Below are 72089 nucleotides of genomic sequence, written 5' to 3'. Positions count from 1 at the left end.
GAATAAATTTGCCCATTTCTCATTGTTGCCGAACCTGGGTTCTGCATTTGGTTCATCAGGGCATTATGATGCATTGATTAAGATCTGCTTTGGAATTTAGGAGACGTGTTCAAAGCCCTGAGTTTTTATTTAATAGACATCATGGCCTCTGCCAAATCATGAACCTCTTTGAACCTTTATTTCTTCATCCATAAAATTGGAGGAATAATAGCAAGGTAAGGATTACTGTAAGAATTAAATGCGAGTGCCTCTATAAGGTGGCTTGTATGATGCCTAATTCACACCTTAAGCTAAATAAATATTTGTTTCATTTCTCTCTAGACATCCTAAAGGGCTGGCATTGAGGCATAGGAAGTAGTCTTGAATTCTGCATCCTACATAGATAGTACCGTCTAGTAGCTATCCGTATAAGTAATTACATGGTTGAAATCAGCTGTTCACTTGGCGAGGATTGCTGCTCAGTCAAGCGGCTGTTAGCAGAAATGACTTACCTGCCTTTGCTTCTGCTGAAAAGGACATCTTGACTGTGGTGCCCATGAGTTTCCTGATGAAATAAACCTTCGTGATTATTGTCATTAAACTGCTTCTCTATTTACCGTGGGTGTAAGATGTAGGGAAGCAGATTTGGACTGAGTATAACATAGCAGAGATTTTCTAATTATTACTGTTTTCTGAAAGTACCGTGCACTGAAATAAGTTCTGAGTCCTAGTTGTCTTCAAGAACTCGGGCTTCCACTTACCCAAAATAGAACAGAAAGTTCATCTAAATTACTTTCCGACTATGTCGTTTCTTAGGTGGATAATTTGGGATTTATTAAAATCTACAGGAGGAGAGTCTAACTATCTGTTGGAAAGGTCTTCCTGTCAAGTGAAAATTATTATAAATAGCCAATTGCAGCCAGCAAGTAATATTTTGGGAATGCTTATAAAGAATCTGGGTTGTCGTCTTTGAAATGTGTGAACTTGGTAAGAAAAGGCATTTCTTCAAGTGTTAAGAAGAATTTCTGATGTTTCAATAATTTAGCCATGGCTAAACTTTTTTGACTTTGCTTCTGATTTACTTCACTTCTGGGTTCACCCATAAAGCAGGAATAAGAAGCTTTGGTTCTCTATAAAAGTTCTACAGTGTTTAGTGTAAGGAACCAGGAGAAGATAGTGGGAAGACTGTGCACTTGGGATCAGGAGTTTTGAAATTATGTCTTGGCTCAATCTTTGGCAAGTTAATTTAATGTGGCTCTCTCATTTGTAAATATTACCTACTTGTAAATAATAATTAAGATTGCCCTCAGTCTTGCCCAGTAGGATCACTATGTAATCAAATATGCAAATCTATATGGAAACCCTCTGTAAATTGGCTTGGGCTATACAAACGATGGCTCTGCCATGACTTCAGCTTCATACTCAATAAGTTAGCAACTGAACAAATATTATCTTTCAGTTATGCCCCAGGCAGATGGTTTAGTTTTATCTTTCCTATTTTATTGATTTATATTCTTTTTTTAATGAAAAATTTTTTAAAAGATTGTATCTATTTATTTGGGAGAGAGAGAGAACGCACCAGCGGGGGTGTGAAGGGGCAGAAAGAGAGAAGTAGGCTGCCTGCTGAGTGTGGAGTCTGTCTCATCATGGGGCTCGATCCCAGGACCCTGAGATCACAACTTGAGCTGAAGTCAGAGGCTTAATGGACTAAGCCACTCAGGTATCCCTGGATTGAGTACTTTTAAAAAATTTTTTAATGAATCCACTATTGAATTGTTAGTTACACCTATTTTTTGTTTTTTAGTGGTTGATGAGGAATTTTGAAAGTACCTATTAATGTTATTATGATCTACTTCTAAATAACATTATGCCATTTCTCATTTAGTATAAGAACCTCACAACAGCATATGTTTGTGTTTTCTCTCCCATCCTTTGTGTTATTTTTGTCATACATTTTACTTCTATATATGCTATGAACTCCACATACATTGGCACAGTCAATTTGAATAAGAATAAAAATAAGAAAATAAACACTTTTACATATATTTTTGTTTTACCAGTTTCAGTGCTCTCGATTTCATTTAGTGGATCTACATTTCCACCTTTGCTCAACCTCCATTTTTCTATAGAAACTCCTTTAACTCTTTTTTTTTTTTTTCCCTGAGAGAGAGAGAGAGAGAATGCAAGCAGGGAGTGGAAGGAGGGGCAGAGGGAGAGGCAGAATCTTAAGCAGGTTCCATGTCCAGCACAGAGCCTGATGTGGAGCTCAGTTCCATGACCCTGAGATCATGACCTGAGCCAAAATCAAGAGTCCAAGGCTTAACTGAGCTATATAGGCACACCGTTTTAACTCTTCTTTAATGCAGGTCTTCTAATGGATTCTTCCAGATTTTGGCTTTTCAAAGTGTTTTTATTTTGCCTTTATTTATAAAAAGATATTTTTTTTGTTGGGCGTTGAACTCAGGTTGACATTTTTCCTTTGGAATTTTAAGAATGTTACTCCATTGTCTTCTGTCTTATGTGATATCTGATCAAAAGACCACTGTTATTTTTATCTTTGTATTTTTGTATGTAACATTTCTTTTCCCTCTAGCTGCCTTCAAGATTTTCTCTTTATTTTTGATTTCAGCAATTTGAATATGATGGGCCTAAGGATGTGTGTGTGTGTGTGTGTGTGTGTGTGTATTTATCCTGCCTGTGTTTCTCTGAGCTTCTTAGATCTGGTGTTGTCTTTCATTAGTTATGAAATATTATCTGCTCATAATCTCTTTAAATAACTCTTATGTAGTGTTCTTTCTCTCTTTTCCTTCTAGAATTTAAAATATATGTATATTAGACTATTTGATATTCTACCACAGGTTTTTTATTAATTATTTTAATTAACATATAATGTATTATTTGCCCCAGGGGTACAGGTCTGTGAATCATCAGGCTTACACACTTCAGAGCACTCACCATATCACATACCCTCCCCAGTGTCCATAACCCAACCACCCTCTCCATTCCCCCCTCCTCCCAGCAACCCTGTTTGTTTTATGAGATTAAGAGTCTCTTATGGTTTGTCTCCCTCCCAATCCCATCTTGTTTCATTTTTTTCCTTCCCTACCCCCAATCCCCACTCCTCTGCCTCTCAAATTCCTCATATCAGGGAGATCATATGATAATTATCTTTCTCTGACTTATTTCGCTCAGCATAATACCCTCTAGTTCCTTCCACATTGTTGCAAATGGCATGATTGCATTTCTTTTGATAGCAGCATAGTATTCCATATATATATATATATATATATATATATATATATATATATATATATATATATATATATCACATCTTCTTTATCCATTCATCTGTTGATGGACATCTAGGTTCTTTCCATGGTTTGGCTACTGTGGACATTGCTGCTATAAACATTTGGGTGCATGTGCCCCTTTGGATCACTACATTTGTATCTTTAGAGTAAATACCCAGTGGGCTGATTGCTGGTTATTCTACCACAGTTTTTTAATGCTCTGCTTTGTTTTTTCCTTTATTTTGTGTGTGAGTGTTTGTGTTTTGTTTGTAGAGTGGGGTTGGGGAGAGACAGAAGGAGAGTGAGATGGAAAATTGTAAACGGGCTCTACACTCAGCATGGAGCCCACATGGGGCTTGATCTCACGACCCTGGGATCATGACCTTAACCTAAATCAAGAGTTTGATGTTTAACTGACTGATCCACCCAGGTGCCCCTCCTTTATTGTGTTTTAATTTGGATAATTTCTTTTGACTTATCTTCAAATTTGCTTATTCTTTCCTAAGCTATGTCCAATTTTAAGACTTTTTAATTTTCAAATTTATTTTGAAATTTTTATTTCAGGTATTTCAAATTTCAGATTTATTGAAGGTTACAACAAAGTCTAAACTCAAATCATACTTTTTATTTCTAGATTTTCCACTTGATCCTTTTTTATAGTTTTCATTGTTATGCTGAGATTTTCCATCTTTTCATGCATTTTTCTTATCTTACTAGAGTAACTAACATATTAATCCTTGCTATTTTTAAGACACTAATAGGTCTAGCATCCAGATCACCTACGGGTCTTATTCTGTTGATTGTTTTATCCCTTGGTAGTGGTTTGCTTTGTCTTATTATTTTGTGTGTCTCATATTCAGATTGACTGCCAGACATTATGTGGAGAAGAATAGTGAGTCTGAGATAAATAGTATTTATGTTCTGAAATGAGCCAGGCTTTTCTTATTTCATGGTGCAAGTTTGGAGGCTTGAATTAGTATCATCCATAGATAAGCTGAGCTTTGTTGTTACTGTTGTTAACTTCAGTAAACCATAGACTTCAAATTCAGTGATGGATTGTTTTTACCTTGTGCTTAATATGGGGCTTGGTGTAATTAGGGTTTATAAACTTCAGTTTATGGTTCACTTTCAACTTTTAGTAGGCCCTGCACATCTGCATCACAGATAGGGTCTCTGTTCACACTCTGGCCCTTTTCCCCTTCAGATATAGACCACTGTTACTTGTTATTTGGTGTGAGGCTTGTGGAGGTGGCGGCAGGTAAGGGTCTTCATTCTCTTTGTTCAATTTTAGTCTTAGCCCTGTGTCCTTGGGCCCTAGTGGTGGCCCTTTTTCAATATTCCCGTCCCTTTTCCCATTGCAACCAAACTCTGCCTTGTATCTGTGAGAGCTCTTGTGTGAGACATATTCCACCCCCCCCCCCCCCCCCACTTTCAATGGTAAGAGAACACTGCTTTGTATCAATGTAGGATCCTGGTCTAGAGAGGGTTTCTTATCCCTCCCACAGTCGCAGAGAGCTTTTAGTTCCTTTTCTCTTGAGAAGCAGGGATCTTTGCCAGGGTTCTGAGAGTGAGAGGGTTTCCTGCCTTTCTCCCAGCAGCTTTAGGGTTTGTTTCTCATGGAATAAGAATCAAGTAAATCGGTGAGGCTTTGTTCATAATAAGAACATGGGTATCAATGAAGGGCCCTCACTCAAATGTCCTGTTCTGCCCCGAATATTCCTCAAGAGTACCTGGGAAGAGTTCATGAAAAAGAACTGGTGAGTGGGTACAGATTCTGCTTTATAGTATGGAATTCTATTTCATTAACCCACACTTGACCTTTAAGAATTTTTTAAAATTTTAGCCCCCTCTCCAACTTTATAGCAGCTGTCTCTTCCTTTCTTGCTGTGCCAGAAGGGAAACAGTTTGTGACTTCTATCTCTCCTTGGAGGGGTTTGTTACTCATTGGCATTTCATTCTTTTGGTTGCTTTGTATTCTTAGCTCTCTGATAGGCTCAAGGAAGGTCATAATCATATTGATTATTTGGCTTTTCCTTCTTGTTAGGGTGGGATCAATGTTTTTTACATTCTAAGTGGAAGTGGAACTCCAGGAGAGTACAGGCAATATTTATAGGAAGGCATGCAGAATATATGAAAGTACAAGAGATAATATAGCACCTTGGGGATAGTAATTGCAGCTCTATTAGCACCCTGTTATAGGTTGAATTGTGTCTCTCAAAAATTATGTTGCCATCCTAATCCTTGGTTCTCATGAATGTGATCTTATTTGAAAGGATGATTATGGCAGGTGTAAGTGACAAGATGATGTCACTAAGGTAGGCCTAATCCAATATGACTGATTTTTTTTTTTTTTAGGATTTTATTTATTTATTTGACAGAGATCACAAGTAGGTAGAGAGGCAGACAGAGAGAGAGGGAGAAGAAGGCTCCCTGCTGAGCAGAGAACCAGATGCAGGGCTCGATCCCAGGACACTGAAATCATGACCTGAGCCAAAGGCAGAGGCTCAACCCACTGAGCCACCCAGGCACCCCATGAGTGATGTTCTTATTAAAAAAAGAGAAGAGAAAGAAAGAGACACAGGAGAACACCATGTGACAACAAAGGGGAAGAATGAAGTGGTAGATGTATATCTATAAGCCAAGGAATGCCAAGGATTGCCAGCCAACACCAGGAGCTAGAAGGAGACAAGGAAATATCCTCATAGACCTATCAGGGAGATCATGATCCAGCTAATCCCTTCATTTCAAACTTGCAGTCTCTAGGACTGTGAGACAAATTTTTATTTTTTTAATCCACTCAATTTATGGTTGTTTGTTATGGCAGTTCTAGGAAACTAATACACACCCTTAGGCCTAAAGGAGCAAGGGAGGGAGAAGAAAAGAGCTGTGTAGAGTTGTAAACTCAGGGTTGCACCCACACAGAATAGAGCCCAGAGATAAATACCTTCACCTCTGTCTCTTCTATCCCTTCATCCTGCTGGGGCTCCCTTTGACTACACTCAACTGGAAGCCAGAGGGCAACGGGAGCTAATTTAGGTAGTCTATATAAGTCAGGCTTCTGGGTAGAGAGCAGAGTGGGTAAGTCTGGATGGGAAATATGAGAGGCTAAAAAAGATAGCCAGTCTGCTAGGGTTTAGTACAACAAAAAGTGTAACTTTATACATTTATTTTGGGTAGGTGGCATGGGGTCATTGGAAAGATCACAGAGTTATAGTGGGTGTGTGGTTTTATCTCAGCTCTGCTCTGACTCAGTGGCCTTGAATATTTCACTTAACCTTTCTGATTCTCTATTTTTTCATCTATAGGAGGGGATTAGAACTGATGACCTTTGTGGTCCCTTTCTGGCCTTGTGTTGTGTGTATGGGAATGAATATTCTTATATCAAACAAAAAGAGGTCTAAAACAAATTTTTGAGATTTTTGAACTTGAGGCTTTCATGATTTTGAGCCAGGTCCAGTGACAAAAACTACCAATGCTATTGATGATAATTATACCTTTACCTGACTGGTCTATAAAATCAAAGAAAATGTTTTTAGGGCGCCTGGGTGGCTTAGTTGGTTGTGTGTCCAACTCTTGATTTTGGATCAGGTCCTGATCTCAGGGTCATGAGATTGAGCCCTGTGTTGGGCTCCATGCTTAGCGGGGAGCCTGCTTGAGACTTTCCCTCTTTCCTTCCCCACACTCCACGCATGTACAGGCTCGCTCTCTCTCTCAAGTAAATAATATCTTAAAAAAAAATGTTTTCATGTTTGCATTCTCTTTTTATTTTTTTTTAAAGATTTTATTTATTTGACAAGCAGAGATCACAAGTAGGCAGAGAGGCAGGCAGAGAAAGAGGAGGAAGCAGGCTCCCTGCTGAGCAGAGAGCTCGATGTGCTAAGGGGCTCCATTCCAGGACTCTGGGATCAAGAGCCCGGCTGAAGGCAGAGGCTTTAACCCACTAAGCCACCCAGGCGCCCCTGCATTCTCTTTTTAATGTAGCAAGCAGTTCTGTGAAAAATTTGTTGCCTAGGGGTTAAAATTCTTTGTGTCTCTGTGTTTATAGTCTAAGGAGTTGATCTAAGAGAAAAGTTGGATTTCTTTATCAATCCATTTTCTTTTGTCAAGGAACTCACCACTTTATCACTTATTATTATTATTGTTATTTACAGTCTTTTCAGTTATTCTTTCAGCAGAGAGAGCGAGAGCACTTGACCTTCTGTATTCTCTCATCACTAAGGAGCCAAAGAGTTCTTATTGATTTTCTTTGGGCTTTTGAAGTCAAAGGTGAAATGTGCTTTACACTCTGTTCTTCCACACGGGCCACAGAATTCTTGGTATGGTGATGTCCCTGGGGTCCCTGATATCATTGATCCAGCTGCTAGACTTGGCTTTGAGCAAGCACAAAGGCTAATGATTTAGTATTGTTAGACATCACAGACAAATCAGATGGAATTAATCTTCGGATTTCCCCATGTCTGCAAGGTGAGATATTTTTTCTCCTTGTGTGAGGCCTGACTCAATTCACAGCTCATTCACAAAGACTTCTTATCACACAAATCCATTCTTATCATTTTTTCTTCTGCTCTCAAAATATTCTTAGTTAATGGTTCATCATAGAAGATCTTCTGATTCAACATATTGCTCAGGGAAAGAATCAGGAGAACTTCTAATATGCTTACATGGGGGAAGATTCCACTTGTTTAGGGACCAATAAAATGACCAAATTCATGAAGACCCATACTGGGGAGAATATATGACGATGTTCTTTTTTTTTTTTTTTTTGGATAGGTATAACAGGTCTGTAACACATAGATATAAAGTGGATGACTGAGGAACCAGAAATAACTTTGTAGGAAGCAATAAGGCAGGAGATACTGGCACAGAGCAGGGGCAGAGAGTTAGAGTAAGGATAGAAACAAAGAGGAAGAGGGAAGGCGATACTGTTTAATATAAGTTCACTTTTCTTAACTTAGCCTGCTTCTGGGGAACTTGGTGATGGTCATCGGATGTGGAGTAGTGAATTGTCAACTGTGTGTATGTCAGTGGGAAGGAAGAACCGAGGCGGAGGGAAACTCGAGATTCTAAGAAACCATCTTGTGGCAGTAGAGACTCGAGATTCCAAGAAACCATCTTGTGGCAGTAGAGAGAGAGCCTGTCCATTGGGGAAGGTTTTGTATTTGCCTCCACAAAGAGTATTTGGAATGTTAGGGAAAAGTCTATGGCCATACCACCCCGAATATGCCTGATCTCATCAGAATATCACAAGAAGGGAGGAATTCCCAAGTAACCTGGGGTTCATGCACCAAGGGGTTCTTTGCACAGAACTCTATTTCCATGTATTGGTTTCTTTTGTAATCCTATGTAATTTTAAGAACACTATACCGCCAAAGAGGTAGAAAGAATCCCGGAATCAGGAAAATAAATTAATAAAGAAGTACGTAGTTGACTGATGTCAGTGCAGTTACTATGTCCCACACCAGCAGATGAACCGAGCCCAGACTCGGCAGACTGCACATGATTCAAGGTCATCACATGGGCAGAGAGCTGGTAAAGGTAGAAGTGGCCCAGGCACACTCAATATGTGAGATATGCACAATATAAGTTTTGTGTTACTTGATCTTGGTGGTAAGGTTTCTTGGTAAGGGTAACTGTTCTACTTAGTAAAGCTTCCATTCTCACACCAAAATAAACTCAAGAAGGATCAAATGTTGAAATGGAAAAATAGGGATCCACACAAACGCTAGAATACAGCTTTTACGAATATCAAGGCGAGTGGGTATGGCTGTTCTAAACATGATATGCAACGTAGAAATGCAAGAAAAAGAAAAAGCAGATTTACCTGCATAAAAATAGAGAATTCTACTTGAAAAAAAAAATACTGTAAGCAGAGTCAAAAGACAGTCTGGAAAAGAAAAAGCAGCAACAGTAACAAAAGGAGTCATTTTCCATAATCCCCAGAGAGCTCCTAAAAACAGAGAAGACAAAGAACAAAAATTCAGAGAAAAATGGGCACCCACCATAAAGAGGGAGATCGCATAGGAAGGGTGAAAAGAGACTCATGCTCACTAGAAATGAACTACAACACAAACGGACAGATGTTCATTGTACCCCCACTGGATTGGCAAGATTAAAACGTTTGATCAATCTCCTCAGCTGGTGAAGATCTCCAGTCAAACAGATATCCTAGTACGCTGTGGGAGAACAAATTGGTACAAGAGTTGGAAGACGAATTTGGCAATATCTATAAAAACCTAGGATGCTCACTTCCTTTGACTCACCATTTCTACTTTTATTAATTTATTTCATAGAAAAGTGACAGAAACATGCAAAGTTACATGTACAGGATGTTCCTTGCTGCTTTCTAATAATCACAGCAACAAACACATAGACAGTAAGAAATAGCCTAATGTCCATCAAAAGGTGGCAGTGTGCATTCATTGTAGTATGTTAATACAATGGTTTGCAGCCATTAAAATGAAGTAGAGCTATGCGTATTAATGTTAATGCAATGGTTTGCAGCTATCAAAATGAAGTAGAGATGGATGTGTTAATATGAGAAACTGTCTAACATATATTAAATGAAAAAACAAGTTGCAGAATAGTATGTATAGAATGATCTTATTGTGTGGGGCGCCTGGGTGGCTCAGTGGGTTAAGCCTCTGCCTCCGGCTTGGGTCGTGGTCCCAGGGTTCTGGGATCAAGCCCCGGATCAGGCTTTCTGCTCGGTGGGAAGCCTGCTTCCTCCTCTCTCTCTCTGCCTGCCTCTCTGCCTACTTGTGATCTCTGTCAAATAAATAAATAAAATCTATTAAAAAAAAAAGAATGATCTTATTGTGTTAAAAAAAAACAAAAACCAAACATCTAGAATATTCGCAGCGGTTACCTTGGTGGTATAGACCAGTGAGCGGAGAGGCCTCGCGGCAGGAGGGTGGGAGTCGATTGGAAAAGTGCAGAATCTTCCCACCTACTCCCACTTTATAGCTCTCTCTGCTGTTTGAGTTTTTCAAAATTTAAGTTTATAAAATATTTTGATCAACACTCATGTTCCCTAAGAAGGGATTACTTACCAAGAGAACGAGGAATGCCTGTCTCATAGATTAGATATTCCCCTTTGTGTGATGTTGAGAGGCTGGAGAAGGACCTATTAAGGGAAGGGTGGTGGCTTTGGGTAATAGGTCCCCCTCGCCACTTGCATTTTTGGAGAAGGATAGACTGGTGTTTAAGAGGGCAGTCTCTTGACATCACTGTGGATTTGATAGACTCTCAGGTCTACGTTTATTTGCTTTGTTGCTTGGGAAAAAGTTATTTCGCCTTTCAGGGAGGAAAATAATAAAGCCTGCCTGAATGGGGCATGGAAAGCACAAAGCAAAGCGAGTTGCACTCAATTGGGTTAACTTAGTGGAAAACTGAAGAATTTTTGTATGTTATAATCTTCAAGGTGTTCTTTACTAGCATTATCTGAGTCCCACAACAGTCCAGTGAGGTAGGTAGAGAGGGTCTTCCTCCTTCTTGTTTCACAGGCCAGAACAGAATATGGGAAGGGGGCGTGTGTGAGTTACGGAGGTAAAAAAACACAGCAAATTGCAGAGTCCTGACTCCTATTTTGGACCCTTCCCTGTACATCTCAAGGCCTAGAGAGCATAATTGGGCAGCACTAAATAAAGAGAATGAGAAATTTGTTGTGGTTAGAAGCCAGCACACAGCCTTCCTCCGGTGTGGGTGGGATGGTCTCCCGCAGAGGCCATTACCGATTTCCCCTCTGTGTGGTGCACTGTGGGAAGTCAGACCGATGAACACCTTGAATGGGGAACAGGTAAGTATCTTGCATCCTGTTTCAGTTTCTCATTCTGTAACTTCCCCTGACAGAGGGGCAATTTGATTCAACTGTATCTGTGTTGAGTGAAAACTACCATGTTCCCCACACCCATGTCCACTGGGACTCAGACACATATTTCTTGGGCTTAGCATTATTGACTAGTTTGGATGTAAGGGCAGTGTTCTACACTGGTGTTTATGTCCCCTCTAAAATTCTCCACAGAAACCTAATCCCCAGTTTGATGGGATTAGCAGGCAGGGCTCTCAGAAGGTGGTTTGGTCTCAAGGATTACTGTCCTTATAAAAAAGAACCCAGGGAGTTCCTTTGCCTGTCCACTGTGTAAGTTGTATTGAGAAGGTGGCCATCCGCGAACCAGAAAGCACCGTCTCACCTGATACCGAATCTTCTGGCAACTTGATCCTGCTCTTCCGAACTGTCAGAGCTGTGAAAAATGAATCTGTTTTGTTTTATAAGTCGTTCATCCTATGGTATTTTTTGTGACAGCAGCCTCAATTCAAGCAGTGTAAGAGAACTTCAGAATTAGTTTTTTTTGGAGATAGGACGGTAGCCAAAGGAGACTTTTAGGCAGTGGTGGAATTTGTGTTATCTAGAGGAAAAAGGAGTATGAACTTGGGGATGTATTATGCTTTAATAAGAGTCTTTGAGACAGATCTACCTGAATCTTCCTGAGCGAGGGGGGCGGGGGGAGTGGGGAGAAAGAAAGAGAGAAAGAAAGCAAGCCTCTATTTTCAGAGTGAAGGGAAAGGAGAAAAGACTGAATTAGCTTCTCATTCCATCTAAACATCCTTTAAACAGCTTTGTCAAGCATCTGCAAGTTGACATAATGTTGATCCATTCAATCTGGTTCTAAATTGTTCTGTTAAATGCCAGACAACTTTTGTCACAGAAGCTGTCCCCCCTCCTTCAGAACGATTGTCTATAATTAAGGAGGAAACCAGAAAATAATGATAGGGTTCTCTTTTGCTTTTCTAATGGCTTTCTTATTAAGTATGTCTGAAAAAGCTACTGAGATGTTGATCTCCCACGTAACCAAAAGAAGTTAGACATTATATAATTATTTCTTTTTAAAGACGACAAAGAGAAATGTATGAGAAGTGCTTTCAACGGGCTAAAGACACCATGAAGCACAAAGGAAAAAAAAAATTCCTTTCCGAAAAAAAAAAAAGCAGTGAATAAATTAGTTACCAAAAAATGTCTTTGCTGGCAACCTTGAGGTACCAATGCCTGTCACCCGCGATGTGGTAGTCGGAGGTGTGCTTGTGGCGGGAGGGAGAGGTCAGAAAGGAGAGCACGTGGGGCTGTGGGTAGGATGATAGGATTCGTGCCTTTTAGTGAAGCCTTCACTTAAAGAAAGAGTCCTCGCTTTTATTTTCTCTGTTGGAGGAGACCAAAGTGTTCACAGGCTGAGACTTGGTTCAGATCCCTGGTGATGTCATTGCTATTCGTCACATTTGTTGGGAAGGAGTGCGGTCCACATTCTAAATACCCACATTGTCAACTACCATGTTATTACTATACTGGGTGCCCGAGGGATTGGGATAAATGGGTGAGGGGCAGAGTGGGCTCCTTCCCTGTTCACTGCCACCTTCTTTCCGCCCATCCCTTGTCCCTGACAGAAGAAAGAGAGAGGCTTTGTTAGGACGGTTGCCCATTGAAATGAAAGGCAGCCGATATTAGCAAGAACAAGGTTGGTTTGTCTTGTAGATGTTTTATTCTGAAAAATCTGAGGGGTAGGGAGATGCCTATCTGACCCACAGGTTCCTTTCGGCCAAGGCCACATGTTAGGAATGGCTGGGGTTCATTCCCAGATTCTGCCATAATATCCTCCCTGGTGATGTGGGGTTTTCCTCTTTAAGTCCCTTTTCCTTGGACCCCATTATGGGTCTTTCAGGTTGGTCCTGATGCCAGGCCACAAAAAAGAGCATTGATCCTGGGGAGCTTCTGTGCTAGTCCAGCATAAACTGGAGCTTACAGGGGCCCCACTTTGATCTTGGGGTCCAACTTGTATTTTACTCATAAAGGACTTGCTCCTCCTTGAAGGTGGATTGATGAGAGGGCAGGGCAAGGGAATGGCTTCTAGAAGTGAGTAGTGTATCGCCTGTGATTATCTTGAAACATCTCCTTACCGTCTCAGATCACATTATAGTAGAACGAGCCTGGACTGGAAGACCTAGATTATAGTCCTAGGACTGTAACTGGGTATTACCTCCTTAAATCTCAATTTCTTTGTTCACAAAATGGGATGGGGGAAGGGTAAATTATTTAGAATTTAAGATTCATTGCATTTAAAAGTAGTTCACATGAATCGGCTGTATGAATCACACAATAATGCGATATTAGGATCAGGAGAATATTTAGAGATCATTGGAAATCCCATGATCAAACTTCCTGTGAAGAAAGTTCTCTTCTGTTTAATATCCCTCTAATAGGTGCTCATCCAAGGTCAGTTGGAATGTTTCTGGGACCAGGAGCACATTGTCTCACAAGCAAGGCATTTCTATACATATATATATATTTTTTTCTTTTTTTTGAGAGAGAGAAAGAGTGAGCACATGTGTATGGGGCAGGGGCAGAAAAAGAGGGAGGGGGGAATCTTAAGCAGGCTCCACACCTAGTGTGGAGACCAATGTGGGGGCTGATCTCATGATCCTGAGATTATGATCGGAGCCAAAATCAAGAGCCCAGTGCTTAACCGACTGAGCCACCCAAGTGCTCCTCAAACTTTTTTTTTTAAAGATTTTTTATTTATTTATATGACAGAGATCACAAGTAGCAGAAAGGCAGGCAGAGAGAGAGGAGGAAGCAGGCTCCCCGCTGAGCAGAGAGCCCGATGTGGGGCTCGATCCCAGAACCCTGGGATCATGACCTGAGCCGAAGGCAGAGGCTTAACCCACTGAGCCACCCAGGTGCCCCTCAAACTTTTTTTTTTTAACAACTCCATGACGTGCAAACTGTGCAGCCCTGTTATGGTCACTTATTGGTCGAATTCTTACTGTTTTAGGAGTTCCATTATGAAAGTTAATTTTATGTGTCAACTTGGCTAAGCCCAGATACACAGATATTTGGTACACCAGCCTGGATGTTGCTGGGAAGTTTTGTTTGTTTGTTTTTAGGTGAGATTAACATTTAGATGAGTAGACTGTGAGTAAAGCAGATGCCCCCCCCCCATCTACAACATAGTGTGGGTGGGCCTCATCCAATCAGTTGAAGGCCTAAAGAAAATGTGGGCTGAGGTCACATCTGCCTCCAGACTGTCTTCAGACTCAAGCTACAACATCACATCTCTCTCAGGCTGCGACCCGCTAACCTAACATATTCTGCAGAATTTGGACTTGTCAGCCTCCACAATCACATAAGCCTTAAGAAGGGATAGTATGTGGCCAATGGTTCTCTTGAAATATCTGTCTGTCTCCATATATATGGACACAGATTATATATACATATATATAAACATCTCTCTCCATATATATATCTGTTTCTCCAGAGAATTCTGTCTAATATACCCAATAGGTCAGACCTTCAAATATTTGAAGAAGGCCTTCATGTAGTGCCCCATTACGTTGGGTCCTGAGATGGTTTGAGGGACTTCATTCTGGGCAGGTACGAGCATACGTACCTCTGGGTTCAAGAGGGGTAGAGACAAAATGCCAAGAGATTAAAGAGAAAAGAAAGAACTGGAAGTCCCGAAGATGTGTGAGCACAGAGCTTTGCACCTATTAGATCCTCCTTTAAAATGAGAATTGTTCAGTTACTAAAGGAGCAGTGGCCAGGGAAGACAATCCTCCCCACCAATGTCCTCTAACATTTGTAGAGCTTGTTGGACTATCACAATATTTGCTTTCACGCTTGGGAGATAATTGGCACTTAGCTGTTGCAGCAGCAGCGGCAGCAGGGGAAAAAAAAAAAACCCACGAGGAAGAGGGTAGGTCTGGTTCTCATCTGCTAGATCCGGCACATGCCCACGTGAATGAAAAATAACAAAATAACAGCTACGTGATGGCTCAGCGCCTGGACATCTGTTGTCACCCTGTCTGGTAGCTGCGCTTTCTTCCTTCAGCATGAATGAGGTGACTGAGGGGGGACTGGAAGATATTGGCAGTGCGGGAGCCAAGGCCAGTGCCCCCATCCCCGAGGCAGCCCTGAAGTCCACCTGCACTCTGCTGCCTTGTGCGGGAGCTTTTACCGTGGAGCGCGTGTCCCCAGAGTGGGGACTGGGGCTATTTTTGCTGGTGCTTCCACGGTGGGCTCCCCCTGCCCCTGCCATGCCCCTGGTACCAGCACGTGGAGACCATGGCAGGAAAAGAATCAAATAGCCATTTTGCACAGTCCGCAGCCCACGCACAACTGTTTTGAGTTTTCTTCATTTTTATCCACCTGCAGATATGCTCTACTGTAATTATAATCAGTGGATGAATAGAGTTTTGCATTGTATGTTTTTTTCCCTTAACTTTCTACGGTAAACATGCTCTTACTGCCGGTCTCTTCCTCAGTACTGTTTTATGGCTGTGGTATGGTGGGGTTTCGGGGCTGACATACCCCTGGTTACTGACCATTCCTCGTTGGTACACATTTCCAGCACTTGTTGTAACAGAGAGCTACAATGAATGTCTTTTTGTGTGTAGCTCTTTTTTCCTCTTTTGAAAAACTTCCTTCAGCAGTTCCAGAGAGTGAGTCAAGGGATGGGAATATTCTAATGTCTTGATGTGCAGTTGACCCTGGAACAACACAGATCTGAACTGTGCAGGTCGGTTACGTGATGTCTTCCGAATATATGGGACAATCCTGGAAATGGATTTTCTCTTCTTTATGATTTTCTTATTACCATGTTCTTTGCTCTGACCTACTCTATTGTAAGAATACAGTAACATAATACATATGTAAAATATGACTTAATTTCTCAGTAAGGCTTCTGGTCAACAGTAGGCTGTTAGTATTTATTTATTTATTTATTTGAGAGAGAGAGAGAGAGCATGAGAAGGGGGAGGGTCAGTGGGAGACGCAGACTCCCTGCCGAGCAGGGAGCCTGATGTGGGACTTGATCCCGGGACTCCAGGATCATGGCCTGAGCCAAAGGCAGTTGCTCAACCAACTGAACCACCCAGACACCCTATTAGTAGTTAATTTTGTGAGGGGAGTCAGGAGTATGTGGTTTTTCGACTTTCGACTTTCGCATTCCTAATCCCTATGTTGTTTAGTGCTAATTGTGTCCTTAAAGGATTTGCATTGGTATAAATTACAAAAACAATATGTGAATATGTGATTTCTGCCAGAATATTGCCAGATTGAGTATTAGTTATAGTGAATATAGAGTAAAATTCCAGTGTGGTTTTCTTTTCTTTTTCTTACTAATAAAGGTAACAATTGTCCATATATAACTTACTGATTATATTTCTTCTTTTGTGTATATCTGTGCCTGCTGGGGTCTATTGTGGTGTTGATTTTTACAGATTAATTTAAATAAGCTCTTTACATATCAGTCACAATTGGTAGAAATAGTTCTCTAATGTATTATTTTTAATTTTATCTTCATTATTTCTTTTCGTGTAAAACAATTTTTTTTCTTATTCTGAGTGGGCTTTCAAATCCTTTATTGTCTTATTAAGAATAGTCCTTTAATCAATCCTGTGTTGTCTTGAACTTGGTTTTTTTTTTTTAATCTGTGACTTGAACTTGGCAGAATGTTGCCTAACTTTTGAGAACATTTTGATATTCAAGTTCAGTTCCAGTTCACAGTGGTTCTGACGATCCCACACTCAGCCAACCGACAAACAAAAAACTTCAAAAACAAACTTTGGCTCATTTTATTATTTAGTATACTCAATTAAAAATTTAGTTTCTGAACTATTGAAGTACGGTTCATTCCCATTTTTTGGTTACACAAGGTGCTTGAAGTCCTTGAATGGTTTTAGTATCTTTTATATGTGCTCCATATGTATTCTCCATGAGGGGAAAGTATCAATGAAGACAGGATTTCTGTGCTCCGCGTACTTGGTGGTGAGCGCCAACTTGAGCAATTTCCAGCTGTATTGCCTGGGATGCCCTTCAACCTGGTTACTGTCTGGGTCAACACCTGTCACTGACTCTGAAGCAACCATTGCTTTAGGGCTTCCATTCTGGCCAGTTGGTTTGTGTCTTGCCTCCCACCCACATGGCAGCTGTGAGGTTGAACAGGAACTCTGCCCCAACTTGGTGGGTCCACATTTGGCCCTCCTCTGCTCTTCTGGGCTAAGTCCAAGAATCTGTTCTTTCCAGCAAAGTCTATGGTTAATTTACAAGTGGACTCCAGAATGGAAGGTTGGAAAACATTGCCCTATGGTGTATTCTGCTCACAGTGTTTTTGTTTGTAATTGTGTCATTCATCTGTTGACAGTCTGGAGATCCTATCATGTCTTAGTCTATAGAATTTCTTAGAGCTCTATGGTAGCAGGACAGACATATAGTCCAGACTGAGAGCAGGCTCCCCAAAGGGTTCTTAGAGTTCAAGTTAAAATGTTCAGAGTCCAGGCTGGAGTTAGTACCATCTGGTGGATGAAGACAACAATTCTGGGTTCTGTGGGGTAAAATTACTCATCAATGAGTAGATGCTGAGTCATGTCTCCCCTTTTCTCTCTCATCCATCCATCCTAGCCTCTCTCCCTTTTCCTTCCTTCCTTCTTTTCTTTCTTTCTCTCTCTCTCTTTCTTTTTCTTCTCTACGTCCACTGTGGGGCTTGAACTTGTGACTCTGAGATTAAGAGTTGCATGCTCTACTGACTAAGCCAGGCAGGCACCCCCAAGTCATGGTTCTTGATCGAGTGGGAAATGAGGAAGAGGAACATTTAGATGAAGCAGAATTCAAGGTCCTGGAGGGAGTAGGTTTCTACAGTCAGGGATGAGGCTATAAATCAAAGCCCAGATAAATGGTCTGGATTTAGAAAGACACTGACTTCCGGCAGGGAACTGTTAATCAGTAAGAACCCAAGAACTCGACAAAAGTAGAGTCAGTTAATCTGGAAGGGGGTAGAAGGACAAATTGGTGTTCATAGAGGCTCACCCAGGAACTCTGGGTAGCGGGCCTACAATTGCCTGCTTGGGGTCTTGCCCTATTTCTCTGCCCAGGCTGTCTCTCTTGCTGATCTACCCCATAGGAGTTTTTTGGCAAGGACTCAGACTCAGATTCCTGGGGGAACAATTTAGTTCTGGACTTCCTAGAGGAGGTGTCAACTCCTGCCTTTCTTTTCAGACGGATCATATGTTCTTTCTTTGCTCCCCTGCACTACTCTGTGCAGATTCCTAACATTGCTTTTACCACATTTTTATCGTCATCATTATCATCATCCCCATGTCTCAGTTTTCAAGATAATATTTAACTATGAAGTATTCTTTACAGAATAAAGCAGAAAAATAATATAGCAAATACCCATGTACCTTTCATCCAGATTTAGCAAATGTTAATATTCCTCTTATTAGGTTTTATAAAGAAGTAAAGCGTTACAGATACAGCTAAAGTTTTACCTCTCCATCACCTTCCCCTTCTCTCTGGACAGAGGTCAGCACAAAATGATTCACCATTTTAAGATGTGAGTCTCTGGAAGGCACGTTCTTAGGGTTAGCACCATATCTTATTCATATCTTGAATTTGTAGCTAATAGGAGGCCTAATGTGAGCTAGAGATAAAAAATAGTCAAACAATGAAATAATGAATGGATGGCAGAGAGTGTTTTTATTATTATTGTGGTTACTACGTTTATTATTTTATCCTTCACTGGACCTAAATAAGGGCTCTACATGTTTGATGAGTTGCAGAATAAAAAAAATCTTCGTCTTTTACTGAGGATAATATTCCCTGCTTTCTCATGTTCCTTTCTCCTTTGTTTTGACTAATAGCCTACATATACCTCTAGCCCTTTGAATCCTGTAATATGTGACACAGAAGCATGATCTACTCTTAAGAACTTACAATGTCTATAAAGACCAACTTGACTTCCTCAGAATTAATTTCAGATATAAAAGGGAAAGGAGAGAAAAGAAGAAGTTGTGTGAAGGCATGTGATGTATCAGGGAAGAAATCAACTAAATTAATGTCATGAGAAACTATTTACATTTAAACTGAGTAGAAAATGCTCTAGACAGAAAATGGCAGCCCCAGTAATGAGCCACACACAGATATGGAAGCATACACACACACAAACACATACTCTCTTTTCAGTTGTGTCTTTCCTTTTTGTGTGGGGATCCATGAAATCTTTAGGGAGACTGCTGTGGACTGGGGGGGAATGTATAGAACATTCGGACTTTGAGCTCTTATTATAGATAGCTGCTTATGATATGTTAACACAACCAATCATACAAGGTGCACGTTTTTCTACAGGATACTGGCAGTCTCTTCCACGCTTCCATGTCTTCATAACCACCTGTTTTTTTGATTGAAGGATATTGATGTTTCCATACAGATTGAGAGCAAAAGCTTGGTTTTATTCATTTTCCCCTCTGAATGAGTGATGTTTTTCAAAACGAACAAACTGAACAGCAAATTATTATCCCATTAAGTGCTTAAAATTATAGACTGCTGAGCCAAACCTGCTACCCACTCCTTTCTCTGGATACAGCCTAACAAACCAGCTACAAATTCCAGATGATCAATTTGTCTACCTGTAACGGTAATTTACAAAACCCAGGGTTTTGCTTCAAAGCCATTGAGAGGCAGTCTCGAATGATAAGCTATGCCTCAAGCACTCTTTGACAAAAAGCCTTTTCCTGGGGCTCTTGTATTTTTCATGATTTTGATGTTCAGCCCTAGCAGTTTGTGATATTAGAAAGGAGCCTCTCCCACTGTTGGTTCCATCACCACGTTGACCATTGGTACAGCGTCTCTCCATATGAAATGTCACTGGTGTCTAGTACCTTTTGCACGATCCAAATGGCCACGCGGGATGCACAATTGTATTCATTAATCACTTGTTAATTAATTCACTCAACATTTACCAAGCACCCACTATGTTCTAGGCACTGTGCCATGTACTAAGAAATTAGAAGTTGAGTGGGAAACAGTCACTCCTTCATGGAGCTCACAGTCTAACAGGAAAGAGAGACACATTAAAAAAAAAAAGAAGGCAATGCCAAGATTTCTAATAGAAACAGGGACAAGGTGCTACTATTAGGTCTATATTGATCGAGTAGCTTCTGAAGAACATAAGGAGCCCTTCTAACAACTTTGTTTCCTCCATTCTTACAGTCCATGGTGTTGCATAATTACTGTCCTCAAAGGTAAGTGAACACCCATTTGTGATGGAAAGAGTCTTCAGGAATTCCAGTTCCCCAATATTCGCTCCATGCTCCTCTGTAAAGTATACTCCAGATGAATTGGATTTACTCATTATCCCCAAATACACATTGCCCTGCCTTCCTTCTGCTCAGGTTCTCGCCTCTCCACCCTTGGAATGCCTTCTCCCGCTTGCTCTGTTTAGAAATCTGAGGTACTTCAAGGCCAGGCCCGCTTTACTCTGAGCCCCTGGAGCACGTGGAGCTACGAAGCAGAGGGCAGGGGACTGTGCTCCAGTGTTTATGTCCATCAGAGTCTCTGCAGTGGAATGTGAGCTTCCCAGGGCCCCTTCATCCCTAGGGGAGCATAAAGCACCCGATGCAATTTTCAGTAACCGCTTGTTTACAGAAGAGGGACACTGTGATACCAAGGAGAGAAAATTCAATTCAGAGTTTCTTGGCGAGCTGTTAGCAGGAAATCCCCTAAATTCACAGTTTGCATTTCATCACCCTCAAAGTGAGGAGTATTTACAAGCCTAATTAGAAAATCTCAATGTCTGGAGACATGACCTGAAGGGATATCAAAAATCTTGCTTTCTGTGTTCTGATTTTTTTAGGACATAAACATTCCAATTAATTTTATGCCATGCCAGAAAAAATAAAAGCCTCTAATGAGACAAGGGAGAACACCTCCAAACAGGGGTTTTGATTCACAGATCTAAAGTTGCATGCATAGACTTGGAATTCACTTGTCACTAGACTGACCTGTGCAGCGGTGGGCAAGGGTCATTCTCTCAGCTAAGAGGGGTTCTACTCCTGAGACTTAGTCGATAGAGGCAGGAGCCTTCATCCTATAGGCCCCGTTGTGATCTTGATTGCGCTTTGTCAGGGCCATCCAGGTCCCTGATATCTAGTAACCTCACAGGGATTTGGTTACCTTCCTCTGAGCTGGCATTTTCATAGTTAGCATAGTAATGATGTTTGATAAATTATAATGAAGCTGCACATCGTTTTCAGCTTCAGAGTATTACAGTTTCATAGGGGGAAAAGACAACAAACAAACAAAAAACCAAAGTACATGTTTCAAAGGCATGAAAACAAACAAAAAAACAGTTATTGAAAATTCCATCCAGCTTTGATGCTCTGCACTTTGGTCTTAGCTGAGCCAAGTCCACTCAAGTCCACTCAAGGTCACTCAGGTCAGCGGGGACTGGGTGTCTGGAGCATCAGCCAGAGACCATCTCCATTTGGTCCTGTGACGCTGTTAGACTCCACAGATAGTCCTGGTTATCTGAAAACAAAAGGGATCACAGCACAGTGATGGGTTCAAATTGGTATTGTGTTGCAGAAATCCTTCAGCTGATTTTATTGGCATGGATTGGGCATATCGAAGAGTAGGTATAGGTGAGCTAGATACCTGGATGTCAGCAGGCATGATGGGTGGTGATGCTGACCATTTTAGGTTTGGGTTATCCTAACCTGGTGGTGGTGGTCCTGATCCAAGGGGAGACATCTGCAAGGTTAGATCAAAAGTCCGAGGGTGTAAATGCTCAAAGCGTGGGATCCAGTATCTTAGGTTAGGAGGTTAAGAGGTAGAATTTGGGTGGTTAGCTAGAAAGAACCTTCCCTGGCTTCAAAGAGTGGTGAGCATTAGCAGGGTTTTAGAACAAAGAAAGAATATCTTTATCAAGAGGGTGGACCCACGTGAGGCAAAAGAAAATGGCCAGTGGTTCCCATCCTGCTGAATGAGAAGACTGGTCCCAGGGCTGCTCTGTCCTGGGGAAATCTGAAGCATCAGCCGTGGGGCCTCAGGGACGACCTAGCCGTCAATGGATCAGGGTGACATTGCCATGCTAGTAATTGGGCATTTACTTCTCATTTCAAAACCACTGTCAGGGATTATTTATTTGTCTTCCTTGGCAGTCAGCAAGAGTTGGCAACCCCTTTGGCATGGCATAGTCATGAGGGAGTCTTGAAAAATCTGTTGCATTTTAAAAATTGCATTTGAAATTCTGAGATATTTTAATCAGTTTAGGATCAATCTACCTCAGAAAAAGAGGATGCAAATTTGAAAACCATGCCACGAAAGCTCTTTAATGGGTAATTACTCTATAAGCAAAGAAATGTTGGGGCAGTGACCGTTAGAATGAATCATGACATGAGATGAAATACAAAACAAATCCATACTGGTTTTATTGGATTGGAAGTAAGAGACAGAGACAGGATGAAAATTTACCCAAATCTGATTAGGGAGATAAACCCTCAGACAGAGAAACCATGGATGGTGTGAGCTGATTAGCTTGGGCCCCATTGGGAGGGAAATCTCAGACAATGCACCACTGAGTTTCAGAGCTGGAGAGAGTTCAGACCCTTAATCCAGCTCTGCTCATTTGCACAACGGAGAAAAATGAGGCTCAGAGGAAAAAACAACCCGACGAAGCTCCTCCCAGCTAATAAGGGACAGAGCTTGAACTTGAACCCACATCTTTTGACTATTAAAGGGTTTTGAGGCAATTTGATGAATCACGGTGCTTAACCCATCGATAGACCTGCGTGTAGGAAGTCCTCAATAAATACGTCAGGCTGTGTGTCAGTTTTCCTTGTCATCTAAGTCCCTTTGTCACCTTGTCAAACACTTGGGTTGCCAGTAGGAGAGCAACCAATACCATGTACCATCCTGTGCCCTTTACTCTTTTCGGGTGTGGCAGGACCCTGTGCTAGGTCTGGGTTCCCTTGGTTCTCAGAGGAAGTCCTCCATCTCCCAGCTGACTCATTTGACTTGATTCGTGTGCCCCTGTCTTGCTGGGCACCCAGTGAGCTTGAAGATGCTGTCAGCTCAGAGAGCAGATGTGGAGAACTGAGCAGCTGATTTAGCAGCTGATTTGCTTCTTCAGGAGTGATCAGAGCTACCACTTCTTTCCCACAACCTTCAGCCAGGGAGCCTTCAGGCATGTTTGTCTTTTATTTTGTATGTGGAATCACTGCTAAATTCAGATTCTTCTTAAACTAGGCATTGGCATCCCAAATACCCTTCCTTCTATTTCTTTGGCCACTGACTTAGATCAGGAATGAAGTATTTCCTTTTTTTTTTTTTTTTTTTTTAAAGATTTTATTTATTTTAAAGAGAGACAGAGATCACAAGTAGGCAGAGGAGAGGCAGGCAGAGAGAGAAGGGGAAGCAGGCTCGCTGATGAGCAGAGAGTCTGATGCGGGGCTTGATCCCAGGACTGAGATCATGACCTGAGCCGAAGGCAGAGGCTTAACCCACTGAGCCACCCAGGCGCCCCAGGAATGAAGTATTTCCTAAGCAACCTCTATCACCACAGATAAAATAATCTTCTCTGCCATGCATGAGGCCATAGCATCTTTTTTCATTAGGCTTGAATGTGTGTTTGCACTCCCTTTTGGGTCAAGTGTAAGATTTTATCACACCCTTCTTCTTTTCTTGTCACCTTTTATATTGAATCTTAGTCTTAGAAATATGAATCTCTGGGGCGCCTGGGTGGCTCAGTGGGTTGGGCCGCTGCCTTCGGCTCAGGTCATGATCTCAGAGTCCTGGGATCGAGTCCCGCATCGGGCTCTCTGCTCAGCAGGGAGCCTGCTTCCCTCTCTCTCTCTGCCAGCCTCTCTACCTACCTGTGATCTCTCTCTGTCAAATAAATAAATAAAATCTTTAAAAAAAAAAAAAAAAAAAAAAAAAAAAAAAAAAGAAATATGAATCTCTGGAAACACTTGGGATTCACAGGGAGTAAAATGTGGGCATGTTAATATCAAAGCAGGCTCAACCCACAGTGGCTGGTGAATTTCTTTTCTAGTCCAGAAGACTGAAATATAATTCTGTATTTTTTTTTTACATTTCTTAAAAGGGACCTCTAGAGAGTGAAAAGTAGTTAGCTTTCTATTTATGGCACCTTATCATCTTTGTTTTGATAAAAAAATGCCTTATTTTAAAAAGATTTGAAGTAGCACTTTACTCTCCATGCAGTCTGTTTTTTTTTTTTTTTTTTTTTTTTTTTGGTGGCTGAAGATGCTTTTAGATTTCTGGAAGCTTTTTAAATCTCCAGACATGTATGTTGGAATGTGAAATGGCTAAGCCTTTCCCAAGATGACACTTCTTTAATTATAATGGTCAAAATGGAAATTCTGAGGTTTTGCTTCTGGTTGAAGATGAAGGAGTGGGTGCAGAGCTGTTGGTAGCTGGCCATGTGGTGGACGGGCAGCAGCTGGAGGTGAGGACACGCAGCACATGATATACTCGGGGGAGGTTTGGGATGCCACACAACCCTGGCCCCAATTTTTAAAAAAAGATCTAATTTATTTACTTGAGACAGACTGAGATAGAGAGAGAGAGAGGGAGAGGAACGGGGGGAGGGACAAGCAGACTCCCCGCTGAGTAGGAAGCCCGACTCTGGGCTCGGTCCCAGGACCCTGAGATCATGACCTGAGCCAAAGACAGACGCTTAACTGACTGAGCCACCCAGGCACCCCTGGGTGCTGGGACCAGATTTTGCTTTCCCCTTTTGTGTCTCCCAAATGCTATCTCGTTAATTAATTCTGACAATGTTTATTAAGGATCACTGGATTCTATATTATTAGGTGCTAGGGATTGGAAATTGAATAATAATCCTACCTTACCCTGTGAACACAAATCGGTTTCAGATGGATTGCAGATTCAGTTGTGAAAGATAATGCAACTTTCCTAGTATAGGTAACTATTTTGTGACCTTAGAGTAGGGAAAGAATTTGTTTTCTTCCAAGATTTTGTCTAAATTCAAGTTACTTAACATGTAGTATGGTATTAGTTTCAGGAGTAGGGGTTAGTGATTCATCACTTACATACAACATCCATCCCAACAAGTGCCCTCCTTAATGCCTGTCACCCATTTAGCCCATCTCCCATCCACCTCCCCTCCAGTACTTCAGTTTGTTCTTTATTAGTTATGAGTCTTTTATGGTTTGCCTCCCACTCTGTTTTTATCTTATTTTATTTTTCCTTCCCTTCCCCTATGTTCATCTGTTTTGTTTCTTAAATTCCACATATGAGTGAAATCATACAGTATTCATCTTTCCCTGATTGACTTATTTTGCTTAGTGTAATACGCTCTAGCTCCACCCTGTCATTGCAAATGGCAAGATTTCATTCTTTTTGATGGGTGACTAATATTCCACTGTGTGTGTGTGTGTGTGTGTGTGTGTGTGTGTGTGTGTGTGTACCATATATTTTTTTAAGATTTTATTTTTTTAAAAATTAGAGAGAGAGAGAGAGAGCAAGAGAGCACATGAGCTGGGACAGGAGCACAGGGAGAGGAGGAAGCAGACTCCTCATTGAGCAGGGAGCCCAACTTGGGGCTTAATCCCAGGACCCTGAGATCATGACCTGAGCAGAGGCTTAAGTGACTGATCTACCCAGGTGCCTCCAAATCTTTATCCATTCATCAATCAATGGACATATGGGCTCTTTCTATAATTTGACTATTGTTGATAATGCTGCTATAAACATCTGGGTGCATGTGTCCCTTTGAATCAGTATTTTGTATACTTTGGATAAATACCTACAGTATAATTGCTGGGTCATAGGATAGTTCTATGTTTAACTTTATGAGGAACTTCTGTTCTGTTTTCCAGAGTGACTGCACCAGTTTACATTCCCACCAACAGTGTAAGAAGGTTCCCCTTTCTCCACATCCTTGCCAACATCTGTTGTTTCCTGAGTTCATTTTAGTCATTCTGACAGGTGTGAGGTGGTATCTCTTTGTCGTTTTGATTCGTATTTTCCTGATGATGAGTGATGTTGAGCACTTTTTCATGTGTCTGTTGGCCATTTGTATGTTTTCTTTGGAGAAATATCTATTCATGCCTTCTGCCCATTTCTTAACTGGATTAATTACTTTTTGGGTGTTGAGTTTGATAAGATCTTTATAGATTTTGGATACTGACCCTCTATTTGATAGGTCATTTGCAAATATCTTCTCCCATGCTGTAGGTTGCCTTTTAGTTTTATTGATTGTTTCATTTGTTGTGCAGAAGCTTTTTATCTTGATGAAGTCCCAATAGTTCATTTTTGCTTTTTTTTCTGCTGCCTGTGGTGACATGTCTAGGAAGAAATTGCTATGGCCAAAGTCAAAGAGGTTGCTGCCTGTGTTCTCCTCTAGGATTTTGATGGTTTCCTCTCACAGTGAGGTCTTTCATCCATTTTGAATTTATTTTTGTGTGTGGTGTGGGAAAGTGGTCTTGTTTCATTCTTCTGCATGTTGCTGTCCAATTTCCCAACACGATTTACTGAAGAGACTGTCTAGAGTAGGCAAAGATATTTTAAAAACTACTTATTTCAGAAAGAGAGAGAGAGAGTTTGACAGCATGAGCAGGAGAGGCAGAGGGGGAGGGAAAGGAAATCTCAAGTTGACTCCACACTGAGTGGGGAGCCTGATGTGGGGCTCAATCCCAGGACCTTGAGGTCATGACCTGAGCTGAAACTAAGAGTTGGAGGCTTAACCAACTGTGCCATGCAGGTATCCCTAGGCAAAGTTTTTTTTTTTTTTTAAAACAGGACACAAAGAGGAAAAAGAATAGATAAAGTAAAAAAAAAAAAAAGGATCCTATTAAGAAATTCTATTCACCAGGGGCGCCTGGGTGGCTCAGTGGGTTAAGCCTCTGCCTTCGGCTCCGGTCATGATCCCGGGGTCTGGGGATCGAGCCCCGCATCGGGCTCTCTGCTCAGCAGGGAGCCTGCTTCCTTTCCTCTTTCTCTGCCTCTCTGCCTCCCTGTGATTTCTGTCTGTCAAAATAAAGAAAATCTTAAAAAAAAAAAAAAGAAATTCTATTCACCAAAAGATACCATGAAGAGAGTGAAAAGGTAGGTGAAAAAGATATTTGCCATACATATATCCCCCAAGGACTCATATTCAGAATTTATAAAGAGCTTTTATAAACCGATAAGAAAAAAAAGAGAGAAATGCAATAGAAAAATCTGCAAAGTGTCCTTGTATAGAGAATTCATAAATGAGGATATCTAAAAAGCCAATAAATGTGGGAAAATTTTCTCAATGTCATTAGTCATTAGGGAAAAGTCAATTAAAACCACAAAGAAATATTAGTACATATACACCAAAATGGCTAAAATGAAGCAGACAAAGATATTTAAAATTGGTAAGGAGGTAGAACAGCTAGCGCTCTCATACGCTGTTCCTGGGAGTGTAATTTGGAAATTGTTTTGGAAAACTGCTTAGTACTATTAACTGACCAAAAACAAAAAACAAAGCAAAAAAAAACACAAAAAACCAACACTGAACTCTAATCCATAAATTTCAATCCTAGGTAGATTGAACTCACACCCCCAACAGATGATCCATTGTAAGGGTTGAATGAAGAGTAACTAGGGAGAAAAGGAAATGCAGATGGAAAGTGCAGACAATTCTTTTGGCTTTTCAGGTGGGAGAGAGGGCAGAGCAAGAGGATAACTCCAGGTTAAGGGAGAGCTTTTGTAAGAGAGAGATGATCAAGAATAGGGGTTAAAAATATAAGAGAGATGATTAATTTATGAATTGAATCCCCAAATGAGAAGAGATTTTTTAAAACGGTTTTATTTATTTATTTGAGGGAGGGAGAGAGAGAGAGAGAACCAGTGGACTGAACTTTTGGAACCGCACCAGGGGAATGGGGGAGAGAGGTGGTGAGAGAGGGTAAGACTGTACGTGGCTTCCACCACAGCCTGTGTGTGAGAATGTACACTTACCAGGGTATCAGCTGGCAATCCTGCATACCTTCCTCAAGGACAGCTCAGTGGCTGAAGGTCCCACAGAGAGGTGTTCAAGTAAGCTGTGCATGTTGGCAGAAGGAGTTGAAGATGTGATTTCTGGAAACGAAGATAGGTGGTGAACGGCTAGAAAGGAGAACAGTGGAGACACCGAAGGTTGCGATGGGATGTAATAATGGGGTGAGAGCCAGATCCGAGGGGATGGGCAGCTAGAAGAATTTTGCTCACACAGGGGCATTTTGGCCTTTGTTTTCCCACAATGATGAGGTCCTGTATGGCTGTGATAACAGGTGACTGATTGTAAAGCTGTTCTCTTGGGCACCAAGACCAGCAGGTCGATGGCGGCAGCAGGACAGGAGAGGAAGACCAGGAGAAGGATGCTGATGTTCCCGGTGGAATTAGGGCTAGTGATCAGGTGGCCGGGGAGGAGGGTGCAAGAGAGGCTCAGGGCTGCTGGAAGTGGGAAGCATGGGTTCCGGAGGAGGGAGTATTTTTACATGTGGACAGAAGAGGAAAGTCTTGAAGCGGTGTAGGGAGAAGGAATAAAGCAGAATCTATTGCTAACCACGTGTGTGAAGAGATTCGAGAAGAAGGAAGAGACTGCACTTGAGATGATTCCTGTCCCTGAGAATTCTCCAGAATTCTCGTAATCATGCCGGCACCCGGCGTCAGAAGGCGGCGTTGGATTTCTAAGAATAGAAGTCCTAGAACGGCTTGGTGCAGTTCACAGAAGATTGGGCAAGAAAAACAGCACCCCAAGGAAGGTCACAGTAGGCTGTGAGCTCTGTGAAGGCAGGGACCATGCTTTATCTCCTCTTGTCCGTGGCAGGTCTTGGGGTGCACATATGAATGCCTGTGTGTGTGTGTATATATGTGTATATACACACATGTGACTGCGTGTATATGTCTGTACACAATTATACACATATCATACACATCTCATTCAAATTTCTGAACTTCACATAAATTGTCTGAGTATTGTACCCCCTCTTCAGCAGTACAGAAACTGAGGCTTACCTAGGTTAAGTATCATGTATCATGGATGAATTTGGAGGGAGTGGTAGGACTAGGATTTAAACCTGGGTCTTCTCATTCGACGAGGATGAAAGCACTATAAAAGGCTGACTTACATACATTCAGAAGAATTACATTGCTTTAGTGGGTTCTATTTTATGTGGGATAGGACCTTGTTAATTTTTAGACTATACTACAAGATATTTTGAAGTGGCTTAAAAACTGGAGAAAAAAAAACCCACAACAAAACCTAAAACCTATCAGCCTATATATATATTTTTTTTCTTCTTGATAGCTCTATGGATATTTGCACTGTGAGGAAGTGAGAGAAATCAGTTTCCCCCTGACCTACCGTAAATTTACTGACCTGAGGCTGCTGTAAATTGATAGGAACACTTAAACCATAGTCCAGTCATTACAAAGTAATAGGACTACTTTGCCACTTTCCGACGTATAAAAGTAGCTCGATTTGAATTAATCACTGTGATGTTAATAAAAAGAAAAATTCTGTGAGGTGCCCCCTTTTGAGCACAACCTATATACATGGCTTCGATTTTCAGGGCAATGACATCTTTTCCTCCAAGGACCCTAGGATGCATTGTCTTTGGGTTCTGAATATTTTGCGTAGTGGTTCACAAGCTGATAGAGCAGGATACTTGCTACCGTGCTCACTCAAATTCCAGTTCAACCCTCTCCCTGAATCTACTGGAGATTTTATTGCCACTCGGAAACCCTGACATTCTGCAAATTGTACGGTGAACCCTTAACGATTTCTGAAACAAGAGTGAGGTAATCTTCACAGCCATTTAAAATACTGTAGAGGTTAAGGGGTCATTTATGGTTTCCTTAATCACAGACTGAATTGACTTTTTCAGTTAATCATTTAAGCAACAAATTGCATATATTATATATATTATCACATAGGAATCTGGTTTTGGTGTTCCTTCTAGGTGCTTTGGGTATCAGTCAGGAAGGCAGGAAAGTCAGACCAGATGGCGTGGATTATTATTGGAAGCCGATCATTGATTCATGCATGCCTTTCTCCTTTTCCCCTTCCTCCACTCTGTCTTCAGTTCTATCAGCAAAAACAGTAATTGGCTATCTGGAAAAAAAGGGAAATTGACTTTCTTGGAATGGCTGCCTGAGTGCATGAAAACGTGCCCCTCCTTCTTTAGATGACCATGTGTGTGCTTTGTTCTAAGCTAAGCTGAGAAGAGGATTTGAATGTACTTTTGTGGGTTAGAATTTCTGTGTTAAGCCTCTCAGGCTCGGATACATTAGGTGTCTTTTTTTTTCCCCCCTCTTGAAAATGTCTATGAATAGGATTTGTTCATCAGGTCATTTTCATCTTTGTGCAATTTTGGAAGGCAAAAGTAAGGGACATAGGCTCGGTCCAGTGCTCTGTGTGACGAGAAGCTTTTGCATAATAATGATGACAGGGTGAATAAAAATAGTACTAAGCCACCTTTCCCAGTACCAGCATGAGTGGGAGAGGACATGGGGCTTTCAGCTGATTGTCAAGGCGAGGCGATGACGTTGCTCTATGAGGTGGGATTCCAAGTCCAGCTGTGAAGTGCAGCCGAATTTGTAGCTTTAGGAGTCGCTTTCAGGGTCCTATTTTCAAACAGTCCAAACATTTTTACTCAAAAAACTCGCAAAACCGGGTCGTTCGGGAAAGGTTGTAGAAAGCTCAGCAGAGTGGGGAGGTGGGGAGCCTAGCTTGCCGGCAAGTGGAACCATTATGGGCTTAGGGTACCCTTTGGTAAGGTTGCTTGCTTTAGCTGGAAGGAAAGAGTGTGGTGCAGGGCTTCCTCCCCCGCCCCCCCCACCAGTACTCCGTGTTCCTCCCTGCGTGCACTGGTTTAACCTCAACAGTCAGGCGAAATGGAAATTTTAAGAAAATGTCCATTCCTTGGAATCTGAATGTAATTTGAATTATCGAGGTGGGACAGGAGTAGGAGGGCAAGACTAAGAAAATCCCCAAGCATTTGCCTCCCTCCCCTCTCCACCTCGATGTCTTAATAGAAAGCTGGCTTGTGAGGGTTTCTTTCAGGACCCTCCTCCTGTGGTCCTCCTCTCCTACCCCCGGACTAATGTTCTCTTCCAACCGTGGACCGTCTGTGTGTGCGTAGGCGCTCCAGGGCCATCTCGAGACCGTGGCGGCAAACCAGACTTCCTCTCCCCTCAACCAGAAGATGCTTCCTCGTTGAACAGCGCTGCAGGCTCACAAGTCATTTTTCCATTTTGCACGAAGGCCACCGTTACTGCACGTTACAGCTGCTCATCGTGGCCACTCTTCGTAGAATCAAGCAACTCCCCGTTATCACAATGAGTTTCTCTCCCTGGAGAATCGGACCCTGTTGGGGGAGCCATGGGTGTTCTTTTTTGTTTTGTTTTGTTTTGTTTTTTTGGTTTTTTGAATTGTCAAGGCCTGAGCCCCTCATTCACAGGCGCCTGATCTGAAAGCAGGCCTCCCCGTTCCGAGTAGGTGGTGGCTGCGGGGGAGATATTTGCATTTCTGACCCTCTGCATGCCTCTGCTGAATGAAATTCATATAATTACTACACACCATGACTTCCTCTGGAGTTGTATCCGTTCTGGTTGGCTTTTTTTCTTCCTCCACTTCATCAGCATCCAATTAATTAACAGTTGCCATAGCGACTGTTGCCATGACAGCATAAAATTCTCCCAAAGGGCTTCTCATTCATATTCTAATGAAATACAGGCACAGAGCTGGGTGGCTGGAAAAAGCGGTCAGGAGAATTCAAGAAGAATGGAAGAGAAAAGAGGAAAAGTCTGCTTTGTTTTGAAACCCTCCGCTCCCTGGCTTCAGCCTTAGACTGCCTTACCCTAGGAAGCATATCTTTAATTTTCTTTATGCTTTTCTCTAATTTCTTTCTTTCTTTCTTTTTTTTCCTGATTCTTTCCCCCTCACCACCCATTTTTAATGCCAGGCTGTTCCAGGGCCCAGGAGTAAGTATTATTGGTTACATGGGCTTTTCCTGCCGTAGGGCCATGTTCTTCTCTCATTTTTTTTCTGGTTCAGAAACTGAGGGGCACATTGATTTTCTTCTGTTGTTTAGCCTGACGGGTCTGCTGGTGGGATTTCTAGTGGATTCTCTGTAGGCCAAATGAAGGAAGTGGGGCTTTGTCACTTACAGCCACTGGCAGCTTCCACCTCTCAAGAGAAGATCATATCTGTCACCTGCCCATGTAGAATTCCCCAGAAAGCAATAGTTCTAACAAGAATTCTTCACTGCCCTTCAAATCTGCCCACTGATTACACACCTCTGTTTGATATCGAACTGTATTCATTCACTCTTTTAGTTTCTCAGAAAGGTCTAAAAATCTCTGGAACCACCACTTCCTCCCCACAACGGGTGCCTCCTGCATTGGCCCAAGGTCCTCAGCACCCGTGCTTTCCTTCAGGTCTCCTCACCTTGCTTGCTTTCCTGCCTCCAGGCCCTGCCCCCTCCAAGACATTTCCACACAGCTGTCTCAGATGTCCTCAGACATCGGTGTGCATTCGCATTGCCTGTGAAATATGCGATCCCTGGGCACCCCTCCCAGAAGGGATGAGCTGGGGTGAGTCCAGGGTGTATAAAAGCCCAGGGTAGAGCCAAGGACCTGGTTTTCTAATAAACGCTCTAGGTTACTGTGGTGTAGACAATCCAGGGACCCCATCTTGAGAAACACCAGCCCAGAGAGGAAGCATAAATTCTTAGCAAGGCATCCAAACCCCACGACAATTTGATATCAGTCCATTTTTGCCTTTTTAACTTCTTTCCTTGTAATGACCCTACTTCAAATCTGCCACCCCCGTATGCCTGGGGTTCTAGCCATATCAGATTCTTCATTTTTTCCCCCATGCATGCTGTACACAACTCAAGCTCACAGCCTTTGTTCAGACTGCCTTGGCCTGAAATGACCTTGCTCTTGAAGGAGATCAGAATACGCCACGTGAAAATAGGCCACTTTGGCATAAAGATTATTTTGGCCGAAGGCTATGAAGAAACTGCGGATACGGAAAGAATTCTCTCCCTTCCCCCCCTCTGCCTAAAAGCAGAGCAGAAATTTCCCCCTTGTGAAGAGGTCCCCCCTCCTCTTTCCCATATCAGGAAGAAGGGAATGACTCAATCACCAGAGACGACCAGACTCATATCACTGGAGATAAGATTTAGTAATATTTCATTTAAATTTAATTTTTAAGATTTAATTTAAGATTGTAGGAAGATTTAGTAAGGTTTGTTATGGCAGACTTGAGTCTTACTTACAAACCTTGCTAAATGACCCTTATGTTCCATTAGATTTTCTCATGTAGTTACCTTCCCCTAATTTACTGCCCTTAGAAGCGTGACCCCCTTTTTCTCATCTTGTCATTTCTCCAGAATTTATTGTCCTTTGTTAAAATGGTATATAAGCTTACAGGCCTAACCACCTCTCGGGGCCTCACTGCTTTTCGTGAGGCTCCCCCATGTGCATAGGTGCATAGGAAACAAACCTTTTTCTTATTAAGCTGTCTTTTATTAGTTTAATTCACAGCCTACTGAAAATAGAAGATGGAGGAGAATTTTTCCTCTCAAACTCTCTGTAGTCCTGGTCAGGCCCCTCAGGCCGATGTTACCTCCTTCTCAAAGCTTCATTGTCTCTTCCAGATGGAGTCACCCCTTCTCTGTGCCCAACAGTACTTCCTGAGCCTATCCTTATACTTAACCAGATTTTAATGTCTCTTTAAGAGTTGTATCCTTTGTTCCTCGAAGTTGCCTGCTGTTGAAAGAAAACAGGTAATTACTTAGCATCTGCTAAATATTGGTCCTGATGCCAGCTAACCATTCTCCCCATAAGCTGCTTTTTTTTTTTTTTTAAAGATTTTCTTTATTTATTTGACAGACAGAGATCACAAGTAGGCAGAGAGGCAGGCAGAGAGAGAGGAAGGGAAGCAGGCTCCCCGCTGAGCAGAGAGCCCGATGCGGGGCTCGATCCCAGGATCCCCGGATCATGACCTGAGCTGAAGGTGGAGGCTTTAACCCACTGAGCTACCCAAGTGTCCCCATAAGCTGCTTTTTAACCACCACCACCAACAAAACTACCTGAATTGACTCTCCATTCTAGGCAGCATGCCAAGGGATATACTCTGTGTTATTATTGCATATGCACAGCAAACTTATGAAACTGCCATTAGGATTCCCTTGTGTTTTGTTGTTGTTGTTGTTGTTTCTTAAGGTTTTATTTATTTGAGAGAAAGAGAGAGCGAGAGCACAAGGTGGAAGGCCGGGGCAGTGGGAGAAAGAGAAGCAGACTTGCAGCTGAGCAGGGAGCCCGATGCGGGGCTCAATCCCAGGACCCTGAGATCAGACCCGAAGGCAGACTCTTAACTGACTGAGCCACCCAGGCACCCCAGGATTCCCTTGTTTTACCAGTAAGGAAAGGCCAATAACTTATGCAAGGCGAACAGCTAGTAAGTGGCACAGTTGGGATTTATCCAAACTAGTCTGAGTCCAGCTTGCTGGGTTACTGACTTTAAGGTGGAAAAATGTGGCTGAGGGTGCCCAGCTGCAGAGTGGGAGAGCCAGGCCAGTGGGGTTCCAAAGCTTGGTGATCAGCACACCTCACACTCTGAACCCTGGGCTTCTCCTGTAGTTCTTGACACATGGCTCTTTGGACTGATGTGGGCCTGTCGGGTACTAACGTGATTCTTATTTTAAAGCTCAGCGATGTGACTTATCCGGGGTAGTGTAGTTAGAAAGTGGTTGAGCAGAAAGGAACACAGGTATCCACACACTAAAGTGAGTTTCTGCCAAGTCAGTTGCCACCTCAACACAATGGGCTCTTGGAATAATGTGGGATACTCACCACCACTGACCGTATTCTTTCAAGGGGAAAATAAATCCTGGAGTAATAATTATTTTTTTAGACCAGTTAGTGAACGTCGGGCTATGTGGGGACCGTGAAACAGACACGCATCTCAGGGAGCTACCATATTGCGGCACCCGTCATTGGCAGCATTTGAATCCATATCCAAGCAGGTATCTGCAAAGTAGTTACAGTCTTTGGAATTAGGAGACTTTAGTCAAATGTTCGCTACTTAGTCCGTTAAAAGACCATTTGGAAGAGGATGCAGCGGCACCCAGCAGCTGGTGAAGGAAGGAGATCCTTTATCACCTAATTTCCACAAATGGTTTCCACAACCTCACCTTCAATCCCTTTGCCAAACACAGTCCGCCTGCAGAGAAACTAAAAAAAAAAAAAAAAGCTCTTAACCGCATATGTTCTCTGCAGAAGAGCATCCGGGTGACAGCATCTGTCTCCCAAGCATCTGAAGTCAGCAGGGCCTCACGTCATTGGTACCCAGTCTTGCCTTTGTCCCCTGCCCCATGGCAATGCTATGAACCCAGACTGGGATAGCTGTTGGCCTGTGGCTAGACCTTCGTTCTGCCTGGGCTTCTGGGGGATGGGCGGCTCTTAGCTCTTTTCCAAGGTAAAGCCTGCATTGGGAGGTCACTGGATGCTGAGGAGAGAGAAGGCCCCATGCAGGTGATGGAGCTTTATTGATTTCCACCTTGCCCAGCTGTATCACTCCAGTGCACCTGCTGCCGGCTGCCAGTGTGATAACATAGCCTGCTCGGGCGCCAGGGAAGGATGCTGTGAACAATTCATCTCCTGGCTGATTCATCAGGCTCCTGTTTCCCCATCCACTCCCGCCTTCCCCCACCCCCCACCCCCACCCCGCCATGTTATTAGCAGGAAAAGCAAGGCATCCGAGTTTGAAGAGGTGGAGGTCAGAGGGTGAGATTATTAACCTCCATGTCAGTTCTAATTAATGCAGCAAGCCACCTGGACATTTAGTGACTGGAAATGAAATCAATTTGAGTTTTAAAATTTAATTTACATACAGCTGGTATGATAAATCAGTGACCCAGTGCTAGGTAACTCACTTCTCTGTAGTTAGGGGGAGAATTTCTGTCCTCATTGTTACCGGGGTATTTTACGAATTCAGAAATTAATTCAGAGCTATCAGCCTCCCAAGAAAGGGCAGGCTGGTGTAATGGCTTTGAAAAATTTAACTCACTGCCGCTTGGCTATGACGAGGAAATGTAATTTCTATATTTTGTTTATAGCTGTTTTAGTTTAATTCATGATTCCCCCTTTCCCCACCCCACAGTGGAAAAAAATAACTAAATGTCTAATTTGGTTTGAGCGAATGTCTGATTTGAGTATTTAAACAGAGCCTTCAAGGAAGGCTCAGTCTTTCTAGGAAAAAATGCTTTGAATCTCAGATTGCCTCCATTCTCCTACTGCTTCTCTTCCTAAAATGGCATCTGGTGTATTGGAGGCATCCGGTGGGTGGGGGAGGGGCTGCGGTTCTAACCTCAGCAGAGAGGGGAGGAGCTGGGGTTCTCAGTAAGGGGGCTGTGGCCTCTGGTCGCTGCCTCTTTGTACTGCTCCTGCCTGCTTGGGGCATTCTGTAGCTAATATGCTTGGTGTTACCTGGGCCGGTAAGGGCTCCTCCTCTGGCTGACTTCTGACCCCCGCTGCTGTAGTCATCAGACATAGGTCCCTGACGGGCGCCTGGCCATCACCACTATATCTGCACCAGGCTGGAGGGAAGATGGCCTGGAAGAGTGAAATCTGAGGGTTGTCCTTGTCTTCTCCTTGTTTCATGGCCACATTGCTGCTGCCGGACCTTGGGTTGGCACAGGCAGCCTGGGAGTTGTTCTTTTTTTTTTAAGATTTTATTTATTTATTTGAGAGAGAAAGAGAGAGTGAGAGAGAGCATGGGAGGGGAGAAGGTCAGAGGGAGAAGCAGACTCCCCATGGAGCTGGGAGCCTGATGTGAGACTCGATCCTGGCACTCCGGGATCATGACCTGAGCTGAAGGCTTTCGCCCAACCAACTGAGCCACCCAGGCACCCCCTAGGAGTTGTTCTTTAACCAGAAATCTCTATGGGGCCAGGGGCCAGGCTTTCTAGAGGTTTGCTTATTCAATGCCGAAGCTCAAAATGGGGAATGGGGGACACTGGTCCCGTGGCTTTGCTCTCCTCACGTTCTCTTCCAACAGCCTCCAGCCTGGAAAAGGGATGGATGGCTCCCTTCCTCTCCTGTATGATGGTCTCCTTCTTCCCCGAGGTGGCAGGCATTCTGGCCTTCCTGTCATGGGGAGGAGGCATACAGCCTAAGTGACCACTGGATTTTTATGCATTAGTGTCACCAGGGCTGAGTCCTTGATAATTTTAAGTGTGTGTGTGGAGGAGAGGGGTAAAAAGGGGTTAAGAAGATGGGAGAATTGGGAAAAATCTTTTAAAGACAACAGCCTGGGCCTAAAGCTAATATTTTGCTCTTTAACCTGGTTTCTGAGAGCCATAAATTGATAATTACTCTCGCCATTCTGTTTGTGTTCTTTCTGTAAATATTCTGCCTTTACAGGTAGATGGGAATCTCTGGGTGCCTTTGATAATTCTAAGGTGATGGCAGCATATTCAGAAATCCAGAGGAAAAAACTGTATGATTTTAAACAAAATTTCACCTTTATGACAGTAGTACTGTGTGAGGTTTCGTGATGTGCTGATCTGACTCTAGTTCGTAGAATGGGGAGCCCTAGTCAATAGCATTGTAGAAGCATCAGCAGCGACCTGATGGCAGCACATATATGGGTGTGTGTGTGCATATGTGTGTGTGTGAGATAGAGAGGGAGGGAGGGGGAGACAGAGGGAGAGAAGGAAAGGGAGGAAGAGAGAGGGAGAGGGGGGAGGGGGGAGAGAAGAACAGGGAGGGCCAGAGAAGGAAAGAGGGAGAGGGAGGAGACACTGGGCAGTTGTGGATTGAGTAGTATGCGAAAGGACATCAAAGATAAAAAAAAAAATCCAGGATTAAACTTACAAACAGAACATAAAAATTAAAATATTTAAGAGGCCACAAATAGGTGAGAGAGATTAATACAGCCCCAAATTAATATAGGAGTTCCAAGGGACTAGGGGACAAAGAGGTAATTACACATTTTTCACCAGAGAAAGACTCCTAAAAGATGTGAATTTGGGCTCAGACTAGAAGGCAAAGTTGTTTACGTGTAGAGAAAATAGCTGGGCTCTAAACAAGGATTCGATGAAGTGTGCTCAAGTTCCCAGTTAGACGTGGCTGGGGAGATCAGCGAAGGGAATGTGAGAACAGGACCCGTGGAGGAATGAGGAGACCTCCCCACCCCCCAAACCAGTACTGATGAACTGCGTGACCTTGGGTGAGCTCTGGAACCCCTTCAGCCTGGGTTCTGCGGCAGGTGCACGGTGGACCAGAGGGTTTCTCAGGTCCCTTCCAGGTGGAGCCTGCTCTCACTCTGTGACAGAGGGAGCCTGATCTAGGTTTTGAGCTGTGGTGAAATGCGATGACAAAGTTGTTGACATGGGTCCTTCCCGCCACTGTAGGTGGACTACATTGGAGCCCAGGGGAGCAGTGAGCCAGGCATGCAATCTGGTAGACCTAGTGTAATGGACTGGAATGGTGGCCTCCCAAAACGAATATGTAGGTCTTCATCCCTGGAATCTGTGACTGTTTCCTTAGCTGGCAAAACAGGACTTAATAAATGGGATTAAGTGGGATCATGAGATGGGGAGGTTATTCTAGAGCAGCTTGGTGGGCCCTATATGTAGTCACAGATACTCCCCTAAAAGAGAGGCATAGAAAGTTTTGATGCAGAAGAGGAGACAGTGTGGCCTGGAGAGATCAGGGTGATGTTGGCCACAAGCTCAGGCCTTCACGGAGTCATCAGTAGCAGGAAGGAGCTAGGAAGGAGTCTCTGAGGGAGACTCTGGAGGGACTATGGTCCTGCTGACATCTTGACTTTGGACTGCAAGGTTCCAGAACTGCAAGGCAATACATTTCTATTGTTTTAAGCCTCCTACTTTGTGGTAATTTATTACAGTAGCCACAAGAAGCTAATATATATGGATTAGAGGAGAAATAGAAAAGAAAGTGAGGGCTTATGAGATATTGACTCTTTTCTCTGCTAACTCCTCGTGGAGGGTCTGTGAAAGGGAAAGATAGTAATTGAAAATGGCTGCAACATTGTGAGCCATGACGGTGAGCGGTTCACCAGGGTGTCTGTTTTTGACTGGGAATGTTCTATGCTTCTTGCACATGTGATCTCATTTCATCATCCGGGGGTTATATAATTTTGTCCCCAATTTTAGAAGTAAGCAAAGTTTTATTTACCTCATAGTCACAGAAACACACACATAGAGGCAAACAGTTGTTTGCAGCTAGAAGGCTTATGATGAACAAAACCTCAGACCCGACCACACCCTCCCAACCTCTAATCCCACTGCAGTTACTTTCAGATCTACGGTCAGGTTTTTGTTTTGTTTTTGGTACTTATCGTCACCTATTACTCTTCTTTCTTTTATCAGTTTTAGACTTTACTTATTGATCTTTTCTTTTGACTCTTAGGTATTTCATTTCCTTCTAACCTGTCCTCTTTCTGTATCCCCATCCCTTCCAGTATGGCTGAGGTGACAGGGTGCCATCTTGGAAGTTTGGATCAAGTCACCATAGTAGACTCTGAAAGGAAGTGACTGATCGCTGGGCAGCTGACTCTGAAACCCATAAAAGGGACAGAAAGTTGAACGTAGGAATGGTGTGAGCACGTTGTGAAGGGGTTTTCTTCAGGGAAGGTTGTGCTGACTCCTCCCCAGGGGTGTTGACTCTCATCTCAAGCCTGTGAGGGCATGTCACTTGGGCTTAGAGAGAGGGCTCCCTAGGGGTCCCCTTCAGTGAAGGCTGAGTGGTCCTGGGTGGGTGACTCTCCTGGGGACATTTAAAGGCTGAGAAATAGGCTGAGAAACAACATGGTTGAGATGGGCCTGCTCTCTCAGAGTCTGACAGGACAGACATGGTGAAGGGCACCATGGCAAACCAGGGCTGACGAAGGAATTGAGTACAAGCCCATGTTGTGGGAGTTGCCGTCTGACCAGCAGGAAAGGCTACAAAGAACCAGTGAAAGTACCCTTGAGAGAGAAGAGGAACCATCTCAAAACCATGCCTTCAGATATGAACCTTCTGCTGTCCCTTCGCTCTTCCTCCTTCCCAGCTGTGAGGAAGAGGTGAGTGTCAGAGGGGACGCAGATCATGCCTCCCCTACCCCCGCCATGTGGCAGGGGCCTTTTTCAACCAGCACTACCTGAGGAAGAGGGACTATTTACCCCTAAAAGTAGTGAGGGAGATTTGATTATTACATCAGTGTGGGCATTCTGATTATGAAATGGAGACTGTGTTTCTTGACATCATGTCTTTAGGACTGAAGGTCAGCAGGAAAATCTTGGGGCCTACTGGGGCTTTCATCCAGGGTCAAAGGACACTTTTCTCCCTGAAAGTAGTGCCACAACTTACAAAAATTTACTTTTTGAGGCAAATGTAGATTCACATGTAGTTGTAAGAAATAAAAAAAATTATACAGAGAGATTCTTTATACCTTTTTTGCCCAGTTCCTCCCAAAGGTAGCATCTTGCAAAACGATAGTACAGTATTGGATAGGGTTGTGACATTGAAGCAGACCATTTGCAACAGCATAAGGATTCCTCCTGTCCTCCTTTTCTTTTTCTTTTAAAGACTTTATTTACTTATTTGACACAGAGAGACAGCGAGAGAGGGAACATAAGCAGGGTGAGTGGGAGAGGGAGAAGCAGGCTTCCCATGGAGCCGGAAGTCAGATGCAGGGCTTGATCCCAGAACCCTGGATCATGACCTGAGCAGAAGGCAGATGCTTAATGGTGGAGCCACCCAGGCACCCCCTGTTCTCCTTTTCTTAGCACAGAAAAGAAATTCTTTCTTTTTCCTGCTGAGAAGATGTTCCATGGTATGGCTATACCACAGTTTGTTTTAGCTGTTGAAGGACATCTGAGCTGTTGTCTCTTTGAGGCTATTACAGATAAAGTAGCTATCAATATTTGTGTCCGTGCTTTTGTGTGAACCTTTCTACATTTCTCTGGGTTAAATGCCCAGGAGTGTAATTCCTAGGTCATATGGTAGTGGCATGTTTAGTTTTTTAAGAAACTGCTAAACTTTTTCCAGGGTGGCTGATCATTTCCCATTTCCATCTGCTGTGTATGAAAGATCCAGTTTCTCTGTAAATATGTTTTTTAAAAATATTTTATTGATTTATTTGACGCACAGAGAGGAAGAGTGAGCACATAAGCAGGGGGAACAGCAGGCAGAGGGAGAGGGAGAAGCAGGCTCCATGCTGTGCAAGGAGCCTGATGCGGGGCTTGATCCAGGGATCCCAGGATCATGACCTGAATGAAAGCCAGATCTTAATTGACTGAGCCACCCTGTAAATTGTGTTTTAAAGAGATGGTGGGAGATAAAAATAAAGTTGCATTTTTAAAAAGATTTTATTTATTTATTTGAGAAACAGAGATCACAAGTAGGCAGAGAGGCAGGCAGAGAGAGAGAGGGAAGCAGGCTCCCTGCTGAGCAGAGAGCCCGATGCAGGGCTCGATCCCAGGACCCTGAGATCATGACCTGAGCAGAAGGCAGCGGCTTAACCCACTGAGCCACCCAGGTGCCCCTAAAGTTGCATTTTGATGGCATCTTCTAGGAGATGCCACTCTGGTCTGGGTCAATAGCAAGTTTGACACGTGGCACCCATGCCAAGGCTGCCGGCTCTGCAGGGCTGCCAGCGAGTCTGGCGGGGCTCTGGTGCTATAGTTCCAGGCACTGGCCAGAACTGACCACCAAGCCTGTTGGTGGGAGAGCTGTAAGAGAGGCTCTCTCTCGTGGATCTTTCACATTCATTGCTCAGGGCCGTGGTGGTATCTGGAATTTGGGCCACTCGTCCCATTGTGGAAACCAGAGTCTCTTTTTTGTTCGAGCATAGTAGTTACTATTAAAAGCTGTAGTCACACGGCAGGCTGGACCTGGTGATTCAGAGAAACTTTCACGTTCCCCTTCCCTGAGTGGAGCCAGATGGAGGAGTTATGTCGGTGTGGAGAGGGAAGAACGGGGCTCAGATCAAAGCCAGGAAGGAGGACGTTTCCCCAAGAAGGCCCATGCAAGTTAGTAGAACCCTTCAGTCGCTGGGGCGGTGGGGGTGCCTTCTAGCCCAGCTTAGCTGGTGTTATAAAGCTCAGCTATAGGTCTGCAAGGCTTAGAAGCTTAAGCCTGAGGCTGAATCCAGTCCCAGCTTGATCCCTTACTAACTGTGCAACCTTAGCCAAGCTTATTCTAACCCCTCAAGTCTTAGGAATCTCCTCTGTGACATGGGCATGTAATGGAACCTCTCAGGTTTATTAGGAAGACAAAGGGAGACAAAATATGTAAAGTCCTTAGAATAGAGATCTCAGACTTGGCGGCACACTGGAATTACATGGGCATGTTTAAAGAATATTGGTGGGTTTTAGAGGGGAAGGGGTTGGGGCAATGAGTTAGCCTGGTGTTGGTTATTAAGGAGGGCACGCATCGCACGGAACACTGGGTATTATATGCAAACAATGAATCATGGAACACTACAACAAAAACTAATGATGTACTGTATGGTGACAAACATAACATAATAATAATGATGATGATTATCATAATAATAATAAAAGAATATTGGTGTTTGAGTCCCATTCCCAGAGACTGGGATCATTACAGTTGGCCATTAGTGTGGATTGTAATAAAGTCTTTAGGTGATATACTGGGTTGAACTGTGTCCCCTTCCAAATTGGAGCCATTCCTAGAGCCTCAGGCTGTGATCTTATTTGTAAATAATGTCTCTGCAGATGTGATTAGTTAAGGTGAGGTTATACTGGCGTAAGGTGAGCCCTTCATCCAATGGGACCCATATCTTTGTAAGAAGAGAAGAGGCACAGAGACAGATGTGTGCAGAGACAGAACAATGTGAAGAGACACAGTGACAATGGCATATCACACAGGAGAGCTGGCATGGTGCATCTACAAACCAAGAAATGCCAAGGATGGCCAACAACCACCGGAATCTAGGGGGACGGCATGGAACAGACCCTCACAGCCCTCCAGAAGGACACTGTGATGTTGGACTCACCGTTCTCTAGATTGGGAGACAGCACATTTCTGTTTTTAGCCATCCGGTTTGTGGATACTTTGTTATCGCAGCCCTGGGAAGTAAGTACGTGTTGTAACCCTCAGCCAATGCTGTCGCTCATAGGTCTAGATCATGCCCTCCGTATCAGCTCTTGCCAGCAGCTCGAAGCAGTTAGCCTTAGCCATGTTCAAGAGTCCACTGACCCTCAGAAAAGCATCCTGGGGAATCGGTGCTATCTGAGGGAAAGAGCCCTTCCTGGGCCACCTCATTCTCTGGGGAAGGGCTAGCCTGGCACATCAAGGAGAAAGAGTAGATTTGACTACTGGGAAGGGAACACAGAACATTCTGTCAGCACCGCTGTGCATGCTCAGGACAGTCTGGAAGGCCACGGGCTCCGTGTCACTTCGGGTTATAAAAGCTTGGGAAACTCCGCCTTCTACTGTCCCTCCTTTGAGGAGTCATAGTGCACACTGGGCATTTCCAAGGCTCTGGGAAGTCCTGTTGTAAAGAGACCTTTTTCACCCTCCTTATCCCAGAATTTTCCAAACCTACTGGACTACAGGAGGCCCCAGCTCATTTGTACATAACAGGTACTACCCCAGCAGAACCGTGCTTGTGAATCTCACTTAGGAAATCCAGACCGAGGCTACCTCATCACAAGTAGGCACGTACTCACCTAGAGGGAAATCCTAGAGGAAAATGATCCCTTTGTTTGGTCACCAGGCAGGGCTCAGCATGGTGTAGGGAGCGGAGCTTAAAGATGTTTGTGGTTTGGGGCGCCTGGGTGGCTCAGTGGATTAGGCCGCTGTCTTCAGCTCAGGTCACGATCCCAGGGTCCTGGGATCGAGCCCCGCATCGGGCTCTCTGCTCAGCGGGGAGCCCGCTTCCTCCTCTCCCTCTGCCTGCCTCTCTGCCTACTTGTGATCTCTGTCAAATAAATTAAAAAAAAAAAAAAAAAGATGTTTGTGGTTCAAGGGCACAGGGCCGGGTCGCACAGGGCTGTGGTTGGCTGTGCCCAGGGTGGCTGCTCTCTAGAATGAGAATCACTTTCCCTGCTGTGAAAGGGGCTCTTGGTCAGGCTGTAGGTCAGGATGCCAGCAGCCAGTCAGTCTGCCAGGCTTGAAAACGGTGGCCAAATGCAAGCTGGGCTTGGGAATCATGGTTTTCAAAGAGTAGGGTTGTTCGGTCTTCGGGAAGTTGGGGAGGACTTAGCTATGGGAGAGCGGGAGGTAGGATGGTATAAGCAGTCCTTCCTCCTCATGGAGGGCAGAATGAGAGCAAACGGGGCAGAGAGGTCTTGCGAGATGTAAGGAGGAGTTTCTGTATAACAAGCACAACCCTGCAGTGGTGGAGTCAGGACCCCGAGCCAGGTCCCATACTCTAAATCCTGCGTTCTTTCCATTGTGGGATGCTGGCAGGGATGAGTTCACTTGTAGACTCACACTTGTAAGGAATGCTCAACCCTTTCAGATCCCCCTTGTGACAGAGTGGCGGGAACTTAATTTGAGTCCACTTAAGAGTTGCTCTTACTCTGGGGCTTATACTTACTTCCAGTGCTCGGGTACCAGCTAAGAAGTTAGAGCACACAAGATGCTCATCTTAATCTTGAGCATCTTAGATGCACACATCTAAGTAGCTAGGGCTATGGTCCTTAGTGTCTTTTGTCTGTGTAGTTGTGCTGTGGGGTATCTGTCTTCCTGTCTGGTCCTTTGTCTTCTGTTCATCATGATGGTCCCTGAAACTGTGGCCACTTCAGCTTTGGTGGCTCTACGTGTGTGCTAGGCGAGGGCACGGGGCTCTGACAGGCTTTCTCTGCTTTCGTTAGCCTCGATAACTTACATAGTCATGGTCTCTCCGGTATTGTGCCGCCTCCCCAGGACTCACCAAGAGGCAGGGTAGAGGGCCTTGCTCTTTTTTCCCTCCCGGGTAGCAGCTTTTGGAAACTCAAACCAAGATGGTAACCTTCCTTCCTCCTGTTCCACTCTGTCCTGTTCTCTCCTTGGGTAAATGAAACAGAAGAGCCAGGAGCGGATGGGGAGGGAGACAAATACCCATAAGTCTCTTGGACTCCTGGAGGGAAACAACCCATCACTGAGTAGGTGAGTAACAGCGCTCTTCCAGAGCTCTCACATTCAGTGGGCTCTGGAGGAAGGATGTAGAGTCTCCTATTTCCCTATTTGTGTAGGTGGACAATTTCTGGGGCTCTGGAGCTCTATGGTGTGTAAGTATTGAGATGGGACCCACTGACTTCCAGTGTTTGGTATTAAAAGGCTTCCCAAGCTAGGATGACCAGGTGTTCTGGTTTGCCTGGGACTAAGGCGTTTCCCAGCATGTGAGACTTTCATGGCTAAACATGGTATAGACCAAGGCAAACTGGGTCTATGGGTTACCATGCAAGACCCTGTGTTTTTCACTGGAACTATGATTCTGCCTCTGTGTTTCTCCAGTCTGTCATGCCTTCTCTCTGCTGTCCCTTTAATGTGGTAGGGACAACCATTCACGTACCGAGTGCTTGTTAAGAATCAGACGCTTTGTTTCCTCAATTAGTCTGACTTCCTTCTCCTGATGGCCGTAGGATTCACATTTCGGGGTGAGTGTCATGGTCTAGAGCTTGTCGCCTGGGAGCCTTGAAGACCCTCCCCTTATCATCGCTCGTTATCACAAGCGTGCTATCAGCATCTCATCTGTTTTTACTCAAATAATTATTAATTTCTGCGTCTGCTCACACTCATGCCAAGGGACGGCCTTCCAATTAGCCACTGAATCTGGGAAGGAGACAGATTTCTCTATCGGTGGGTTAGTTGTTAGTACTGACAGGCAGCGGGGAGCTCATGGAGTGTGTGTGTGCACTTGGATGAGTGGATGAGTGGGTGTAGGAAAGAGAGAAAGGAAGGTGGGAATTCAGTCGAGAAGACCATCTGTTCCTTGTCGCCAATTTTAACTCTTTCCCCCCTTCCTCCAGGCTTTGCATACTTTTCCTGGTTACCATTGTCTGGAGACAGACTTCCAATATTAGCTGTTTCTGGCTTACTGAGCTGTCAAAAAGAAAAAGTGACTTCTGTTTCCATTCTTCTTTAAAATATCTAACCAATAGCTGGGACAATAGAAGTCCTACAATGGAAGGAAATCAGGATTCTGTTGTATTTTCACACTAATTTCCCATGCTCCTTTTCTCATTTTATAGCTTTGAGAAAATCAGTTAACCCTTCTGATCATTAGTTGTTTTGCAATAAAATGATAGGAAGGGCACAGATCCCCAGACATATTTTCAAAATATACTTTCAAAGATGCTGATGGTAGAATCTTTATTATACCTTCCTCTGCTCAAAGGCCTATGGCAGGCACTAGGAAAGTCCCATAGCCTACAGAATAAAATTTAAACGATTTACTATATTAGTCCATGCCCTATAAAATCTGGACTCTGAAAGCCTGAGCTATTTATCTTCTGTTGCCTCATTTGTTCCTCTAGCATCTATTAATTTGACTTTGGTTACTTTTAATGAGTAGCTGTCTTACTTTTTAATATATTTAGTAATTTCTTGACAGATGGTCTGCTTCTTACCATTAAAAAAAAAAAAAAATCCCTAACACTGAGCAGCTGTTTTGTACCTAGGAAGTACTCAATAAATGTTAAGTTAAATTCAGAGTCTATTTGGGATATTCAGATATTTTAAAAAATACAAATAGCTTATGCATTAAAAAAAATTTATCCTGAAAATATTCCCAATCTTAGGAGGAAATTCAATATTTCACCAGTAAGAATTATGTTTGCTGTGGGTTTTTCATAGAAGCCTTTATCCAAATAAGAAAATTTCTGGGGCACCTGGGTGGCTCAGTCATTAAGCATCTGTTTTTGGCTCAGGTCATGATCCCAGCATCCTGGGATCGAGCCCCATATTTGGCTCCCTGCTCAGCAGGGAGACTGCTTCTCCCTCTCCCACTCTCCTGTGCTATGTTCCTTCTCTCACTATCTCTCTCTGTAATAAATAAATAAAATCTTATATAAAAAAAAGAAAATCTATTCCTGTTTTGCTTAGAGTTTTTATTAGGAATGAATGTTAGATTTTGTCAGATGCTTTTTCTGGACCAATTGAAATGATAATATGATTTTTTTCCCTTTATTCTGTTAATGTGGTGAATTAAATAGATTGATTTTCAATTGTTGAACCAGTCCTGTATTTCTGGGATAAATTGTACTTTGTCAATCTCTATTATCCTTTTTATATATATCATAAATTGTATTAGTCTGTAATGTTCTTTTCTAGTAATGTTCTTTTCTAGTTTTGGGATCAAGCTTCTGCTGCTTCATAAAATGAATTGGGAAGGATAGTTTCAGATTTATTAAAAAAGTTGCAAGGTTATAACAGAGAATAGCCATATACTCTGCGCCCAGTTTCCCCTATTGTTACCAACTTACATTACTATGATACATTTGTGATAATGAACCACTATAGGTACATTACTAGGGTTAACTACTGTTCACTCTTTGTTCACATTTCCTTAGTTTTTAACCAATGCCTGTTTTCTGTTTCGGGATCCCATCCAGAATACTACATAACATTTAGTTGTCATGTCTATTTCAGCTCTTCTAGACGGTGACAGTTTCTCAGATGTTCCCCTCAGCTATTGTTTGTTTTGTATTTTATTGATTTCTGCTCTTAGTTTGTTATTTCTCCCTTTTTAAGCTTTTTTTGAGTGTATTTTTATCCCTTTACCTTCTTAAAGTGGAAATATAGATAACTGATTTTTAGACTCTTTATTTTCTAATAGAAACATTTTAAAACTATAATTTCCCTCTAAGCCTTGCTTTAGCTCCACCCCATGAATTCTGATTTATTATTATCATTTAGTTTGGAATATTTTTCTAGTATTATTCGTGACCTCTTCTTTGACCCGCGGATTATTTAGAAGTGTGCTGCTTAATCTACAAAGAGTTGGGAGATTTTCTAGCTATGTTTTGTTATGATTTTCTAATTTAAAGTGATAAAAGCACATTCTGTGTATTTTAAATTAAGATTTTTTTTATGATCAAGGATATGGGCTAGCTGGGTGAATGTTCAGTGTGCTTGCAAGAATATGTATTCTGCATTTGTCTGGTAGAGCGTTCTATAAATGTCAGTAAGCCATTTGGTTTGATATAGTTGTACTGATCTAAATTCTTGTTGCATTTTACCTAGTTCTATCAATTTACTGACACAGGAGTGTCAAAATCTCCAACCAGGATTGTGAATCTGTTATTTCTCTCTTTAGTTCTGCCAGTTTTACGTCATGTATTTTGAAGCTCTGTCATCAGGAGTGTATAATTTAGGGTTGGTTGTGTCTTCTTGATGAATTGACTCTTTATCATTCAGAAACAACCATCTTTATCTCTGATAATGTTTCCGGTCTTGAAGTCTACTTTGGGTGATATTAATATAGCCACATCTGTTTGCTTGTGTTTTCACCCATTCAGCCTTTTATTTTCCACTTGCTTCTATTTTTAATATTTAAAGTGTGTCTCTTGTACATAGTGTACAGTCAGGTTTTGCTTTACAAATCCATTCTGACAGTTCTCTTATACTACCCTCTCTTCTCTGTTTTTAACATTTGTACTGGTGTAGCATTTGTTACAATTAATGAGTCAATATTGATATATTATGCTACGGGACCATTTTCATTAGTTTTCATCAGGAGTCACTCTTGGTTATCTATTCTATGAATTTTGACAGATGTATAATGACACTGTCTACCATTATAAGTATCATGCAGAATAGTTTCAATAGTTTAACTCCCCTAAAAATTCCCTGTGCTACACCAGTCATCCTTCTGTCCCTCCTCCAAACCCTTCACAACCACTGATATTTTCCTGTTGCCATAGTTTTGCCTTTTCCAGAATGCCATAAAGATGGACTTAACTTAGTGTGTAGCCTTTCCTTACAGTGGCTTTCTCTCACTTACTAATAACAGGTTTAAATTTTTTGCGTGTCTCTTTGTAGCTTGATAGCTCATTTCTTTTTATCACCAAATAGGATTCCCTTATTAGTGTAGGGATGTTCCACAATAGGTTTATCCATTCACCTACTGAAGGATACCTTGGCTTCTTCCAAGTTGTGGCAATTATGAATAAAGCTACTATAAATATTTGTATAGGTTTCCGTATGGAGATAAGTTTTCAACTGCTTTGGGTAAATACCATAGAACACAACTGCTGGGTCATATGTAAAGGTGTGTTTAATTTTGAAGGAACTGCCAAGTTCTTTTCCAAAGTGGCTGTACTATATTGCATTCTCACCAATAATGACTGAGAGTTTCTGTTCCATGTCCTTGCCAGCACTTGGTGAGGTCAGTATTTTGGATTCTAACCATTCTCATAGTTGCTTATCTAACAGATATATATTGATTTAATGTGGAAGTTTAATTTCCCTAGTGATAATATGATGTTGAACATCTTTTCATATGTTTATTTGCTGTCTATATGTCTTCTCTGGTAACACATCTGTTTAGATCTTTTGCTTATTTTAAAATTGGCTCACTTGTTTTCTTATGATTGAGTTTTAAGAATTCTTTATATGTTTTGGACGAGTTCTTTATCAGATATATGTTTTGCAGCAATTTTCTCCAAGTTTGTGGCTTGTCTTTTTATTCTCTTAATAGTGTCTTTTGCAAAGCAGAAGTTTTCCATTTTGATGAAATCAAGTTACCAATTTGTTTCTTTCATGGAACATGCTCGTGGTGAAGAGTAAAAATCTATCAGCAAATCCAAAGCCACCTAGATTTCCTCCTATGCTATCTTCTAGGATTTTTATAGTTTTGTATTTGGAATTTAGGTCTGATCAATTTTGAGTTAAGTTTTGTGAGGGGTATAGACTTATTTATCGATTTTCTCATGGGAATGTCTAGTTTTTCCATCTCCATTTGTTGAAAAGACTATCTTTGCTTCCTTTTGGAGGTTGACTGTTATTTGTGTAGGACTATTCCCGGGCTCTCTTTTCTGTTCTATAGATTAATTTCCATTCCTTCATCAACACCACATTGCCTTAATTAATGTAGCTTTTGAGCGACTCTTGAAGTTGGAGAGTGTTAGTCCTTCAACTTTGTTCTTCTCTTTCAATACTGTGTTGGCTATTATGACTTACTTGCCTTTCCATAGAAATTTTAGAATCAGTTTGTCAATCTCCACAAAATAACTTGTTGCCATTTTGATTTAAATTGTGTCGAATCTACACATAAATTTGGAAAGAGCTGACATCTTGGCAATATTGAGTCTTCCCATTCGTGTACCTGGACTATTTCACCATTTGTTTTGTTCTTTGAATTTGTTTATCAGTTTTGTAGTATTCCTCATATGGATCATATAGTACATATTTTGTTAGCTTTGTATCTAAGTATTTCATTTTTTGAGTGCTAATATGGTTTGTTTTTTATAATTTTAAATTATATATTTTAAATTCCATTTGTTCATTGTTGTATATAGGAGTGCCATTAAAGGTTAAATGTTAACCTTATATCTTGCAACTTTTCTCTAACCAGTTCCATGAGTTTTCTTATTGTTGTTTTGTTTGATTTTCCACATAAACAATCATGTCATCTGCGAGAAAAAGACAATTTTATTACTTACGTCCAAATCTGCATATCTTTTTTTTTTTCTAGTCTTATTGCATTAGCTAAGACCCCCATTATGGTGTTGAACAAGTAACAGTGGGCATCCTGTCTTGTTCCTGATCTTATTAGGAAAGCATGTAGTATGCTCTTAGTTACAGATTTTTATAAATGTACTTTATCAAGTTAAGGAAGTTCCTCCTCTGTTCCTAGTTGGCTGAGAGTTCTTATCATGAATGGGTGTTGGGTTTTGTCAAATAATTTTTCTGCATATATTGATTTGATCATACGATTTTTTTCCTTTAGCTAACTGATGTGATGGATTATATAAGTTGACTTTTTCCCTCCTCTATTGATTTATAATTGATACATAAAATTGTGTAAGTTTAAGGTATACAATGTAGTAATTTTATTTATTTATTTTTATTTTAAAAAATATTTTATTTATTTGAGAGAGAGATAGAATGAGTGGGGGGAGGAGCAGAGGGAGAGAGAGAGAAGAAGCAGACTCCTTGCTGAGCAAGGAGCTCGATGTGGGGCTCTATCTTAGGACCCAGAGATCATAATCCAAGCCAGAGGCAGTTGCTTAACCAATTGAGCCACTCAGGTGTCCCTACAACATAGTAATTTTACATATGTGTATGATGCAGAATGATTACCACAGTAAGGTTAGTTAACACAGCTATTACCTCATCTGGTGATAGTTTTGTTTTGTTTTTTTTGTAGTGAGAACTTTTAAAAGTTACTCTGTTAGCAACAACCAAGTACACAATCAGTAGTCAATCATAGTCACCATGCTGTATATTGTATCCCTAGAACTTACTCATCTTATGACTGAAAATTTCTAATCTTTTACTGCTTTGACCCATTTTCCTTACTCTATACCCACTGTCCCAGCAATCACCAATCTGTTCTGTTTCTACAAGTTTGTTTTTTTTCAAATTCTGCATATTCATGAGATTGTATGGTATTTTTCTCTGACTTATTTCATTCAGCAGAATGCTGTCAATGTTCATCCATTAAGTTGCAGATGTCAGGATTTCCTTTTTTATGGCTGAATAATATTCTATTTTACATTAATTGATTTTTGAATGATGAGCCAGCTTTGGATACCTAGGATAAATGCCATTTGGGAATGGTGTATGCCTATTTTTATATATATTTGGTTTTGATTTGCTTTTATTGAGAATTTTCACATATATATTTATTGGTCTATAGATTTCCTTTCTTATAATATCTTTGGTTTTGGCATTAGGGCAATGTTGCCCTCATAGGTTGAATTAGAAAGCATTGCTTCTGCTTTTATATGTTTTGGAAGTGATGGTAGAGAATTAATATAATTTTTCTTAAATATTTGGTAGAATTTGCCAGTGAACTCATCTCAGGCTTGTGCTTTTTGTTTTGGAAGGTTATTAATTATTGATTCAATTTTCAATAGATATAAGCCTATTCAGATTATCTACTTACCCTCATGTGAGTTTTCATAGATTACGTCTTGTAAGAAACTGGCTCATTTCATCTTGGTCATCAAGTATATAAGCATAGGATTGTTAAAAGTGGTCCTTTATTATCTTTTTAAGATTGATGAGATCAGTAGCAATGAGTCCTCTTTCAATTTTGTGTCTTCTCTCCCTCTCTCTCTCTTTTTTAGTTAGTTAACCTGGCTAGAGACATTAATTCTCTTGATCACTTAAAAAAAACTTCTGGTTTCATTGATATTCTCTATTGATTTTCAATTTTTAAAATTTCTACTCTAATTTTTATAATTTCTTTCCTTCTATTTACTTTGGATTTAATTTCCTCATCTTTTTCTTGTGTTTTAAGGTACAAGCTTAGGTTATTGATTTTAGATCTTTTTTCTTTTAAATCCAATTTATGAGTTCAGTGCTATGAATTTCCCCTTAAGCCTTGCTTTTGCTGCATCATCCTTATTTTTGAGAAGTTGTATTTTCAGTTTGAAGTTCAAATACCATAAATTTCTCTTGAGACTCTTTTTTCGTCCGTGTGTTATTTAGAGGTGTGTTGTTTAATTGCCAGGGAATTTGGGATTTAGTTTAATTCTGTTGTGGTCTGAGCATGCTTTGTATGATTTTTATTCTTTTATATTTATTCATGTTTGTTTTATGGTCTTTCCTGTCGTCTATCTTGGCAAATGTCTGTGAGAAGCTGAGACTGCGTGTTCTGCTGTTGTTAGGTAATGGGTTCTGTAGATGTCAGTTATCTCCAGCTGATTGACGGTGTTGTGCATTTCAGTTACATCCTTACTCATTTTCTGCTTCCTGGATCTGTCAATTACTGATAGCGGGGTGTTGAAATCTCCAAATATAAAGGGGATTCATCTGTTTCTCCTTGCAGTTCTATTAGTTTTACCTTACATATTGGGAGACTTTATTGTTAGGTGCTTACATTAAGGGTTGTGATGTCTAACTGGAGAATTGACCTCTTTATCATGAGGTAATGCTCCTCTTTATCTCTAATTTTTGTTGCTCTGAATTTTGTTTTGTTAGCTATTTCTAGTTCTCTCTCTCTCTCTCTTTTAAAGATTATTTTTTAATTTATTTGACAGAGAGATCACAAGTAGGCAGAGAGGCAGGCAGAGAGAGAGGAGGAAGCAGGCTCCCCGCTGAGCAGGGAGCCTGATGCGGGGCTCGATCCCAGGACCCTGGGATCATGACCTGAGCCAAAGGCAGCCTCTTAACTGACTGAGCCCCACAGGTGCCCTGTCTACTTCTCTTTTTATTACTGTTAATATAGTATGCTTTTCTTCATCTCTTAAGTTTTCATCTGTTTGTGTATTTTTATTTAATGTGGATTTCACGTGTTTGTGTCTTTTTTTTTTATTCTGACAGCTTTTGTCTTTTAACTGCTATATTTGAACAATTGATATTTAAAGTATGATTGATAGAGTTCGATTAATATCTACCATATTTGTTACTGCTTGCTACTTCCCTTCTTCCCTTCCTTTCTACTTACCCTTCTTTTTTTTAAATCTGCTTTTTTATTAAACATTTCATGCTTTCTCTCTTCTCAGCACTTCAGTCATGCTGCTTTAAGTGGTTGACTCTGCGTTTGTAATATCTGCAACTTATCCTTATCTTCTTTCAGATAACACTGCTGCTTTAAGGATAGTGCAAATATTTTATAACAGAGTATTCTCAAACCCTCCTAATTTGAAAAAACATATCATATATACATTTTTTGATTACTATTGAGGATTAACATTTTTTCATTTGTGTTTTTATTCCTTTCTCTCTCTTTTCAGTTATTTGTTGGAATGTAGCTTTTGCTTGTTTCTTCGCAACGAATTATGCAATTGGAATTATCATTTTAATGAGAGTTTCAGACCAATCAAATCCAATTAGTTGGGTTTTATATGTTGACTTGTCTCTTAGGTTAGGGAAAGAAAGGTGCATAGAAGTGCAGCCTAATTGCAAACCTGGTTTAGATTAGTCTGATTGGTAAGGAAATTTTCTCTGTTGGACCTCATACGCTCTGCCTTTTGAAACTCCTGCTTTGTGAAGAGCAGAGATATGAAATATAAGATATTGGCTGAAGCAACCATTCTTCTGAGCCAAATGATCAGTCCCGGAAGTTCTTGCATCCTTCTGGAATAAAATGAACACTTCAGACCTGTTGCTAAGGAAGAATCTGGAACGTTCACTTCCAGATGGCCACTTGTAATTGTGACAGCCTCAGTCCTGCTACTTGCCCTTTTAAAATTGAAAGAATAAAACGTTTAAATCGTTTAAGGAATTCAGAAACTTTTGAGATCTCAGAGTGTTAACTTCGTAATACTATGGCAAGAAACCTCCCTGTGGGGTGAGCATAGTTTTGGGAGCAAGAGACCAGGCCATTTTGAGGACTGCTAGCCCTGAGGTTTAGTTTCTCTTTGCTATAGGGAACAAGTTTAGCTGGTTTAGCCAGTTTAGATGTCAACATTGATAAATAAATGACCATGAGAAATGTCTCGTCCTCTAAGATGAATCTAAAAGTTGCTTCTAGAAAATGCATTGAAGATTGCAGCCTTGGTCAAACAGCTGTGAGCAAGCAAGGACGCATCACTCCCTCGAGGCAGAAGGATGGAGAGTTCTAAGAAGCGAGTATACAGGATGAAGTCAGGGATTAAAGAAGTATACACACAGGGAAAGCTAATGCACAAAATATATGAGTGAGTCTGACGTATGAAGGCAGGTCTGCAGGATCCAGTCTCCTTTTTAACTGAACTTGCCAGCCGGATGTGGACCTCTGTCTAAGGAGCTGGGATCAGTATCAGCCGTTTTTGTATACCCTCCTGTTCTTTAGGTCATTCTCTCCCCAGCCTGTCCCCATCCCCCAGGGTGGTGTGTATATCCAAAAACCTATCTGTGGAAGTTTCTTGGCCGGGCCTCATTGTCAGGGAGAGGCTGCAGCCTCACACAGAGTCCCAAAGCCCCTCCCGCCCCAACAGGATACTGAGCACTTTTGAGATCCTGCTGCCTTCCCAGGTAAACGAATGTAATTTCAGACTCTGAGGGGGGCAGAGGCAAGCCGGTCAAGGTAGGCAACATTAAATTCATTCTGAGGTGGACATAAATCATCTTGGCATGATGATTCATTTGACATTTTAAGGCTGAGTCAATTCTCTTGGGCTTTGCCCTGGAGCTACTGTGATGGAGAGCAGGGCTGCCGGCTGAGCAGTCATTTCCCTTTAAAGGTGGTGAAGGATGTGCAGGGTCCTCTGGACCTGGCAAGTCATAAATGAAGATGGAAACATGAGACGCTCTTTGAGTAGTTGAAAGTATTCTAGATGATTGGCCAAAGATAAATAATAGTAGCGAAAACCCCCCAGACAAACCCACAATGGGGCTAGCTAACACTGTCTGCTTCCTATGAAGCAGGCATTATACTGACTTACATGTCTTCATTGTTTTTTAAAATTTTTTTTAAATTTTTTTTTTTTTAAGATTTTATTTATTTATTTGTCAGGGATAGAGGGAGAGAGAGCGAGCGAGCAGAGGCAGAGGGAGAAGCAGGCTCCCTGCCAAGCAAGGAGCCCGATGTGGGACTTGATCCCAGGACACTGGGATCATGACCTGAGCCGAAGGCAGCTGCCTAACCAACTGAGCCACCCAGGCGTCCCACATGTCTTCATTATTATGGAGGACATTGTGATGGTCCGTTTTATGTGTCCATTTCACTGGGCTAAGGGCACCCAGATAGCTGTGGAAACTGGATTTCTGGGTGTGTCTGTGAGGGTGTTGGCTCATTGGTTCTCGTGGTTCTCAGGCCTGGGGCCTAGACTGAGGGTTTCCCCTGGCTTTCATGGCTTCCCAGCTTGAAGACCGTGCTTTGGAGGACTTTTCAGCCTCCATAACCACATGAGTAAATTCCTGGAATAAATCTCTCATTTTTAAATTGAGGTATAATTGCCTACATGGTATTATATTAGTTTCAGGTATATACTTAATGATGTGATATTTGTGTGTGTTACAAGATGATTCCCACAGTAAGTCTAGCTCACATTCTTTACCATATATGATACAAAAAATTTTTTTGTGGTAAGAGCCAGTTTTTTTAAAAAAAAGATGCAAAGAGCACTATCAAGGTTTAAGGGAAAAATAGGGTAGAAGTCTAGGCCTACCTCCTCATTCCTGGCCAGGCCTCTCCCAGGTAAGTTTCTCCGATAAAAGACAAGGTGTAAAAGTAAAGTTCAATGTGAATGTAAGATAGAGTAATTTCTTAGTATATGTCTTATGCAATACTGGGGGCATATTTAGTATAAATTTTATTTAAAATTCAAATGTAACTCAGCATCCTGTATTTTTGTTGGCTAAGCCTGTGCCCTTCTCCCAGACCTGTTTGGCTCAGTGTTTTGGAGACTGGAGTGAAGCAAGGGCAAGCCCCCTTTGTATTGCATCACATCAGTGCCCCATGAGCTGAGGACTGTGGCAGAAACCACCCTGTATATCTCTTGTATATAGAATTTACAGAATTTTTAAAGGTTTTATTTATTTATTTAATAGGGAACACAAGCAGAGGGAGCAGCAGAGGGAGAAACAGGCTCCTCACTGATCAGAGAGCCCATGCGGGACTCATTTCAAAGACTCTAGGATCGTGACCTGAGCCGAAGGCAGGTGCTTAACCAACTGAGCCACCCAGGTGCCCCCAAATTTACAGTTTTTAAGGTGCTTTTATTTCCATGATCCCTTTTGATGCTTTTGTGTGGCTGACATTTCTCCCTTTTTCACATAAAGGTGAGGCCCAAAGAGGTCAAAGGACTTGCTTGAGACCACACAAGTAGGGAGTGGAGCCAGGATGAGTATGCTGGAGACTGTTGTGTCCCCACCCACCTTACGGCATGCTTTCCCTTTCCTATCAGAACTTTGGGGTCATTTACATTTTGCTCATGTCAGCTCTCGAGATAAAAATGATTAGTCTGAGCCTGTCCCACAGGGCATTGCCCTGGTGGCGGTTACTGGTCAAGGTAGACTTCTGACCTAAACTGGCTCAACCACATGGAGGGGAAGGACTTATATGTCATGGTCAGTGGGGATGATTTCCCTCTTGTGCTCTCCATCCAGACATAAATGAGGCCATATATAGAACTCATTGCTACTGGCAGCCATCTAGCAATCATTTGGAAAACTAGCCGGGAATGAGGCAGAGACAGAGTAGAGCAGAGCAGGGAGACGGAAAGAACCTGGGCCCACGATGACATCTTGAGCTGCTGGTCTTTGTCTGGCCTGGAGTCACTCACTTCTGGGCCCCTGGTCATGTAAGATAATAAATTGCTTGGTGGCTAAGCCACTTAGAACCTGGATTTCCTGATGTTTGCCACCCAAGTTATTCTGACTGCTGCCATGAAAATTTAGCTCTTCTCCTTCCAGTGTTCTCCCAATTACACCACCCGGCTGCTGCATATGGCTTACACAGAATTGTTCAGAACCAGCTTCAAAGATTAGCACAATTTAAAGAGCGTTTTTGAGTGGGAGGAAACAGGGGGCAATGTATGGGCTGACTGGTACTGGTAATTGCTCAGAGACAAGAGGACTTCCTTTTTTCTTTTTTTTTTTCTTAAGTTTTTAAAATTTAAAATCAATTAATTAACATGTAGTGTATTATTAGTTTCAGAGGGAGAGTTCAATGATTCATCAGTCTTATGTCACACCCAGCGCTCATTACATTGCGTGCCCTCCTTAATGTCCATTACCCAGTTACCCCATCCCTCCGCCCCCTCCCCTCTAACAACCCTCAGTTTGTTTCCTATGATTAAGAGTCTCTTATGGTTTGTCTTCCTCTCTGGTTTTGTCTTGTTTTATTTTTCTCTCCCTTCGCCCATGATACTCTGTTTTGTTTCGTAAATTCCACATATGAGTGAGATCATATGGTAATTATCTTTCTTTAAATGACTTATTTCATTTGACATAATACCCTCTAGTTCTATCCATGTCATTGCAAATGGCAAGATTTCACTTTTTTGATGGCTGAGTAAGTAGTATTCCATTGTGTGTATACACAGACACAGACAGACAGACAGACAGACAGACACATCTTCTTTATTCATTCATCTATCTATGGGCTCTTTCCATAGTTTGGCTATTGTGGACATGGCTGCTATAAACATTAGGGTGCAGGTGCCCCTTCAAATCAGTACTTTTGTATATTTGGGATAAATACCTAAAAGTGCAGTTCCTGGGTTGTTATGTAGGGTAGCTTTATTTTCAACTTTTTGAGGAACCTGCATACTGTTTTTCAGAGTGGCTGTAACCAGCTTGCATTCCCACCAGCAGTGTAAGAGGGTTCCTCTTCACGTCCTTGCCAACATCTGTCATGTTGTTACTTGCTTGTTAATTTTACTCATTCTGACCGGTGTGAGGTGGGATCTTATTGTGATTTTGATTTATATTTCCCTGATAAGCAGTGATATTGAACATTTTTTCATGTATCTGTTGGCCATTTGTATGTCTTCTTTGGAGAATGCCTGTTCATGTCTTCTGCCCATTTCTTGATGGGATTATTTGTTCTTTGGGTGTTGAGTTTGATGAGTTCTTTATAGATTTTAGATACTAGCCCTTTACCTTATAAGACATTTGTAAATATCTCCTCCCATTCTGTTGGTTGTCTTTTGTTTTTTTTGACTGTTTCCTTTGCTGTGTAAAAGCTTTTTATCTTGATGAAATCCCAATAGCTCTTTTTTGCCTATGTTTCCCTTGCCTTCAGAGATATGTCTAGCAAGAAGTCGCTTGCAGAGGAGGTCATCAAACTTCCTGCCTGTGTTCTCCTCTAGGATTTTGATGGATTCCTGACTTAAATTTGAGTCTGTTTTTGTGTATCGTGTAAGAAAATGGTTCAGTTTCATTTTTCTGCATGTGGCTGTCCAATTTTCCCAACACCATTTGTTGAAGAGACAGTCTTTTTTCCTTTGAATATTCTTTCCTGCTTTGTTAGTTGACCACAGAGTTGAAGGTCCATTTCTGAGCTCTCTATTCTGTTCCATTGATTTATGTGTCTGTTTTTGTGGCAGTACCGTGCTGTCTTTTTATTTATTTATTTATTAAAGATCTTATTTATTTATTTGACAGATATCACAAGTAGGCAGAGAACCAGGCAGAGAGAGAGAGGAGGAGGAAGCAGGCTCCCTGCTGAGCAGAGAACCTGATGTGGGGCTCGATCCCAGGACCCTGAGATCATGACTTGAGCTGAAGGCAGAGGCTTTAACCCACTGAGCCACCCAGGTGCCCCAGTACCGTGCTGTCTTGATGATTACAGCTTCGTAGTAGAGCTCGATGTCTGGAACTGTGATACCATCAGCTTTGGTTTTCTTTCTCAGCATTCCTTTGGCTATTCTTAGGGTCTTTTCTGGTTCCATACACATTTTATGATTATTTGTTCCAGTTCTGTGAAAAAAGTTGATGGTATTTTGATAGGGATTGCACCAAATATACAGATGGCTCTAGGTAGCATAGACATTTTAACAAAATTTATCCTCTCAATCCAATGAGCATGGAACGTTTTTCCATTTCTTTGTATCTTCCTCAATTTCTTCCATGAGTGTTCTGTAGTTTTCAGAGGAGAGATCCTTGAGGCAAGAACATTTTCACACTTAAGAGCTAGGGGAGCAGAGGGAGGTGACATTCAGGATGACTGTTGAACCTCCTGCTTAGGATTCATTGTTGATTTGAGGGTCACCTGGGAACGCTGAGAAAGGAAGTGATGTGATGGAACTGAGGGCATGAGAGGCCTGGTTCATATGCTTTGGGAAGAGCAAGCATACTTTATCCTTTTAGATGCATAGAAAAGTTTCAAAAAGCAAATGGAGAATGGGTGCTCTTGAGATTACTCCCTACTGGTTGTGTGTTCATGCAAGTAATTGCCTGGAAGGAATAAGTCCTTTATTTGTACAAAGATACACTCTCCAGCTCTCTCAGTGTTTGTGCAAAGTTTTGATGATGTCAAATATGTACACAGATTCTTCATTTCCTTCAGGTGCCTTTGAACTGTTGCTCAGCCTCCAATGGCGAGGGCTTGGGAGCTCTCTTTCAGAAAGGACAAGGGGTTTTTGCTTGCTTGTTTGGTTTAGTTGGGTTTGGTTGGGGAGAAGGCAGGGCAGATGGGACTGAGACCTAAGGCTTTGGATCCTATAGGGCTCCTTTCTGAGGTTATCATGAACTTATGTTGGGGTCTGGGATGGTAAAGTTGATCATTAACCATCAGAGTTGGGTTGCACCTTGTACTGGTTGTCCAGGGGCTGCTATAACAAACCTTTCCAAATTTGATGGCTTAAAAGAACAGAAATGTTGGGGCGCCAGGGTGGCTCAGTCGTTCAGCATCTGCCTTTGGCTCAGGTCATGATCCCAGGGATCATGGGATTGAGCCCTGCATCAGGATCCTTGCTTAACAGGAAGCCTGCTTCCCCCTCTCCCACTCTCCCGCTTGTGTTCTCTCTCTCACTGTGTCTCTCTCTGTCAAATAAATAAATAAAATCCTTAAAAATAACAACAACAACACAAATGTATTCTCTCAAGGTCTGGAGGCCAGTATTCTGAAATTAAGGTATCAGCAGAGCCACACTCCCTGGAGGGTCTTGGGGGGGGGGTGTTTTCCTTGCCTCTTCCAGTCGCTGGTGGCTGTGGGTGTCCCTTGACTTATGAACAAACCTATCCCATCTCTGCTCCCTATCCACATGGACTTTTCTTCTTCTTTTTAAAAATTTTTTAATTTTTTTATAAACATGAAATGTATTTTTATCCCCAGGGGTACAGGTCAGTGAATCACCAGGTTTACACACTTCACAGCACTCACCATAGCACATACCCTCCCCAATGATGGACTTCTCTTCTATCTGCATAACTTCTGTCTGCCTCACTCTTCCAAAGACAATGTCACTGGATTTGGGGCCCACCCAGATAACCCTGGGTGATTTTACCTCTAGAACCTTAACTTAATTATATCTGTGGAGATCCTTTCATAAAAAAGTTCACATTCACAGTTTGCGGGATTTGGACAGATCTTTTTTAGGGGGCTACACTTCCACTCGCTTGCAGGCCCCTTTTGAAACTACCAAGTGATACCATTTAAATTCCTTGAGTCTCAACACTCTCACCTGTGAAATGGGTGTATAGTTGCTGACTTTCTTGTCTCACAGGTTTGTGAGATCCATTCCTTCACCTGCGTGAATTATGAGGGGATGGAAAGACAGGATGGGGGGGAGGGGGCGCCTGGGTGGCTCAGTGGGTTAAGCCGCTGCCTTCGGCTCAGGTCATGATCTCAGGGTCCTGGGATCGAGTCCCGCATTGGGCTCTCTGCTCGGCAGGGAGCCTGCTTCCTTCTCTCTCTCTCTCTGCCTGCCTCTCCATCTACTTGTGATTTTCTCTCTGTCAAATAAATAAATAAAATCTTAAAAAAAAAAAAAAAAGAAAGACAGGATGGGGTCGGATGAGGGAACAGTCACTGTTATTTGGGTAGCCATGGGGTGGAGGGAGCAGGAGGGCTTAGAAGACAAGGAAAACGTGGTGTAGCTCATCTTCTGAGGGAAGGAACAATTCCACAGAAGCAGCCACAGCAGGGGGCTGGGGGCAGGGTGATGCGAGTCACACCGGGACACATGCATACACATCTGTTCTCTCCTGACTCCTTGGCTGGGAGCACCGTCACGGCTCGCTCTGAAGGAGGAGATTCAAGAGAAACTGAGGAGCTGGGCAGGGACAGCAAGAAGGAGGGTGGAAAAGAGAAAATAAGGAAGAAAGTACGACTCTTTCTCTGGCTACCCTGTGAGGCTAAAAATGACTCTAAAAACGACACTTCTGTTCTTCTTTGGAATTTTAAAAAAGATTTTATTAATTTATTTGACAGAGAGAGAGATCACAAGTAGGCAGAGAGGCAGGCAGAGAGAGAGGGGGAAGAAAAGTCCCCGCTGAGCAGAGAGCCTGACGCGGGGCTCGATCCCAGGACCCTGAGATCATGACCTAAGCCGAAGGCGGAGGCTTAACCCACTGAGCCACCCAGGCTACCCCTGGATTTTTTTTTTTTTTTTTTTAACACAAAAGGAGAAAAGAGAGCCCTCAACTCAAGGGCTGTGATGATCTTTGAGAGGAAAGTGTCCTGGGACACTCAGATGTCCCTGCGAGCAAGCAGCAGGCAGAAGTGAGGTTTTCTTCAGTGACACTCTCTGAAGTTGAAAGAAAGTGTACGCAGGACGTTACCAGCAACAAAGCTCAAGAGGAGCCCTATTTCGAAGAAACAAACCAGAGTCTCTCTGAATACCAAGAAAGAAAGGGAAAGTGACGCTTATTGATTGTTGACTCTGTGGGAGGGCTTTTCACATGTCATCTTGCCTCATGGCAATCTCAGAAAAGGAGTTTTTTTTTTTTTTCAAATAGATGATGAAACTCAGGCTCAGATGAAGAAATTCAGGGACTTGCCCCAGGTCACCAGACAAAATCCATCTACTCCAGGGTTCCCACTTGAGTGGTCTGCCATTGAAGTTCATGTTCTATCTACTCCCACCAGCTGCCCTTGAGGATGAGAAAGGTGTCGTCACCCACTCATGCTTATATATGGCATATGTTTACCTCTTGCCTGAACTTTTGTTTTCTATTATATTTGAAATGTAAATTTCAATCATCCGTGCCTAATAAAATTCTGTTATTTAGCTATAACTTTTTGTTTCATGGCAAAGGACAATTGGCAGAACAAGTCTGCTCGTACTCATATTATTTCAAGTGCATGAGATAATTCCAAGTGGCACCCCAGACACAGCGCCTTTGGGGGCATCCAGCTCAGTGGAAAATTGCATCTTGCAGATTCAACCCTGTAACGTACTCACAAATGTCATAGCCCTGGTCTCTCTGGCCTAGTCTTCTGTCTCTTCATTATCTTATCATTGAGGGCAGGGCCAAGAACATGACCTACAATTCTGCATTAGGGATGACAGTAGCATCCGAGAAACACTGCTGCCAAATCGAGACGTCCAGAACGATTCTATTCCAAAACAACTCTTCCACTCCAATGACGTGTTTCAAGGAAGTGAATTATCTACCTGAGTGGAGGACAAAAAATAAAAAAATAAAAAAAATAAAAAAGAAAAGAAAAGAAGAAAGCGTTCTTCCTCCAGGTCCAGATAAATCAGCCGGCTGAGTCACACAGACCGTCTGTTAACGTTGCTGGTCCTTAAGCAGTGTCATATTTTAATCTTCTTACTGGATTTCTAAGGTTTAGAAGGAAATGTTTCCGTTCCTTTCAGAGCCCCAGCGTGGGTGAGGACTCACTGCAGACCTTAGTCTCTAAGCTGGGACCAGACGGAAGGGAGGGGCCCCACTCTCAGGGGGAAAGAAGTGGATCTCAAGTTTGAGCCCACGGGATTGGCTGTGTGGGCGTGGTTCCAAGGGTTTGACACGAGAACCAAGTAAGTCTCTGAGGATAGATCCGAACTGGACAAGAAAAAGGATGATGGTAAGAATGGCAGCATTGGGAACCATAGTCCCTGTTGGCTATGTGCCAGACTGTGGGCTGACACCCTTGTCTGAGTTCCCCAGCCTTTTCTTCCAACGTGACATCCAGGCGGTACGGGATCAGACTGGGTGAAGAGTGGAGATGGATACAGACTGTTGGGCTCAAACTCAAGTTCAGAAGAAGGGGCGTAGTAATGGCACCTAGGGTTTTGAGGATTCGATGAGTTGATAGGTGAAAAGCATTTATGCTGTCTGGCACATTTTAAGTCCCATACAATTGTTGGTGCTTATTTTTCTACATACAAATAAAGACATTAAGGGTCAGAAGGATTAACTCAGTTGTATCCCATAGGCCCATCCACCTAGGCCTTTTCTCTTTGCACTGGATTGCTCTCCTTTTCTTTTGGGTCTGGGTCTCTAGAATGGGGTGTAGCCGCCCCATCGAGAGATGCTGGTACGCACAGCTGCTCTTTCCACTCTGATGCTGGTAGTGCGTGAATTCCTTTCCCCAGGTGCGGAGTGGGCAGGGTTGTCCCACGAAGCTCTGTCTCTCCACCCAGTACCCTGTGGGTTTCACCTGTTACGGGCAATTCTTAGTTTGGAGGATCTGACCAGAGAAGACAGTTTCTGGGAGAGTGATTTGGTTTGTTATTCAATGGTCTTGGCAGAGAAGGACGTTTCTTTTAGTTACTGGCTCCGATCTGATGCTGAGCTCTTCTCTCCCAGGTTCTCAGGCTGCCCTGCTGCTCCTGACCCTAGTGGTTGTGGAGTGGGGGTTGAGCTGCACCCCCGATCCTTGTTCTGGCTCCTGGAACCCGTATGCTCTTGACTCATTCACTGATTGTCCCCGAGTCTCTTCAGTAACATTACGGTGTCCAACTAAATCATCAATGATCTCCCAGGTCGCTCTAATTTGCCTTAATTCGAAGACCAACTGATATTTGGATTAACTTTGGGACCTTGCAGGATCCCCAGAAAAACACTTTACTTTCCACTGAGCCTCTGCCAAGCTCAGTGAGGAACTTGTCTGAGGTTGCAGCCTTACTGGCCAAACACAGGTGGGGCCTGGGGCTGGCGGGTGTCTGGAGGAAGCACAGTCCTAAGCTAGAGGGGAAGATGCTGTTTTCAGTGGGGCTTGTAACAGCCACTGACTGTAGCCTTCACCTTCAAACATGTGACAAATAGAACAGTATTGATGGATTGCGTAGACTCCAGTCCAACTGATTCATGAATAACTTGGGGAGTGGTGGGTAGTCAGGTCATTTCACATTTTAAGCACAAATTAATTTACACTTGGGACCATTCTTGAGAATTTGGGGGGCAAAAATGCAGTAGCATCTTATAGCTAGGTATGAACCCAAATAGGCTAAAAACGAGCATGGTCTTATTGAGAATACCTAGGATTTTGGGTTGATTTTGTACAAAGGACCAGAATAGATGAAACAGTCCTGAATGTTTGTGTAGCAGTAATCCAGGGGCGGATATAGATGTTGTCATGTACTTCACGCAATATTGGGAAGGAAGTCTCTAGACGTGCTGTATGGGTCTTGCTCTGTCTCTTTGAAATGCATGATCATCTCAACACAGGGTTTACTATGGCTGGTTGTTTCATTAGATGCTTCTTCCAAACTTTCTGCCCAAATCCTTCTTAATAAATCTGACAGGAGAACATTTTGTTGTTCTGGCTGCATATAGCCCTTTTTTCCATGAGTGGATCCTGAAACTGGGAGCTTTGGTTGGCCAATCCTGGGACAAAAAGTTACGTGGGTTTGCAGGCAGCAGCTGGAAGAAAGGGGTGAGAGAGGGAGACCAAGAGGAAGATTTTGGAGCTAAGAGGATGGAGCCCTGGGAATGAGAGCTGCAAGAGAAAAAGAGACCATTGACTGAAGGCTGGCGAGAAAGCAAATACTAAATGGAGGTTCGAAGTATTTGGTAGCTCTGATATAAACCCCCATCTCCCTTCCCTAGAAAATTTTCAGTAAACTCTAACTCACATTGTTGTTGGGATATGAGTAGATTCTTTCTTTCTTTTTTAAAAAATATTTTTATTTATTTGACAGAGACATAGTGAGAGAGGGAACACAAGCAGGCAGGGGGAGCTGTAGAGAGAGAGGGAGAAGCAGGCTTCCTGCAGAGCAGGGAACCGGATATGGGGCTCAATCCCAGGACCCTGACATCATGACCTGAGCTGAAGGCAGACGCTAAATGACTGAACCACCCAGGCACCCCAGAGTAGATTCTTTCTGACGACTGGAAAATTCGGGTGAGCCCTGCACCAGGATGAGCAGACAAAACTAACGTGAGAGTTACAGGTACGTTACTGTAGGTTATGACTGATGCTCCAACCAGAAGATCTTGTTTAATACACACACACACAGCTGCATGGACTCTCATAGCCTGTGCTGTGTGTGTGTGTGTTTGTGGTACACTAACCCCATCCATCTAATGTACCCACACAACTACACAGGTCTCTACAGCCATGTGTTTGGTGTGCTCACTTTATCTCTTGACTCTGTCCTGTAGTTTTTACCTTCCTCCTTGGTTCCTTACTTTCTATTTTATTTGGACATTTGCTACTTTAGAATTGGTTCCTAATCTCTCTGCTTGGAGCTGCTGTAATTGTGAGTATCAGCCAGTTTGGACCACGTTCTACAGGTGCAATAGCCAATGTCATCGCGGACAGGTTATTACCCTGTGTCCTATGTGACCCGGACCACTCCAATCACTTTCCTTTCAGCTGTATTGCAGTTGGGAAAAGGGTATGATTGGAAATACACCGTGTCAAGGCACCTGGGTGACTCAGTGGGTTAAGCCTCTGCCTTCGGCTCAGGTCATGATCTCAGGGTCCTGGGATCAAGCCCCGGCATCGGGCTCTCTGCTCATCAGGGAGCCTGCTTCCTCCTGTTTCTCTGCCTGTCTCTCTGCCTACTTGTGATTTCTCTCTCGGTCAAATAAAAAAATAAAAAATCTTAAAAAAGAAGAAAAAAAAGAAAACTCACTTTTCAAACAAAAACAAAAACACAGTGTCCAAATGGCTGTAATAACTAGTACTTCCTGATGTTGGGCAGCTATAGTGTGTTGCCCCGGTTCATGCCCCTCTGCCAGGAGGGAACTTTCTCACCGGTGATTCTGTCTGTAGTCTTAAGCATCCTGGGGCCTGGCCTCCTTAACTTCCTCTAAGTGTGACTAAGGCACCTTGATCAGATAAAAGCTATTTTCACTCTGGCTCTGCTAAGCTAGATTCTATCTCAGATTACATTAAAGGAACTGCCTTCTTTCTGTTTCCTTTGTTGCTAAGAAATAGCTTTTCCTTTCAGATTGATTTTTTTTTTTTTACTCAAAGAAGAAGCCTGAACCTACACAACACTTGGTAGTAATTTAAAATGAGGCAGAGATCAGCAGCTCCTATTAGAAGCATAAAGCGACCCGCCAAGCATCTTCAGGGGTCTGCAGGGCCTGTCTTTTTACTCAACACCCAAGTGCTATTTTAGAACAAAGGAGACTTCTTCTGTTTGGCAAAACATTGATCTATTGCTCAGTTTTTCTAGTTGTGGGCTGAGCTCCCCCCTGCCCATGAGCCAGCTAATCAGACTTTGATTAGTCTTGCTATCTCATGCCCAGGGCTCCCAGCTGAATGCCAGCATCTGTGGGGAGAGGAGGGCATGCTTTCCCTGGAGGCTGCTTCCCACTCTGATCTAGGAGTTAGCAACTGGCTTGGGCTGCTTACCTGCTGTGGAACAAAATGCACTAAGGGCCTACCCCTCCAGATCCTGTGCATACGTGTGTGTGAGAGATTATTCATGCCTCCCCCGCCCCTCCACCAATGCTGGATTCCACACCTGGGGCCATTGTCAGCTGCCGTGACCCTGGAGATCAGAGTGGCCTTAGTTTGGTGATAAGACTAATTCACAAAATTCTATTGTTGCTGAAGGAGTTGTTATATGGAGGCTGGGCTTGGGGAAGCTGGTGTGTGGGTAGAAATACACCCCTTTTTTCTTGGTAGCAGACATGGCCTGGTACTTCCTCAGTGCTCAGGCACTGAGGATACCTCCTGATCTCTGCAGATGAGGCTGGTGTTCTCTTAGCAAGCTCTGCCTACTTAGACCCCATCATCTGTGACTTGGGAGGACCAGAGGCTGGGGCTCGTCATCTCCAGATCTCCTGGGAAGCAATATCTGAGGCTTTGCTAAATGTTGGTGAAGATGGGGAGAGATGACTAGATTATTCAGTTGGCTGACTGAAGATGTGAACAGTAATTCTCTAATTGATTTGGACAAACTCATTCAAATGTGTGTGTGCTTCCCGATATTTTCTTGCTCCTGTAAAGATCCTGGTTTTCTTCCACGACTCTCTTCTCTTCTTTCTTGGCCAGGACCATGAGCCACACTCCAGTTCCCAGAGCTCTGGGCTTTTCTAGAAGAATCTAGCTTCCATTGTCAGGGAACAACAGGATCCTGGTGCGAGGGAGGGTCTGGGAGATGTGCCAGCGTTTCTAGACTCGGAACTTGGGATGAACTCCCCTGTAGAGCCTCCTGAGAGAGGTTCTTCATGCGTTGCACGATCAGGTTATAGGCTAGACCTCTAAACATGTGTGTTTTTTGTATGTTCTGTGTGAAACTATGCTGACTGCCCAAGAATTGAAACATAAATGGAAACATCTACAAAGAGCTTGAACTCATGGAAAATACTGATAATTCCAATTACTATTGTTTTTTAAAGCCCAGTGTTTTGCAAGCCCAAGTTTTACAAAGAATCCAAGCTTTTCTTTTGAGTGTTCTGAACATTCTAGTGGCACATTATCTTGACTAACAGCTGATGCAAGGAGAGAACAACAGCAACAAAAGACGTGGTGGGGGGGCGAGTGGTAGGTTGATGGAGGGTGAATGGTGCTGGGTGAATGGCAGCAGCAATTATGCAGGGCACAAAGAGCCAGCCGGCACAGCTCTGTCTTGAAGGGAGGGAGGGAAAGGCTAGAAACAATGAACAGGGCACTTCTGTGCAGAGGGTTGTGTCTGCATGGCCGAACGACCCTGCGTAGGAGGGTAATCATGAAAGCTGGGCCCCTGGAGACCTGGGACCTTTGCAGTTTCTTTTTCAAAAGCAATTTCAATTTATAGAGCAATTCCTATTTTAACAGTGTTTCAGGGGAAACCAGGCTCTAAGATTTTGAAATCTGGATGAGTAAAAACTAGAGAAATAGTTTGAAAGTTTCTAGCCATTTTGGTGAAAGCATCGATTTGCTTTTGACAGACATGGTTGTTTCCTGGCAGCCTCTGTGTGGGCCTGGAAGTTCACCTATGTCGAAGCAAGTCATAGCCACTGTCTGAGGGAGAGTTGGGTTTCAGTCAGATGTGGATTTCTTGCACCAAGATGCAGTCATCTGCTAGGTACTGTTTATCTTGGGACATGGTTGGAGGTTGGTCCAGGCTTCTGTCAGTGTGTGACTTTTTTGGTAGGTGACAAAGGGAGCGGAAAGGTGGGACACATTTCTCTCTTAGAAGCCACAGCAGACTGGAAACTCAGCAGGAAGGGACCCCAAAGAAGACTGTTCTGATACTCTCTGGTTGCAGTTTTATCACAAGTGCCAGGATTCTATTCCTCTTCTCTTAGCCCCAAAACCTTCAGTCAAGACTGGGCCACATTTCCCATCTGGTGTCGAGTTGCTGTGGGGTCAAGGGAAAGGTGCTGTCTATTCATGGGACCATGAGTTAGAGAGCAGCAGAAGTGACTCACAGCTGAAGGCTGGAGTTTCAGAGCAGAGGTCACTGCATGGGGCTCAGCATTCAGTCTTAAGGGCTAGTCTTGGAAGAACGTAAGAGAGTTCTTGTTGGTGAGTGGGTATGTCTCAGGAATGCTTGGGAAGGGAAACTGGGTGAGACACTGAGCTTTATACAGTGATGGGGTGGATTTTGGGAGCCAGTGAACTTTGTGATATTTACAGGTACATGACTTCACAGGTTGATAGTCTGGGACTTCTCAACCGATGATGAATATCCCATGGTTTCTGAGGGCCAGGCTTGGTTACCTAAGACTATCGGGGCAACTTCATTCTTTTCAAGTTTTTGAGCTTGCTTTGAGTTTGATTGCCATTGACTCTGCCTCAGGGTCTGTTCTGGTCTGTTTTAGGGTGTTGAGAAACCCCTTGTAGGTCTAATTTACATGCTGATTAGTTAACTCATTTCTAACCACTGCCTCTGACACAATCACCATGTCAGAGCAGGAGAGAATGGTTTTGAGAGATGGTGCATAAACACCTAATGTAAAACAATGATTTTAAAGATAGCTCATGATAGCTCATGTATTTTGAACTTCTGCTTTATGCTGGGCATTGTGCTAAGGGGTTTAAAAAGCATGATTTTATTTGTCTTTACGAAGACCCTATTTAGTTGAGACTACATTATTGTTGAAAAAAAAATGAGGCAAAAAGAGATTTAGGTACCTGGCTCAGGGTCACAGAGGGGATAAATGGCAGAGCTAGGACTCAGGCCTGGAGCTGCTGAATGCTGGACTTGACGGAGCTGCAGGGGCTCGTGTGTTTGCCAGTGCTGGATTACAGAGGGAGAGTACAAGCATTGTCTGTGCATCTGGGAAGTCAGCAGAGGGTGTTAGGAATCACACACCAGCCTTGGGAACTGGGGAGTCAGGTGATGGCAGCAGCACCATTAGAAAGGCTACAAAGGAAGAAAAACAGAGCCTGCTAAAATACAGGACTGAGTCAGCCACTGTATTTGTGTCACATTAAGATAAAATTATAGTCTGATCCACACCTTGGAAGCACAGGATATGACAAAGTTGGAAGCACGACCAAGTTTACAAGATTCTCTATTTTGGGCTCATTTTTTCCTTTCAATTAGTCTCTCACCTCTTCTTATCCCACGGGTCCACAAGGCCCTCACATCATCATATTGGATCCCTTGGAAACTCCTTTTCCACTCTACCCTGGCCTCTGGCTCATTCCCTAGTTAAAGGGATCTGCATGAAGTCCTTCTCAAAAACAAGGCATACCTCTAAGGGGGCTGGTGAGGAGGAGAGTTTCAGAAGTTCAAGACCACTGCCCAGTTCCTTAGAGTAAGGAAGAGTGAGGAGCATTCCAGGTCAACCACATCATCTCCACCTGAAGGCCAAGGCTCCCTTATCTATGGGCAATTCCAAAGACCCGAGGCTGAACTATCTCACATCATTATTTTTTTTCATTTTCCCAGAAGGGAGTGGAAAATGAATGCTATCTACCTACCACATGGGAAGATAAAAATGACTCCAGAACAGGTTGTTTGTTAAAAAAATATTAATGTTTATCACCTGCATCCTCACTGCAGGAGCCCTGGGGAAGAAACCCAGAGAGAAGTGTTACATGAGTGTAAGCAATGAGTGCATAAGCATCTTGGCATCCTGGTGGTTTATGTAACACTAGGTTTTTTAGGATTCTCAGGGACTGGAAAAATGAAATATGAAAGAACAGACTCAGATGGAAATTACTCATATTTATTATATGTGCACGTACACACATGTCTTAATTCAGTTCTTGGAAAGCATATTGGTAATGAATGACATCTGAGAGTGTAATCACGGTGTTTGGTGTCCTCAGGCTGGTAAGAGTTCACCGGCCATCATGGGTCCCACTGAGTTCTTTAGTGGCCTCAGGCTCTAGGTGGTCTCTCAAAAGCCACAATAGCGTGAGGGTTGAAATTTTGGTATCTTCAAATGCCTACAGGATTCTACACAACACATGGGAAGTCATTTTAAGAAATCTGTGGTCCCCAGGATGTCAAGTTTGGTTCATTTTTACCTCACAGGACAGTGGTGGCACCTGCTATAATGAGGGCTGTGTCTGCACAGATCTGGAGAGCCCAGCAGAAATCTACCCAAGTTTGTTATCAAAAAACAGCTCACTCACAAAAAGAACAAAATTCACCCAATAGCTATAATATCAACAGAAGACTTAATGTATCAGAAAGTTCAGAATAACAGGACATCATACATCTGAGTAGCCTGATGAAATGGACCAGTGTGTGAATGTGCATTTCCTATCAGTTCTGTTGGTGTATCCTTAGTTTTGACCAGCTGCATGTTCTCCTCAGCATGTCCTGGGTTTCAGTAGCAGACAGTTTCTTTTTTCTTAACACATCTACTCTTTTTTTATTTTTTTTAAAGATTTTTATTTATTTATTTTCCAGAGCAGCAGAAGGAGAGGCAGAAGTAGGCTCCCTGCTGAGCAGAGGGAGAGGGAGATGAAGGACTTGAATCCAGGACCCTGGAATCATGACCTGAGCTGAAGGCAGATGCTTAATCGAGTTTTCCACCCAGGCGCCCTAACACATCTACTCTTAATTTAGAAAAATTGAGCCTTCCACAGTTAACTTCTTCCCTCCCTTCAAGGTGAAGCCTTCCTGACCCTTCTGGCAATGTGTCACATGCTCCCAAATGCTGCCACTGAGTGTGCCTTATGGTGTGCATTAATT

This window comes from Mustela lutreola, chromosome 18 (genome assembly GCF_030435805.1).
Source record: "Mustela lutreola isolate mMusLut2 chromosome 18, mMusLut2.pri, whole genome shotgun sequence".
NCBI classification, from domain to species: Eukaryota; Metazoa; Chordata; class Mammalia; order Carnivora; family Mustelidae; genus Mustela; species Mustela lutreola.
This window is presented reverse-complemented; position numbering follows the sequence as displayed.